The 72,089-nt window shown below is 38.2% G+C and overlaps 2 protein-coding genes across 2 annotated transcripts; one reads left to right on the forward strand and one right to left on the reverse strand.

Annotated features, from left to right (window-relative positions):
* The first annotated feature begins 4,924 nt into the window (after positions 1 to 4,924).
* On the forward strand, positions 4,925 to 5,992 carry LOC121302370 (5-hydroxytryptamine receptor 4). Its single transcript, XM_041232341.1, has one exon. It carries the CDS (start codon positions 4,925 to 4,927, stop codon positions 5,990 to 5,992), a length of 1,068 nt encoding a protein of 355 aa, XP_041088275.1.
* A 6,556-nt stretch (positions 5,993 to 12,548) lies between these two features.
* LOC121294077 (alpha-1A adrenergic receptor-like) lies at positions 12,549 to 28,710 on the reverse strand. Its single transcript, XM_041245632.1, has 2 exons — positions 27,332 to 28,710; positions 12,549 to 14,335 (listed from the first exon to the last, which is right to left on the reverse strand). The coding sequence occupies exons 1-2, from the start codon at positions 28,281 to 28,283 to the stop codon at positions 13,779 to 13,781; spliced, it is 1,509 nt and encodes a 502-aa protein (XP_041101566.1). The 5' UTR covers positions 28,284 to 28,710; the 3' UTR covers positions 12,549 to 13,778.
* Positions 28,711 to 72,089: the final 43,379 nt, after the last annotated feature.

Genomic DNA, 72,089 nt, shown 5'->3' on the forward strand with positions numbered 1-72,089 from the left:
TGTGCTGCTGGCAATCAGCTCAGTGCTTCTGAACTCGAGTCATTAGGGGCAGAGATGGTGCCAGACAGTGGGCTCTAGCAGCGACTGATGGAGAGACAAGCACAAGGAAGGTAAGGGAAAAAACAAGAACTTGTCAAAGCACAAGTTGAATACAATTGTTGCCACTGGGAATTATTTTCTATTTTCTATTTTTCTTTCTACAGAACTGTTTTCTAAATGCTTAAATCACAGCGTGAATTATGATGAGTTCACAAACTAACCAGGAGGCATTGAAAGGAAGTATTTATTTAATTAACCAGGAGATTTACCCATTCGACTGAGGTCTCATTTACAAAGGATCCTGGTTTCTATATAGAAATAAATAACAAATATTTCCTCTGGGAATCTTTTTTAATTTAATGTGGGTTTGTATGTGTGTTTCAGCTTAAGTTCTAGAAAAGTCTTTTTCTAGAATGGTTAACGATCTTCTTCTAGAATTAAGCTATATATATATATATATATATATATATATATATATATATATATATATATATATATATATATATATATAAACTACTGTTTAATAAAATATTTTGTTTTAATGCATTAAATGGGTGCAATATAATCAAAATGCTAATACGTAATACTAATATGTTGTCAAATTCAAAACAAAAGGGGATCAATCACTCAAATATGTTCCTAAAAACATGATAGGATAATGTGTTAAACATGTTTTAATCAGACATTGCTTTAGAGGGATTTTGCTGTTTGTTGAAAACGCTTTATTTAAACTAGTTCTACAGCTGTCAAAGCTGTCTTTTGCAGTACCGGTTTTAGTATTCATGCAGTGCTCCATGTACTTCTCTCGACTAAGGCACTTCAGTGCTCTCTTAGTTAGGTTAAAGAAAGTTTCAATAAACAGCCCTATGAAATACCTGGTAAAAGTAAAATTGCATATACTGCCAGTATTCACTATGGGCCCTATTCTGACTTGGTTTACGTGTTGGACAAAGGGCTTCCAGCACATAAATAGCTTGTAAACTAAGTAAGAATAGGGTCCTATATTCTTAACAAGGCTTTGTAATGCTTTTGTGCCAGATTTGAATTTCCACCTTTAAAATCTTTTTGAAATGGTCTGCATACTGTCTGGCTATAGCAGCTGGGCACACGTTGTTTACCTACAGAGAAGTACGGCTTCTGATCTCTCTGAGCTCCAAAAAGATGAAAGCAATAAGGAAATCTTCCTGAAATGTCACCAGTTGCACTTTAGCTGGTTTTCTGCTGCCAATAACATGCCAGATGCCACAAGCATGTCTGGATGAAAAGATTCTGTTCCTGGAGGTTTTTACCCTGAATCTGTGCCCATTTGCCTATTTTAAATCTTTTTTTTTTTTTTTTTATCCAGGTACCCTTCCAGGTTTAGAAACTAGAATTCAATATAATAATAATAATAATAATAATAATAATAATAATAATAATAATAATAATAATGAAGAAGAAGAAGAAGACAGTTCAATTTTACTTAAAAAGGTTAGCAAATAGTGAACTATTTATGCATTTCCATCTGTAATAAAGATAACAAATGGCCACTGCTGACACTTTGATCAATTTGACTGATAATTTCCTTCTGAAAGTTGTTTTCCTAGACGAATGTGGGTTTGCATTTGCAGTCGCAGGGGATATTCGAAAAACAAACACTGAACCTGCTATCACTCTTTAAATAGCTGTAAGTGGAGATCATAGAAATAACGATAACTTGTCAGTTTACAGCACCCTCTATGTCCCTGCAGCATATCAATCAATCGTGTCATCTTTGTAAATATGAATGACTATATGCATTACTTTCATTTTCTTAAAGGGATTATGCTGAGATACAGCTTTTCTGTTATTTTCTAATTTGGGGGTGGGTTTGGGACGGTGAAATCCTTTATTTAGGTCAGTTAAACAGAAGTAATTGAGGCACAGCCCAAAGTTTTTTTTTTTTTTTTTTTTTTTTATTCTGAACCCAAATGGAATCTGACAAAATGAAAACATTGTCAGAATATTTGTATTATATTCATTCATTACCAGTCCGACTTTGGGCTCAACCTAAAAAATGGGCAGAATAAAAAAAATGCTAAAACCTACACACAACAATGCTGAATCTTTGCAAAGGTAATAAAAAAAAGATGTGAATTACATTGACTTGCCCTTAGCTGATTTTCAGATGAATCCAACAAAGCGCTCAGAAGTTACCTATCCACAAGCTTTCATATAAAGAAACACATCTAAACAACAGAATGTATAAAATCAGCATTTGTGCTCCTAAGCAGCTTACAGTGTTGGCCCCTTGCAAAGTATACAGCTCAGATAGATAGTTATAAGCAATCTGTGAACAGGCAAGCACATGAAACTCTCTGCAAATGTTTTTTTTTTTCTGTGATAAAGCTAGCATCCCCCCGGAATTAATTAGTTTTCTATTAATACTGGACTAGAAGGCGACAGATGAATGAGAGGTAGACTGACTTGGAATAGCACTAAGGACTGTTTTCAATTAACTTAATTGATCATCAAACATGGTTCAGGTTTCTATTCATTCATTCTGATTGATAACTAACATTTACAATGTTACAAGGCACTATATATATATATATATATATATATATATATATATATATATATATATATATATATATATATATATATATATATATATATATATACTGGAAAAACATTCTCACTGCACATCTATGCCAAAGACACATGGAACAAACAGTGTAGCCAAATATATTTTATCAAATGCTGTAAGCTCATAACTACTACAACATACTAAAACGTACTTTATCAGATTGTGCCGCATGCCCATCTTGCCTTCAAAGTAAAAACTACCTGTTTCTTATTCCAGCAGTGACCAGCTGTAAAAACATTGTATTTTTGAATATTCCCTCACGACCCTCTGCACATAATGGTGTTCTTTTTTTCATTTGTTGTTTCTCTTAAATATATTGATTTATATAATGTAATAAAGAGGAACCTTTCGGTGACACTGTTACCTGTTAAAAGTTAATGTAGTGTGCAGTTGCTGCTGTACACCTTACTGGAGTCTTAAAATAGACATGTCTTTATTAAGCAGGTAGGATATCCCATCCCAGTACTGACCAGCTTCTGAAATCTAAAACAAACAGGCTCCCAGGTGCTATCTAAGTCACCTTGAATAAAGGTGTCTGCTAAATAAACACCACATCATCATCATCATCAGCAGCAGCAGCATCATAATAATATAGCTGCAGACACTCTATCCAAACAAGACAAGGAAGGAATGTGAACCTGTAGTTGTGTTTTACTAAGTCTAGTAATAATTCCGCTAATCTGAAGGATCCGAGGAGCATTCATTACACAGAGCTGCCACATACAATGTCTTTCGTGAAGAAGTCTCCCTGTTAAAGTAGCAGTGTGTTAGGGACTATGATTGATTTGCTTTTCCTGATTTTTATGCCAGCAGATAGCAGCATTCTTAGGTCTTAAAGAAATGATATGAAAAGCAGCAGAGGGCATTGGCGAGCTTTAGTTGACTGCACGGTGTACAGTAAGCATGTTTTTCCATAAGATTATTTTCTTAGATTTTAGTATGAGATGCCCGTTGCTTCTGGCTGACCCTGAGGAACACATAAGAATAAAATGCAATCTATGACTTCATGTAGCTCTAATGATATCATTATAAGCCAACATTATTGATTATTATTATTATTGTATTGAGGGGGGATTAAATGTTGAGTATGCTTTATTTGGAATTATACATTGTAACCAGTAACTGAAACAGAAAAGGAAATCTTCTGAATAGATGCCAGTATTGCTGCAGACTTATTTCATCAGCACAGTTACTTCCCACATAGTTTGTGGCACCTTCTAGTGTCCACTGAAACACCCACGTAGTTCCCCTACTTCTGTGGTGAGCAGTATAGTGTGGGGTACTGCCATTATGTATCTGAACCCTGTTGGTGAGATGATGTTAAAAGCTCTATAACCACACCTGTAGGCAAGCCCATCTCATTTCCATAGCGGCTAGGACCCTCGCTTCTGGTGTGCATGGTCGCTGGTTTCTATCCAGCCTCAAAGTCAGCACAAGCGCAGACAGATGTGGGCTGATAAAAACGGACAATATTTACTTAGGTGCCAATGTAAAGAAATAGCCTCAGAGTGAGGGGATCAGACCTGTTAACTTGCAACTCTGTGACACATCACACTTACATAATAATGTGTCCCGTTACCATTCCCAAGATTGTTAGTCACCAACTCTGGACTAGAATCCAGTCTATGTTATTTTTTCTTTGTATAATGGTCTGCCAGGAACAATTCCTTAAAGAAACCAAAAAGGCTGTTCAGAAAAAGCCTGTAATACACAGTACTCATCCCTTAACATGTTTGCACAAATTAAACCCTCTAGTGCTACCTCTTTTGATCGTATGTAAAAGGGCAATTCTTTTTATAACTGGATTTCCAAGTGGAGAGGCTTTACATTTGTCAGAGTAACTGTTTACTGAGCTCAAAGGGACCATGTTCACTTCAGCAAACATTAAATGCATCCTGACAAAATCAAAAGGGAGACGTGGCTTCAGTCAGCTCATTAAAGGCCTGTAAGTAGCTGTTTTAATTAATGAAAACACTGAGGGGGGAAGTGAGATTAATTACTGCAGAGAAGCTGTTGAAATCAGTCAGAATTATCCAGGGCATGTGCAGGATTTGTTCCATAGATTTCAGATACCATTGCTCCCCCCACTAACTGTATGCACGTCTTTCTGTTTATATAGTGAGGTGTGTATGTATCTGAGGTGTTTTTTTGGGCAAGAATTCTTAACTTGAATTTACAATATTTATTTATCAGTGGGGGAAAAAATCCTAAATGTAGCGATTATATGAGAGAGCTAATTATAATTTTCATTGTCATTTCAGGAACTTTCAAGAAAACATGGCAAATATATCTGAATGGGTTGGCAACACAAATTCGTCGGAATTCACAGACTTTGAACCATGTGCCAGTTTGAGAAGCACAGCATCGAAAATAGTTCTATATTTATTCATTATAGCTGTGGTAACTTGCACTGTTGTTGGTAACTTTTTACTGGTCCTGTCCATTGCTTACTTTAAACAACTACACTCCCCAACTAACTCATTCGTCCTGTCACTGGCTGTTGCAGACTTCCTTGTTGGACTCACAGTCATGCCCTACAGCATGATCCGAACGATTGAAGGATGCTGGTACTTTGGATCAATTTTCTGCCGAATCCACTCAAGCCTGGACGTGATGCTGTGCACAGCCTCTATCTTTCACTTGAGCTGCATTGCGTTTGACCGCTACTATGCCATTTGCAATCCCTTGGTATACGGATTCAAAATGTCCAAAAGGAGGGTTACAGTCTTAATTATCATCTGCTGGATTGTCCCCCTGCTGATATCTTTTGCTCCTATTATGCTAGGACTTCCTGAGATTGGCATTGAAAACAAACTACCAAGCAATATCTGCTACTTCTTAGTCAACCAAGTATATGCTGTTACGGCCTCCTTTGTTGCCTTTTATCTACCTATGTTTATAATGCTTGTTGCGTACTGGAAGATCTATAAGGCAGCTCAGAGACAAGCTAGGCAGATAAACGCAGTGGAGAACCAGATGAACCTTCAGAGCTCCGATCCAGATGCCACCAAGAAGCCAAGACATAAAAGCTCCCTGAAACGGGAGAAAAAGGCAGCAAAAACCCTTGGGATCATCATTGGAGCTTTCCTTGTTTTCTGGTTGCCTTTCTTCACTATGAACATCATCGATCCTTTTATAGAGTACCAGACAGACATGGTTGTCTGGGAAGTGTTTTTATGGCTTGGTTATGTGAATTCCTCCATGAACCCTTTTCTGTATGGTTTCTTCAACAGGTCGTTTAGAAGAGCATTCTTCATCATCATTGGTTGCAAAATCTGCTTTCCTGGATCGTCACCCAACACTGACCTTTCCAACACCAAAGGCAATGAACGGACAACAAACTAAAAATACTTCCCATCAGAATGAATACTTCTTTTGCTTCTATTTTATTTTCATGGTGATCAAGATAAGTGTACTCCAACCTACACTAGTTTCTTCGGTTCAGTTTGATGGGGGGAACAGAAGTATTTCTGGCTACTGGAGATTTAGCCTGACCCTATTTGACCTGTATTAGGATTTAACAACTGTTATAAGCATCAGCAGCACTGCTTTCCAGTGTTATGTGGTCTCAGGCGTTGATGTGGAATACAGATATAATACATGGTGAACAATAAACTTCCTATAAACTCATGTGTTTTATAGTTTCATTTTACACAGTGGTGAGGAAGAACCATGTATTCTCTACCACTCTACCACTAGTACATGAACCCAACAAAACAATACCTAAACAAACAACAATGGCCTGCAGACTTCAAGTTGTATCCACTGAAGACAGGGATACATTTATGGAAGAGCATTTTTACAGCAAATAATATACACCAAAGTTGTACATGTAAGGCTGTTATTCTATCTTGGGTTTGTGATGACACTGATAAACCACTCGAGTCAGCACTCTTGTGATTTATACGTCAACACAAACCCTCGATAGAATTACAGCCTTATTATGTACAGTTGGATGTACATTATTCCTTATAATACCAACACAGACTTCCTAAAGAAATTAATAGATCAGAGGTCAGTTCGCTGCCCAGTGGACTGACTGCATATCAGGTGGATTTATCAAGGACACAGGGTTAACCTAACCTGAAAGAATATACAGGGCCACGTGATGAGCAAATGTTAAGATCCAAAAATGAGTGATTTAAAGAGATTTTTATGAAGAGACTTTTTATTGATCTTTGCAGTGTATTATAGTAAAGATTTACCTTGATACATAGCAATAGCTAAACTGTACATGGCATACTTCTAGATCTCTTGCAAACAGAAAGATATGGAGTGGCTGCAAAAATACTTTATTTTACGTGGAATAAATAAGTGTTAAATTGATATGCAATTACCGATTTATTGAGGTTCTGTTACATGTTTCATGTACATGTACAGCTGACCCTGCCTCACATGGTATAAAGGTGTCTTCTCAGGAACCACTTTGGTGCAGAAGAGGTCTGCAGAACAAAGCAGAGGGGTTCTATCACCAAAAGTGAAACAAGAAGACACTCTTATACCATAAGAGGCAGGGGCTGGTTAACTGTATGGTAACATTTTTAAGTGTCTCTAATTACTGTGGATCTACATAGTAGTTACTTAGTAAATCCATGTGCACTTGCACAGAATTATAATGTTATGCATAGTTGCAATGTACTAAACATGTCAATCTTTTTGCAAGATATATGTAAGTACACAATTGTATCGGAAAGGATTGGGGTTACATTTAGGGTTAGGTTTAAGATTAGATTGTGCAAAAAGATGTACATGTTAAGCACATTGTAACTATGCATAATAACATTCTATTATGTAGAAGTACAGATGTATTTAGAAAATAGCTACTAGGTAAATACACAGTAATCTGAGACGTGTAATATAAAGTGTTACCAATGGTACATATGAACTTATTATAAATTGTGTTTTAATAAAACAGTGTTGTGCATAAACTGCATTCTTGATCTGTATATCAATAAAAATCACAATTATGAAAAAAAAAAAAACAAAAAAAAAACAGTTAATGTAGTTATTCGTGTCTTTAGAATTTGGGCCTGTTGCTATTCTACCAATTGGTTGTTTCTTACTTCAACACTGGCTGTTTTTAACACATAACATAACTAAATTGGTAATTGCACATTAATTGCATATACTGTATCAACTGCTTAGGTATGGCATACAAAATAAAACACAGTGCCCGGTTTGTAAGGAAAAGGCAATGTCACTTTTAAAACAAAAAATGTAAACATTTTAAAATGTTTATATGTTTCATATCTTTACAGTCTCATTTTTAATAAAAGCGTATCCAGTCTGTGCATTGAATCTGTGTGTGTGTGTGTGTGTCAGTGGACAGGCATAAAATTTGAGAAAATGTTCCCCCAAAGATAGTAATTCCTGAAAAAACAATGTTGTGGGGATGTCCCCTCTTTGTAAACACCTTTTTAAGAATTAAATATGGCTTAAAAAAAACAAAAAAGATGTAAAACTTCCAAAATATTTAGTTTGTTGGCGACTTTTACCCTGTGTGGAGTTAGAAATAGTAAATAAAAATATGTGAGAGTCAATGAGAAATCCCCACAAATATAGGAATGCAAACGTGTGTGTGTGTGTGTGTGTGTGTGTGTGTGTTTTGTGTCAGTGTGTGTGTCTCAGTTTGTGTCTCAGTTGTCAGGTATTACTATCAATGTGGAGACAAAATTTGAGAAAATGTCCCCACAAAGATAATAACTCCTGAAAAAACAACGTTGTGGGGATGTCCCGACTTTGTAAAACACCTTTGTATGAACTAAATATGCCTTTAAAAAATAAAAAAATAAAAGTGCCAGGATATTTAGTTTATTGTCGACTTTCACCCTGTGTGGAGTTTTGTCTGACTGGAGTTAGAAATAGTAAATAAAAATATATGAGAGTCAATGAGAAGTCCCCACAAGTATAGGAAAACATAATGTGTGTGTGTGTGTGTGTGTGTGTGTGTGTATGTGTCTCAATGTGTCTGTGTGAGTGTGTGTGTGTGTGTGTATGCCTGTGTCTCAGTGTATGTGTGTGTGTGTGTGTCTGTATGTGTCTCAGTGTGTATGTATGTGTCTCAGTGTGTGTGTGTGTGTCAGTGTATGTGTGTGTCTATGCATGCGTGTGTGTATGCGTGTCTCAGTGTATGTGTGTAGTATGTGTGTGTCTGTGTGTGTGTATTGTGTGTGTGTGTGTCTTAGTATGTTTTATTAAAACTACAGTATTATCAATCAACAATTACAGACAAAACAATAGTGTCACTGTATGAGGGCCATGTAATACAATGTTGCAACAATGTCCCAAAACAGTGAAATCATTTTCAGTCTTTCTCAATGAAATATTATTTGCTGCTTTATATATTTTAGAATTTTGATTCTGAGCTAATTTCACATGTGTTGCTTTATCAAATAACAAAGCATTATTTTAATTGTGTAAAACTGTTTTAAAAAAAAAAAAATGACTGTTGCCGCAAATGAGCACTAGTTAGCTTAAAGTCTCTATGCTTTGTAATTTTTAGGGACTCAAAAACATTGCTGTTGCATAAAGATAATTAATCTTGGGAACATGGTGCACCTGGGACAGATGACAAAAAATCAGGAGGTAGAGGGCCAAGGTTTATTTGAAAACAACATTACAGAACCCAATCACAGAACTCCATCGCAGAACCCCTTAACAAAACCCCATCACAGAATCCCATTGCAGAACCACACCACAGAACCCAATCACAGAACTCCATCGCAGAACCCCATAACAGAACCCCATAACAGAACCCAATCACAGAATCCCATTGCAGAACCACACCACAGAACCCAATCACAGAACTTCATCGCAGAACCCCATCACAGAATCCCATTGCAGAACCACACCACAGAACCCAATCACAGAACTCCATCGCAGAACCCCATCACAGAATCCCATTGCAGAACCCCATCACAGAATCTCAACACAACACCCAATCACAGAACTCCATCGCAGAACCCCATAACAGAGTCCCATTGCAGAACCACACCACAGAACCCAGTCACAGAGCTCCATCGCAGAACCCCATCACAGAACCCCATTACAGAACTTCAGCACAAAACCCTCTTGCAGAACCCATATCACAGAACTTCAGCACAAAACCCTCTTGCAGAACCCAATCACAGTATCCCATCACAGAATCTCATCACAAAACCCAGTCACAGAACCCCATCACAGAATCCAATCACAGAACCCCATCACAGAACCCCATCACATAACCCTGGCACAGAACCCAATTGCAGAACCCCATCACAGAACCCAATCACAGAACTGCATCACAGAACCTTATCACAGAATCTTTCTAGGAGAAATGACAGCGTGAGCCTGGTTCATAAACCTGGAGTAAAAACAGGAAAAGAACCTCAGTGTTTGGAGCAAGAGTAAGAGGCAGGCCAGCCCAGCTAAAGAAGACAGCCGTGATAATACTACTTCCGTAGTTCCACGTCCCCATATTGGGATGTTATTGTAGTTCAGCTGGGAATCCTGGGTAACCCCGTGAATGTTAGTGAGGGAACAGCAAAGTATCTCTGAAACCCCTGCCTCACCGGAAAGAAGAGGCTGCAGGACCCTGCAAGAAGCAGCACCTTTTGTTTGTAGTTTTGTTACTGTGTTTTATTTTCCTTTTTTCTTTCCCTTTCTGTTTTTGAATATTATTTTGGCACCTGCATGTTCATCATAAATTGACTGACCAGAGAAAATAACCATTGTTGGTATTTCTATCAATCTGCCATGGAGACGAACTTTATCATTGCTGGTATTGTTCTTCCACGGCGCAACAGTGCCCCCTTGTGCCATCAAATAAAAATTGGACACTGGTGAGGTGGTCTCAAATAAACTTTGTCTCCCATGTGTTCAGTGAACCCCACACCCTTCCACAATCCAACACAACTTTTATTAAAAAAAAATCTGAACACCCGCTATAACCCATATTACTAAAAGTCAAGCAGGCAATGGACTACCTCCACTCAGTGCTGTGCTCTGAAGCCCATTTCACAGCACCAAGTACCCCAAAAGACAAGGCCGGGCACCAAAATAAAGCAAGGTAAAATGCTGTGTTACATGTATGCCAACTGTTTTTAAGAATGCTATTTTAAAATTGCAACAGCTTTTCCCCCTAAAATATAAAATTCTGGTTAACATTTATGAATTACAGAACAAGAGCCAAGAAGTACAGATCAATAATTGGACCTTTATTTTATTTCACAAATGTAATATTTAATCTCAATGGTTGAAATAAATTGGATATATTACCTTTACAATAAAAACTGTTTGGATTGTACACGCATAAAATACAATTCACGGGGCAGGAGCAAGGGCTGAGTGGAGGAAGAGCCTCAGGAATTGAGGAGAGAAGTGGGACTGAATCGATTGGCCTCCAAAGCTGGGAGCAAGCGTTACTTCCCCAAAGGGGAACCAACAATAGAATAGCAGACGAATCAAAGAGATGAAGCTTCTCTCTCTAGAAGACCGATCATGCCTGTGCTGATGGCGATTGACTTTGTCGGACTTCTAAGACGAGTAGAGCTTTGACTCCCTTGCGGGGAATGTCTGGACTCTGAGACTCGGAACAAGCTTTGCTCTCCAGAGAGGGAGACTGGCACAAGTAAAAACGGAGAACCTTCCTGGTGGAGGCGGAGGACAAGGCAAGCATGGCTGGGCCTCTTAGGTTGGGAAGTGAGAATCCAGAGGGAGACAGTTGCAGAGGTGGAGCAGCATTTAAAAAGCAGGAAATTAAAAAGAAAAACAGAGAGTAAGGGCATGATTTGGGTTTAAATAGGGAGGTTGACAGATATTATTGGCAGGACAGAGGAACCCTAGCTATTGCCCCCTGAACCACACTACAAGGTTACAAAAAAATAAAATAACATATAACATGACAAACGGAATAGAAAATATACATCAATAAATAATAATATAGTTGAATCATAGTCAGTGTTTTATAATGTAAATATTAAACACCTACGTACAGGGACAGTTTGTAAACAAAAAACAAGGTACGGAACCAATAGAAAGCAAAATACATGACTTTTAACCATAAACCTTACAAGAAAGTACTGAACATCTGCAAAGCCTGTGCCATTAATACTTCTGCCGCTCTGTTGAATTCTGTTGAAATTACTGCACTATACTGCATTGATTGTCGTAGACTAGAAGCTGCAGTATTTATTTGTCAGAAAAGGAGATCACATTTTGGCCTCGGTTGAACCTTTGTGGAATCGTTGCTTTGGTAAATGAACAGGATGAATATGGAACAGTATGGGGTTTAATTAGATCAATGCTATTGGTGATAAGTTATTTGAATTAGGTTTTAATAGCTCCCCTATACACAGATCAGAATCTGGTCAATCACAAACTGTGTCTAATAGCATTGCACAATATAGCCCGGGAAGTCACATGTACAAAATCAGAGCCAGCTGGCTTGCAGTTACTAATTGACATTTGACATAGCAGCTGAGCTTAGCTAGAACACCTCACTGGCATGGCCCAGCTGTTAAACTGAAGTTTATATGCGCCGCCTGCTTGAAAGACAGTGGTACATGAAGCTTGTGTTTATCAAACAAATATGGGTTTCTTGTCAAGAAATATCCGTTATATTATTTCTAGCACATTACCTGCAGTGATTTTACCTTACAGAGTAATGTAATACATTTCCCACCCCAGTCGTTCACTAGAATGGTGTGAGACATGCAGTTTTTAAAGAAACATGTGTTTTTCATCTTGCAATCTATCTACACTTGGTTAAACGCATCTTTGTTTGCAAGGCCTTGCTTCTCCTGGTGAAGTGACCTAGGATGTCATGAAATGTTAGCTGATAAGAGCTATCAATTAGGCGTTGCACTTGGTGTTTTTTTGTGTGCATTTGTATAAGACTATGTTAAAAAGGAAAAAATTGGTGAAGTTGGTGTTTTGTAACTGAACTGTATCCTGTTAACCCCAGCCCATGCAGCATTTGACAGGGTGCACAAAATGTGACAATAAGTGGATTTGTGAGATTATATTAAGTGAGGTAATTTCTCAAATAACCTGTGGTGCATGGCTAGTGGTTTTTGAAAAAACGAAATAATAAAACGGGGCATGATATAAAGAGAGGTGATATAAAACAGGTTCATCTGTACATGTTTGCAATACCATGCATTTCTTTCAAAACTGCACATTTAAGAACTATAGGGTGAATGGCATGCCTGACAGGTACAATCCATTAAATAATTGTGTTAAACACAGAAAAAAGACAACAGCATACCAGTGACACCTGCTGGATGAGGCAAGTAGTACATAGCTTTGGAATTTCCCAATAAACCAGACTGGGGACCGGGATACAGAAACCCCTGCATTACTGTCAATTAAAGTACCCAACAGGATGTTAACTGCTCAAACACAACCTTATAAATGTAGTATACTTTAAGTATACTTTGTCCAAAATAATACACTAAAACACACTAACAAGACACTGGTGGTAACTTATTAGCTGAGGGTTAAGCAATCCTCTCATACGTAAATGTTGCCCAACACAAATCTAGCTCCCAATGTCATGTCTAACAAGGTACAAATCTAATCAAGCCAAAATAGCCCCATAACGGTGTACCATTCCTTAAATATTTAGAAAAATAATAGTAAAGCAAAGGTGTGATGACAGCACTATATTCCATTATGGGTCCAAAAAAGTCATTGTAAACATACCCATTCTTAACTTTTTCTCCTTCCAAACCAATAATGGTTCTGTATGGGGTTCACCTATTTTAGTGTTCACAAGACCTTGGTACATTTTTCTTCATAAAACTATTGTCCCCCTCAAGTATTCCATAAAACTGGAATGCAGTTTAGTTTGCTAAAATCTACACACAAAAAAATGTAAGAACTTGAGTGGAAAAAAAGCATACTCAATTCCCTCACATCTTACATGAAATGAGTAAGGTGTTCATAAATGTTAATGTTTGACATAAAGCCTAGTTTGAGCTTAAATGTGGTCCCACTTTATAGTTTACTACCGGTATAAACCAAACCCATGCAGGCCTCAAATAGGAAAGGTCTAAACTGTTGTTGAGTGCCTGTGAGTGATTCTCCGCTTGTTTGTTTATCTCAATCTTCCTTTCAAAAATGTTAAATATATACATAGAGATTTGGCTTGCTAGATATCAGTTTCTTTGAACACATAGCAGTCAGATAGATCATATATTTGATAGTCATTCTGCTCTGCAAAGTCACTGCAGATTCCCATCGAAACAGACTCGATTTCGGCCTTGCTGAGGCTGGGCACATTGCTTTTGCTAGGCCCCATCTTAATCTTGTTTGACAGACTGTTCATCTTTTCCTTCAGCTGGAAAGACGACTTCCGAAAAGGGGGGAAGAGCTTCCACCCCTGAAGGCTAAGAGTTCTTCTCTTGCTGTTGTACATGAAAGAGTTATTAAGTGAGAAAGAATCGTTGGGAGAGAATCTGGGCTTGATGTCACCACAGGAGCCTCTCCCCGAGCTGTTCGCAAATGTTCTCCACCTTTGGTCGTAGAATCGCCACAAGGGACGTCTCCTCCTCTGGCACTGACACTTGAGAAGTCTTATGAAAGCTCTCTTAAACTCTTTGCTGAAGCAGGGGTAAATGATAGGGTTGACACAGCTGTTGAAGTAGCCCAACCAGAAGATCACCTTGAATACCATTTCAGATGGCTTCAGAGCTGGGAAGAAAGAACCTGGGAAACAAAGAATTTGTATTTAGTCCTGAAGCTTAACACAAGAAGTCATTTTCATAACATTTTACAACATTTTACAACTGCTGTATTAAACAAATTGACAGGCTCCCTTGTTGATAAGTTAATACTGTAAAGCCATTTAAGTCAGGAAACCAACCATAAGAAATCAATCTTTTCTATTTTTTTTTTTACACTATTTTGGCTCTATTTTTCATACACTATTAAAATCTACTACCCAGCGAAGTATGGCAATGCTTCAATGTCAAAACCTACAATTTCAAACTGCCATGGTTTTGAGTTACAGAAATATTTCCTAAACAATGAATCCACTTCTGTTCATCAGAGTCTTCCAAATAATTTCAGAGCTATTTCTTGTTATTTGATATCTGTGGACAGATGACAGAGGGCCCTTTTGACTACGCCTTAATTAGTGTTTTTAATTTTTTCAAATACAATAAAGGATTGATAATTATTGAATTGTTCTTGATTGCTAAAAAAACATTCTTTAAATAACTTATCATAATGTCAAAAATAACCCTTATTCAGTCGGTCAGTTTATTAAGCCATTCTTGAACTGTAGACAAAAGTTTGGAAAAAGCTTTTGAAAGTGACGTTTAATATCTGGGTGCCATCATATTTTGGCATTGAAAAGAAAAGTAATGCATTCAGAGTTTTTGTTTTTCCTTTAGGCATTGGCCAAATCGTAAATGTAATAATGAATTGTTATGGGGAATATTGTGCCCCCTTCTAGGGATATAATGAATTCACTTTTACAAGCTGTAGACTGACAGTCTAGCCATCCTGCCCATGGAACATTGATTGATATTTAAAATAACAGTCTGTAGGATTGAACTGGTGGTAACGCACTTCAGTAATCCTTCTTAGTGACATTTAACTTCAGAAAGTGCATGTTGTAGATGACAGTATGCGTGTCATAGGGTTACGTTTATGAGTGTCAAGGGATGAAAATGGCAGCTGGGGTCACACACTGGTATGAACCACTGGTACAGCTTTATTTGTGTCTGCTGTTACTCCTCTCTATAGAAAGATGGATGTGCTGAGAACTTCTCACAGATGAAGCAGGAGTCATTCACTCTCTTTCTCAGAGGTACTCCTGCTATTCATGTATGTCTTTTATAGAGTCATTAAACCACTGTCAATTTAATGGCTTGGAGAAAAACAGATTTGAAAAAATTCCTGCTGCCGTCCAGGGACAGAGGGATCTTAGGAATTGTTATCCATTAGATATGACTTGTCTGGATTTGTTGGCTCAAAACCTTAAAAAAATGAAATAAACACTATATCTTCTCTTATCATTTTTTTCTGTGTTCTTCCGTATAACTTGATGCTCTTTACTTGTGATGTGAAACTATGAGAAACACATTAATGAAAGCACTGTTTGAAATATTTCTATACATGTTTTCTTATAGCTTTACCTCAGATTTTATAAGTGATTCCATTTATGGCTTTACACTTTACACTTTGTGTATGTACATTATATATATATATATATATATATATATATATATATATATATATATATATATATATATATATATATATATATATATATATATATATATTTAGCAGATGCCTTTATCCAAGGCAACTTACAGAGACTAGGGTGTGTGAGCTATGCATCAGCTGCAGAGTCACTTAAAACAACATCTCACCCGAAAGATGGAGCACAAGGAGGTTAAGTGACTTGCTCAGGATCACACAGTGAGTCAATGAGTGAGCCGGTGCTGTGACGAATTCTGCACCCCCTTGATATCGTGCATCCCCTAGTAATCAACTAGATTTCACAATTGCGCAGATCTCTCCAGCTTGACTTGGAGCATGAGCATAATTCTTTAATAGAAGTCTGCTCGTGTGTGTGGTTGTGAACGCTCATTTCATGCAAGTTTAAGGAGCACAGGGTAGCAGGTAGCTTACAATTACTGATTAGAGCAGTGATGAAAGGAGCTAAGATACAGTAATAATATGGAAAGACATGTTTAATAATTAATGTATTTACCTATTCTTGATTTTTTTCCATGGTTTTAAATGTAAGGCCTGGATGAAATCAAAACTTTGACTTACTCGCTAATCATAAATTACAAACTTGTACCGATGGCATCTTTTGGTCCAGATAATGGCGACTTTTGGGTTTGTCAGAAGACAGGCATTGGGTCAAATGCGTTTGTAGGGTATTTAAATGCAAATGACGACATATATTTGAAAATCTGTATTTACACAATCTAAATGCAAGTGCGGTACATTTACTACCAAACTAAATACAAATGCAAATATGTGACAAAATGTTCTGTCTAATCAGAGGTTTGTTTTGTAAATTACTTTTGAGCTCTTAAGCTGGGACATGTCTGTAATTTTAACCTTCCCTTTTAAAAGTTTTACACTGTCTTCAAACTTTTGTGCAGTAAGTAATATGATTTTTTCTGGAAATGCAAAAATACTTGTAAATCAAAAAATGTGTCAGTTGTAAGTAGGTAAATACCTAAGGCAGGTGTGTAGTGTTATTATATATCTATTTGAGGGGTGGGGGTGATGTAATGGCTTTGTCTTGGATCACGATGGATCAAGGAGGATAGTACACTATTTAACTCTTAAATCATAAGACAAATTTGCTTTTTTTATATAATTGTAAATTTCCCATGCATTTTCATTCCATTCATATTACTTTTGTTTATATTTTCATATGTTTATTCACATTTTACCAATTTAGTTGTATTTTATTTATTTTAGGAAATGGACCAATCTATTGTTTCTGAAATAATGGATTACCTCACCAAAAAAGAATACCCACCTGGAACAACAAAACAAAATAAATTAACCATTCGGCAGAGATGTCGTAAATTTGAGATTATTGGTAAAGTAACTCTTATTTCTAGGTTATGATACAATTGTTTAATTTGTTGTATTTAGACAGTAATCTGTATAAGATTGAATGCAATTGTCTTTTCAGACAGCAAACTACACTGTCTTCGTAAGAATAAAGGTGGTGACAAAATCCACCTGCACGGTTTAAACCCAAATATCTTCTTGCACTTTTTTCTACCTTAGCGTGCTTAAAATGTAATTCGTCCTGCAAAGCTATAATTGAATTTGAATGTATGAAAATTACTTATAATGAGTTTTAACTGAAATAATTGCAGAAACCTGTATATAGTCATGTATAATGTTAGTGATACCTATCATTGTGGTGTGTGTGTGTATATATATATATATATATAAAACATTGATATTATTTGTCTGTTATATAGTTTTTACTACTTCCATACATAACAGATTCTACTAGATTTTGGTGTATGACATAGTAGAGCTGTGAATATTATATTGCTGCCAGTATTTAAAATACAAATAGTAAAACGCTGTCTCTTAAAAACAAAACGAGAACTCAGTTTTGTCATCTCCTCCTCTGTGGGTCTGTTTATTGTAGACTTGAGTTACTGGGTGTGAGCCCCAAATATATAACCAAGGAGAATGTGCAGGGAATTGCATTATCCTAGTTCTAGTGCCCCTAAAGTCTTGACATTGATAGCAAATCACTGGAAAAGAACCCTCTCTCTACTTTTCCTTGTGGCCAGTGATCGCGAATCAAGCAGGTTCCATGAGAATCTCTATATACTCTTACAGTATATGACCTAAGCAATGGGCAAACACTGCAGTTGGAGGCTTGCTCCCCTACACTTCCCCTAGAGTATTCAGTTGAGCTCAATATTGAACTCTAGCTGACTGTGTAAGCATACAGAGAGCAGCCATAACCAGTGCCTAATGCCTAATTATGGTAGAGAACCTAAGCTACCCTCCTCATTTACTGTAGCTTCAGGCATTACAGGAGGTGCACTGAACTCACTACACACATATTGAAGTTGGGATTCATTTCAAGACTGTTGTTGTAGGAAACATTTTGTTCATACAAAGCAAGTGAAATTTCTCAGGTATGGTCTTAACGCTTTTAATCGAAAGTCATCGTCAGTGGTCAGATCCCTTCATGGCAGTGCATCACACAACACTGCCTCTAACACTGTTTCCCATCTCACCTGGGCTGTAGCCAGTCTATGAGCTCTGAGTCATGGTACCAATGTAATAACAGTATACAGGTTGCTAGTGCCAGAATTTAATGTTGCTGGCGTCGTATGAGATACACTTGCGCCATAGTGCCACATTTGCACCCCAGCTTAATGAAGCTTGTAAAACATTTTCTGGTCTTGGTTTTATATTCAGGAAGCTTATTGAATCACAGCAGACTGACTAGAACTCGACAAACACTAGGCCACTTTGAGAAGTCAGGGCATGTTTAATAAAATGAAGCCTCCTTTAGTGGCACTCTGCATGTTATTGAAACTGTTTCCTGAATCGGACACTTAAATTACCACTTTATCACTTAAATGAATTAGAGATGGCTGTGTTATTTTTAAAATAAACTCCCCAGTTTTGCCGCTAGACATCTGTAAATTGCATACTTATGTTTTAAAATAAAACCATAGTTTGTTTTGATTTGTATATCTTGGTGTTCTGCACCATTTCTCAGTCCCGGCACTTGTTCCAAGCTAATCTAACAGAGATGCTTTCTGGAGCAGTCTGCAGTGATGTCAATGGTCACAGTGCAAAAACTTGTGCCCTTGTGTACAGATGGCAGCCTGGCAAAAGAGTTGTTTTGTGTACCTGAATGTTTTGATAACACTCACGATGCACCAGGCAGTTTCTGAACAGGACACCATCCACAGGAGGCTTTGAGATCCAGTGGTTAAAGAAAAGGTCCTATTGCAAGTGACTCTGTGGCAGTAGTTGTTGTTGCATTTCGTCTTTCTAAATGAATTAGTATAAATTTAAAAATGAGATCCAGCTAAAATCTTGTTCATTTTTGCACTCTTTAATTGTTGTTTGTATAAAAATGTCCACTGTTTTCATACGCAAGCATCCACATTTTGCCAAGCAAAATGTTTAGTGTATGCTCTAAAGACAAAAGATAAATTAAAGATATTTCTTTTAAAAGTCTTTGCTCTGACGCCAGGTACTGAATCCCACAGTCAGGATGCATTACAGCAATGCCTTTGCAAGATGCCTTTAATTACTGTATTTTTTACTCTTAAGAGGCAAACCTCACTGCAGCATCAGATAACACACTGAGTTACAGTCAACAGCAACAGAAAAAGCACAGTTACAACCCGAAAACTTAAATTAAAACCCTTAGGTATAAATGAAACAGGGACTTGAAAAGTGATAGCACACTGTATTAATGTTGCCAATTCTGAGTAAAATGCAGAATGTCTTAGCGGGGATTCCAAGTATACCGTTATCTCCTTGTTTTGTATTTTAAAGACTATTTTAAGTACAATTGCACTGTACCTCGGTACAGCTCCACAACTTCATGTGCATTAGTGCTTACAGGATTGAGTAATGCCACTAGTGTACATTCCCAGGGCACTGGTGGCCGTTTCAGGTGAAAGCAGAGATCGCCTTTTCTCCTTTATAAAAATTCGGCTAGTTCAGTAAAACAGAATCCTATTTTATGTTTCCCTTCTATTATGACCACCAGTTAATAACTTAGTATAATGCATGCTGCACTAGTACAGGTTACCAACGTTTCCTTTAATGCTCGGAAAGTGGCAGATATGGGCTTGATCAGGGTTAAACTCAAGCAATCTGTGAAGTATTTTGCTATTACCCTGGTGAATTGACTTCACTGCTGTTTGCTGTTCATTTGGATGAAAATGTCTATCGAGACAGGTCTAGGCATTTACTTAACCTTTTACACCATGTATATTCATGAGGCATGGGTTGATGTTTCTTTATCCTGATCTGGAGTTAGTGTTTGCCCAAAGGGAAGGGTACGTTTCTTTTACTTGTGGTAATCTTCAAGGTCGTATGTCAGTTTTTCATTTAAATATTACCCAAGATATGTGAGAGATCTAAGTAACACAAATGCCTGTTATGTTTAAACCCTAAATGCAAGTCAAAGTTCTGATGGTTTTATCTAGATTCAGGTTATTTTCCCTGCTATTTCAGTGGTCTTATCTGCATGATGGGTCTAAGTCATTTCTCATGAAACCTTGCCAGGTTTGTTTTGCTTTTATTATATAACCAGGCTGTGGCTTTCACTGAGCTTATCAAAATAATGTATGTTCTTTTAAATGCTCAGACTGACCAAAAAATAAATACATACATAAAAAAAATAAAAATAAAACAAAGGTTTTTATTTATTGTTGAGAAACTGGGCTCTATGACTTCGTTAACATACCGGCGATGTATTAGTCATTATCACTCCAGCAACTCATTTAGTTTCAAACTACTTTCGAATGCAAATGTACGAATCTCATTATAATATCGAAGTTTCGCTTTTACCCTTTATGTATCGCTGTTTTCCTCCGATTTACGACTTCAGAGCCTGTTATATTATTCACTGGCATAGATTCAACTAGCTGTTTGTATGTGAAACTTCCTGTTTAAACGTTTACAGGCTTTTATTTACTTTAAAATAAAGCAGTTTAACATATAAAATAAACCAACATAAAAAGTATTTATTAATAGTCTACATTAGACAACAATGGCAATAAATGACAATTTTTATATAGCGCCTTTCACAGTGAACCACCATCACAAAGCGCTTTACTATGTATCAGAACAACATCTCACCCAAAAGACAGAGGACAATGACATAAAATGACTTGTTCAGGGTCACACGCGAGTCAGTGGCTGAGCTGGGATTTGAACTGGGAACCGCCTGCTTACAAGGCAGTTTCTTTAACCACTGGACCACAGAGCCTCCTAAATACATTTTGAAAAAATACATGTTGAGTTGGTTTCTTTTATATTTTAAGGCGCTGTTTTAAACCACAATAATGGAAGGAAAACAAACACATCATTGCAGAGATCTTCAATTAAACGCAAACTGAAATATTTTCTTCTCAATGGATTTTCTTGTTGTTACTGCATCTTGTAAAGCGCTTGTGATGGTGGTCCACTATGAAAGGAGCTATAAATTAAATAAAGATGATTGATTGATTCTCAGTAATAAATTACATAGTGCATAGACAACTGAAATACGACAAGTATTTACTTGCATAGCATACTGTATGTACTGTACTTTTTTCCTTTACACCTAAAATATACAGAACACTCATAAGTTTTCTGCAATATTCTTAAATTAAAGCACTAAAATCACAGGGAATCATGGTTCATCGCACTCAAACATTCTACGAAGGGCGGAGGCTGTGAATTTGCAGTATTTACTAACACATAAATAACATTAGTACATAGCATAGCGCCCTCTGTCTGCAATACATGAGCTTTCTAATGCAATGGACCTGTAACAGCTCTGTGAGAGTTGTGTACATAAATTCAGCTGCAATCAAGTGAAAGCAGAAGGATCTCAGTGACTCCACAAAGGGCTCACCCCTCAAGCCCCAACAGAAAACTAACAACACAAACAAAGCAGTTTTTTTTCCCCCAATAAATTTTATGTATTCCATTTTTTTTTTGTTGCTGTTCTAAATACAATGCAAACAATAGCTTAAGTCTAAATACTCAGACATTCTTTAATATACAAAGCACCTTACATTGGTGAGCACTTTTTTTTTTTTAAAGCTTTGAAGTGCACTATAGCCTTCATCATTTATATAGATAGATAGAGCGAGCTATGGTCAAAAGTTTTGCATTACCTAGAATTTTGGGATTGAGGATGTAACATTATGCATTATTAAAATCCAAATCACTTTTATCTTTATAGTTCGTTTCTGTTATATATGAAAATTGAAAAAGTAATGGCATTAGACATTAGAACTGAATAAAGTGATTGCTGTACATGTGCTAATAAATGCGATACATATTAAGTACTGTATCAACACATTCTTGGTGTGTTTTCACATAACAGGAAAGAAAAATAATTCCAACTAAAACAGGAGAATTATGAAAAAGGAAACACATACAGACATGAAGAAAAATGATCAGCAACAACTACAAAAAAAAAAAGTATCTTAAGGAATGCTGTGTTCCTGCCAGGCACCAGTATAATAAATACAGAGGCTTTCACTTTTAAAGTTCTGCAAAGTGCTTGCAGAGTCATTAGCTTTGTGTCCTACATTAGACAAGTCAGCGGGTGAGATTTCAGCCCATTTCAGTGCTGTGTTATCCATTTATTTTCACTTTAATACTAGAACCCCCACGGCTGCCGTATATATATATATATATATATATATATATATATATATATATATATATATATATATATATATATATATATTAGTCAGTGCTAATTAGCAGTTTGAAGCCTATTATTTTGTCAGATTACATTTTGAAATAAAAACAACTGATTTTGAAGTGTTTTGATGGTTAAGATTAAATCAAAGTAGCTATTTTAGAGGTATAAAACTAACGTAGCTTCATAAAGGTAGGTTTATGGTGCATGTATCGACTGACGGCAATTGTACAGGGAGGCAGTATCAGGCAGTATCGGTTATGACACCAGCAGTCATTATGACGGTTACATTTTAACCAACACCAATATTAAAATGAAAAACAAACTATTGGATACAACTCGGAAGTTTTATTCAAGCACATCATATCAAACATTTGCACAGCCGAAATGCCGTATTTAAATGAACAACTGAACATAAAAGGGTTTATTTTCTAACTTACCACATATAAAGCCTATTTCAAAAAATGAAACACTATAATAAAATAAACGTTTAAAAATAAACTAGTATGGAAACAGACATATGTACATATTGTAAAAATTAAAGTAGTTTTTAATTTAAAATGAAAGTAACATGTTTTCTCTTGCGTGTGCATCAATCAGTGCAGCACAGAATCCAGGTTGAGCTGCTCCAGCCTGATGCTTTGCAGTTTTCTGATCGGAATGTTTCTGCTGAAGCTCTGTGGCTAGCTTCAAGATGAAATCTCTCCTGCTGATATTTTCCCTGGTTCATTCCTTGTACAAAAATGAAGGAATGATGGCTGCCAGGCCCAGTAGAGATCACAACAGGCTTGTATATGTATAAAAAACTAGAATATTGTAGGTTATACTCAAAATAAAAAACATGTATTGTAAAAGGCAGTCAAAATGATTGCTTTTGGCGGTTCTATTTGGGTTAGTTTCGCGATCCTGCCTTTCAAACGCCATCAGAGTATTTAATACATCTATTTAGGAAAAGTCACAAATGGACAACTGCATAACTTTCATACACGCAGAGTAATTTAAATGTGAAAATCTCAAACCGTCAAAATGACTGCCGTGGCGGTTCTACTGTTAATTGAGCCTAAACTTTTGATGGTGATGTGAGGAGCTACCCTGCTGAAGTCATGTGGGATTATGTGCTGGGTTAAAGTGTATCTTTGTTTTTAACTGACAGGCTGTTAGCATGGCAGGGAATACACCCTCAATTGCAGGGCATCGTTAGCACCGTGATTAGAGCAGTGGACCGTAAAGTGCAAAAAGAGTCAGTGTTCAAGTCGAAGGTTCGTGTCCAATAGAATGCTGCTCCCGACTCCAGTCTGAGGCTCTGATAAGGTGGCCTGCCCAATGTTTGCCAGGGAATGTTTTGTTTACAGAGGCATCAGAGACTGATATTTATACTTGAAGCCTGCAAGCTACGGAAAGACTCCAAGTCTACACAACCTCAGCTTTGAGCTGCTTTGAATATGTCACATAACATTTTCTGAATATTTTTATGACAGGTGGACACATCTGATTTGGCAAGTGATTGTTCGCTATCCATTTGTGCCTTATTCAGGATAATAGTTTCAATTATGAGTCAGTTTGATGAATTAAAGTTTTATATTCATGGAATAGCATTAGGCTGTTAAACCAACAGCCAAACCAGTTTTTTATGGATATCAAACTGTTTTTTTTTAATTCACAATTAGAACAGTTTGTTTAAATAACTCATAAGTTAAAGCTGTGCGAAGAGGGCCCATGGCCTAGTTTTTGTTTATTTTTCAAAATGTAAAGCAAGAGATTTTGTGAAGGTTGCGAGACTATATTTTATTAACATTTAAAACAGGCTTAACATTTAAAAGTAGAACAAAAAAATTTTTTATCAATCGTGCTGGCTTGCATGTGAAAAAAACGTGATAACCCACAATTTCATTTTCTTTAGGTAACCTACCCTTGTATCCTGTTACCAAATCCATTAAAACCACCTGAGTGTTCATGAGTAATATTAAGCAACATGAGGTGAAGCTGTCCTTTGATCAGGCTTTAACATGTCTGAAAATAGAAGCAGCAGAAGGAAGTGTCTATCACGTGAAAATAAACTGAAATGTTTTTCAGAAATACATTAAAATATTATTATTCTGAGAATGCACAGAGTACAACTGTAAAACAAATAACCAGATTACAAAATTAAACTATATCATCATATTAGATGTATTGATAGTAATACCACTTTTATGTAGAACACAGAGTATCAACATAAGAAAGTTTACAAATGAGAGGAGGCCATTCGGCCCATCTTGCTCGTTTGGTTGTTAGTAGCTTATTGATCCCAGAATCTCATCAAGCAGCTTCTTGAAGGATCCCAGGGTGTCAGCTTCAACAACATTACTGGGGAGTTGGTTTCAGACCCTCACAAGTCTCTGTAAAAAAGTGCCTCCTATTTTCTGTTTCGAATGCCCCTATGTCTAATCTCCATTTGTGACCCCTGGTCCTTGTTTCTTTTTTTAGGCTGAAAAAGTCCCTTGGGTTGACATTGTCAATACCTTTTAGGATTCTGAATGCTTGAATCAGATCGCTGCGTAGTCTTCTTTGTTCAAGATGAATAGATTCAGTTATTTTAGCCTGTCTGGATATGACATGCCATTTTTCACATAATGTACAGTGTATCCATTTTTGTTTTACTTACTCATATCATTCTAAGGTCATCAATAACCTCTTGTAAATGGATAACATTTGCAATAATACTGAGCATTTAAACAAAGTAGTTTGTTTTTAGTATTCAGTATTATTAGCATTACAGAAATGGGGATTTTTAACGTGATTTCTAGCTTCATCACAAATTAACATTGACAGTGAATTAAAGCAAAAACAGATTCATAAATAATTTAGGGCTCATGAAATTAGTTTTATTATTATCTGGTTTCAGTTTTTAATGTTTTGAAAACATAATTAAGTTGATTTAATTGAACTTATGAACGGGTAAGGCCGCGTGTTAGCTAGGGTATAAAAGCATGTGCACTTCGTGTTCTGTGTGTAGCTGTGACTGAATAAACGACATTTGATTTTGTACAGTTCTCCTTGTCTGGGCTCACTTATTTGTTTACCACAAAATACATAACGCGAAACCACTTTCTGTCCTAAATGCGATATACCTGTCCACATTTATGTCTGTTTAAATCGACAGTGTTCTGCCTCTGAATTCGTTTCCATGTCGATCGCTTCACATCTGTTAACAATGTACACGCTGTTATGTAATAGAGCATGTTTTGCCACCCTGTCCATGTACAGTATTTTGTTTTAGTGTTCAATCCAATCATTATGAAATTACGGGCAGAACGTGAAAGCATGAGACGAAGAAAAAGGCGAAAACAATTTGCAAAGACAGCGGGCTGCATCACGACTTGGGAATGCATGCTGTTTTTTTTATTTATTTTTTTTTGCTTTTTGATATTCCTCCACAAGGGGTTTTATTCTAGAGCGGCGCTGCTCTGCAGGATGCTTTACCTCATAGTCATCATCACTAACTTTGTGGAGATTATTTTGTCACATATTTTGGTGTAGCCATGATAAAGGTACTGCTCACCGTAAAATATAAAGCTGTTTAAAGTATTTAAACTGTAAAGCAAGAATCTAGAGTTTAGGTTAATTATATATTATATTTTATATAATACTGTATTAATCTGTGCAATCGCAGACTCCTGGCGGGACGGTGATAAACTTGTCAGCGTGTGATTTTAAATAATGTTTTGAATGCAAAATGCAATTCAAGTAAGTGAGTAGAAAAACATTTTTATTGCATGTAGTCGTATAATGTTTAAAATATTTTAACATTCAGAGAATTAAATATTGTACTGAACAATTGACTGTTGCATGTTTTATGTTTATAAACAAGTGTTATATTAAATTATGAGGTGTGGGTGGTCGGTATCTGTGAACCTGTGACGAAATCCAGTAAAATAACAACTTGCATTTCTTTACTACAATACAATTTTAAGCCCATTTTAGTGTTTATTTTAATTGTTTGATAATAAGCTACATTAAACACACAAACATACTAGTGACACAAACAATATTATTAAAATATATTTTATAAAATGTTGATTTCTCAAACACTTAGTTTTAGAGTGTAGGATTTCTATCTTAATTGACATTAAGTGGTACCTGTGATGCTTAAAAGTGGCACATAATTCTAGAATATATATTTTAAAAATCATCACTCATGGAGCACTCATTAATGAACTGTTCTTTTTTGTTTTATCACACTCACATAATAATATAAAAACGAACATTTTGCAGTTTGCTGTGATAACCTGAGATGTGATTATCGTGCGTTTGAAACTTTTCTAAACACGAAATGCTGGGTCAGTGTGATGGGCACATAATTTGGGTTGCGTATTGTGTGGTGCGTAAATTTATCTTGTAAGGTCTGACTGAGTCCAGCCTTTCTTTTTATCCCATAAACCTTTAAAAGAAATGCTGACTTCCCACATACATAAATCTGTGTACCAATAACTTACACATGGACAGGTAATTGCCTAGTATATTTTAGTAGCACATTTCTGAGGTTAAGATATCGTTTGCTACGTGAAAAGCCTGTGGCCAGAGAGAAGCAGAACATATCCGACAATATATATATAATATATAATATATATATATATATATATATATATATATATATATATATATATATATTATACAACAAATGCCAAAAAGATACAGAAGTAGAATGGTTACCTTGCGTAAAATATGTGTTTTATATCTACTGAATATTTTTGCGCACAGTAACTTTCTTCGTCAAACAATATTAAATAAGCAAAATAAACCTCTTGGACACTTACCAAATGGCAATACAAAGAAAAAAGGCAACCAGCAGAGAATGAAAACCCCGACCACAATCGCCAAGGTCTTAGCAGCTTTTTTTTCCCTTGAAAATTTCAGAAGGCGCACGGAGAGCGAACTTCGGAAGGGGTGGTTTTTACTCTTGGAGCTAGCAGCTGTATCCTCCAGGACGCTTCTACAGTGGATCCGAAGAACAACTTCCTTTGACTTGTTCCTTTCCCGTTTTACCCCTGCCTCCAGGCTTTTGGTGGTCCTCCTGGCTACAACGTAGATCCTGAAATACATCACCAGGATGACCATCAACGGGAGGTAGAATGAAAACAAAGACGAGAAGAGCGCATAGCCCGGCTCTTCGGTGATGCTGCAGACGCTCTCGTCTGAAGGCGGGGGCTCCTTCCATCCTAAAAGCGGCCCGATTGAGATAACCATAGACGACACCCAGACCACAATCAGGATAACCACCGCTTTCTTCTCAGTCATAATAGTCGGGTATTTCAGAGAATATTTTACTCCTATGTATCTGTCTACTGAAATTATGCACAGGCTCATTATACTGGCGGTGCAGCAAAGCACATCAACAGCTGCCCAGATGTTGCAGAAAATCCTGCCGAATGCCCAGAACCCCAAGACTTCCAAAGATGCAGAGAACGGCAGCACAATAGTGCTCAGCAGTAAATCTGCAATGGCTAGGTTAATGATGAAATAATTCGTTACAGTTTGTAAGTGTCTATTACAAATAACTGAAAGTATTACTAAGATGTTTCCCACAATCGCAAATAAGATAAAAACAGCAAGAAAGATCCCGATACCAATGGCTCGAGGGTCCAGGGACAGCTTGGTTGAGTTGGTGTTGCTGTCGTTCGCAAAAAGGTTAAGCAAAAAAGATTGGTTGACCGCGTCTCTTGAGTCGTTTCCATTGTAACTCTTATTGTTAAGTTCTAAAAAAGTCATCTTTGAAACCGCATAGAGAAAAGCTTACTTTAGTTCACCGGGCAAAACAGCAACCATTCATTTATTGTGTGGGAGAATTAAAAAGAAAAAGAAATGAAGTGGGCTATAATGCCTTTTCCTGAAATTTTAAGAGTCCCGGTCATGTAATTTTATATCCTTGTTGAGTGGAACGGATAATCAAAACTCATACATTTTCACTCAAAATACCCCCAGTTTAGGATTTTATCCAGATTGAAGCATCATGTTTTTTTTTTTTAAGCATCATGTTTTTTTTTTATTTTTTTTTAATATTAGCATATCAATCTAGTTCTTGGTGCTGTTTTGTAATACCTTTCTTTAGTTTAGAGGTAATTGGTGTTATCCAGTATTGGTTGTTGCTATTTTCCCCATCGGGAGTGTATTTTCCCATTTGTTGTCATTCCGAAGAAGAAATCCACAATGAAAAAAAAAAAAAAATCTCGAATCCAAATGACTGATCTTGAGTTTAGATTTCATTTAGGTCTCCTCCTACATTCAGCCCGTGGAGATTCACTCAGTGGGACGTCACTCAGTTCATGCAGTTTCCTCAGAATCCACAAGAGAGCAGCACATTCTAAGTTTAGTGGCAGCTTGATTCTGCAACACCCTCAATTTCTTATTGCCCCAAATAACTGTTTGTGAACACTCTCAGGAATCGTTTTGTGTGTGTGTGTGTGTGTGTGTGTGTGTGTGTGTGTGTGTGTGTGTGTGTATATATATATATATATATATATATATATATATATATATATATATATATATATATATGCAAAAAAAAAAATAAATCCTTAATGCGTCAGTTAGGGTTGATAGTAAAATGACAAAAGTAGGAAAATGTAATGTTAGGGTTTTTAACCCGAACTCTGCATTCCCTCCAACCCCCTTACAAGCAATGGAAGGGGCAAGGCAACACAAGCAACCAGACAGCCATCATCAGCTAAGACAACGCTCTGCAGATAACACAAGAGACATCCATCTGCAGTGCATAAAGATGGATATTTACAGAACTGGAGAATACAAAATGCACTGGTATTACAGTACAACGTATACAGCCCAACTGTGATGGGGAGGCAATCCCTCCCATTAAACTGTATTCTGTTGCTCATCCAATATGACACTGAGGAAAACTTGGTTGATCGCATTTCCCTACTTTTGTCGTTTTAATATCAACCCTAACTGATGATGCATTAACAAAGTTTTTTGCAAATAATTTCCTTCCTTTGAGAATATATTTCTAGCTAGAACACCTATATATTCTATTATAGAGCACACGAAGTAGAAGTGGCTATATTTGTAAACTTAATTAAACATGTCACAGGTGTATATATGTTAAACACTGAAACAAGTTTGTACATATTAGTTCGTTTTTGTTCACCTATTCACACAAAGTGTTTAGCAAGCTTAGCCTTAACTCCCACCCCTCACCGGTGCTATGACTTACTGGTCAAGACTGTGAAGTAGACCCCCCATCCTGCCCCCGAAACCTTTTGAAAATAAATACATAAGCATTAAAATATGAATCGGTCAAAAACATTATTTCTCAACAAAACACATTCTAGCGTTATTTTAAGATGACATTTTAAGATGAATCAATTTAACTAATAACTCGATTTAGTTAATATTGCAACATTTAATAGCTTCAAATTAGTCACAAAACGCATTAAAACGTATTAATCATATGCATCAATTGGATTTTTAAATTAAGTAGAAGTTAGTATGAAAATGTTTTATTATATATATATATATATATATATATATATATATATATATATATATATATATATATAATATATATATATTATTTCCCGATCAGAAACAGCAAAAATCTTACCAGAAAAAAAGAACAAACCACAATACATTTGTATAGCATGTCACATATACAACTGCCACAGTCAGACCATTGAAATAACATATTTAAATAACAGTATACACAATACAAAAGCAGCAATTTTAAAGTTACGTTAAAAAACCAAAGTTAAGAAAACCATTCTATAAAAGTGCGTTCACTTTCAATTCGAAGACGACCACTAACCAATACTTTTGGAATGTGCCTGCCTTAGGTAGGTAGGCATTCATGCTGAGAGCTAGCTTGCTGCTCCCGTCGAACCAGTGGCGCAATTTTGAGTGTCTTTTTCTTTCTTCTTACGGTCTTCTTCACTTGTGTTGAAGACCGTCTTTTCTTGGCTGTCTGTCATATGAGTGTGACCGCCTGTGCAGTATTGTTGTATGTGTGTGTTGTCTTTCAGCCTACACTTTCAGAGAGAACACCGTTCCTCCACCAGGGCTCGGCTTGCTGTCCAGTCATTGAGTGACTCTGCCGGCTGTCGTTCGCGCAGCTTGGCCAAAAAACCCCAAAACAATCAGTTAGCTGTGTGTTCCTTTATTGGTGTTGTGCTTTAGCCTGTCGGCCACCTTGGCCTGCCCACCTCAGTGCTTTGGGCCTTCAGAAAAAAAAAATGTTCTCCCTGGCTCTGCACTCAGTTCACAAGGTGCTGATCACAGCATTCGGTGCCTTGGTGCACACAGCGTTTCGGTGCTCGATTCACACAGTGCACTCACTGCATACGGTGCTCGGTGCACTTGGTGTGCAAGGTACTTGGTGCAGTAGTGTGGTGCTTTGGCACGCATAGCACCTTGGTTCATGCCGTACACTGCACTCAGTGCACACCATATTTCGTGCACTCGGTACAGACGATACTAGGTGTACGTGATAATCAGTACACAACGCATTCGGCATGCTTGGTGCACATGGTGCACTCAGCATGCACGGTGCTTTGGTACCTCGGTACATGCAGTGCTTAGGTGCCCCCGTGCTTACACTAAGTGCAAGACAGTGTACAGTGCCAGAGAAATAACCCAAGCTAGAATGACTAGGTTCCATTCTTGTCTTGGTTCCATGCTTGGGTGTCCAGCACGCCACTTCAGCCCTAGGTGATGAGATGTTCTGGGACATCTATGCAGCCCTCAAGTGCTTCACAGAAGACTTCCAGAGCCACGAGGATCGAATGTTCATCCCTTATGACCAAGCCATCGGAGGCTGTCCCAGAGCCACGCAGGCTCAGCAACCACCCTCTCAAAGCCGCTCCCCATCTCCACAGACGGTGAAGTGGGTCAAATGATCGAGACAGGCAAGGGACATCATGGACCCGAAGACACAGATGGCCCAGGTCCCGGAGCTGTTGGTGCAGCAGCAGACTGCTGACACTCTAACTGCGGCCAGTGTCATCCCCAATACCAGCCCATCTCCCCTAAGGGAGTTCAGGGTGAGCTGGAATTGTCTGCATGGATGGCAGAGGAGGAGGACGTGCTCTCTATAACGGCCTCCTGGAACAAGGACTCCTTCCCCACTGAAATGGAGAAAGGAGAGGAACCTGTGCTCTCTACTGAGGCAGAGTACAGCTCTGAGGTTGCCTCGGAAGCTAGCACGCCTCAATTTCCAAGCTCCATATCAGCCCTGATGGGATGTACTGAAAACTTTTTGCATATCCCTTGAACAACAGCAGCTGAGCCGCACCAATCAGTGTTCAGAACGCAGGCTGTGGCTTCTCACCCTCAGCCCTTACCAGCATTCCCCAATTTCATGGAAGAGGTATGGTCCTCCTGGTTCATCCAGCCTCAGGGCCCACTGTGCTGAGGCAAGCGGCCCTGCTCGCTTCTTTAGAGGGCGCAGGCAAGCTGGGCCTGGTGGGTTTTCCCCAGTGGACTCCACCACCGGAGCCTGGCAAGCCTGGTGGTGGCTCGCCAAAAAAGGATGGCGGCTTTCGCCCCATAATAGACCTGAGACACCTCAATGTTCTTGAAGGACAGGAGGTTCCAGATGGTCACGCATCGCCACATCTTCCAATCTGTCTGGCTGGATGACTGGTTTATAACAGTGGACTTGAAGGATGCTTGTTTTCATGTTTCTATCCATCCAGCTAGGGATGGGTCGGTATACCGGTTTTTCAGTTTACCGTGGTTTACGTACATTACGGTATTAATAACGTTGCTTTTATTCTACACTGCAATTATCGGAATTCGGTTATAAACCAGTTAATGCATTTTTTCAACCGCAAACACATTTCTTCTAAATCAAGCAGTGGTACTTGCAGCCTTAGCAAAGTGTCTGAGGAAGATCTTTTTGTGAACTGATACTGTATTTTAATAACGTTTTGAAGGAAACTGTCAAGCATGCAGAATACTCATTTCAACTGCTGCGTTCTGTTACCCAGAACTTGCTGCGCCGGCTGCTTTTGGCTGCTGTCTTTCTGACATCACACGCAGCTTTTAGAGAAACGTCTTCTCCAAACCTAGCAGCGCAGCATACATTTTCAACATGCTATATTTACATTTGTAAGGATTATTAACAGTCAGTTTAATGTAATAGATAAACATTACATTTATTGTAAAATTATACATCACTTATCACAGATTTATAGCATTATGTTTTTTTTTTTTTTTTTTTTTTAATAATTGGCTCTAGCGTTGACAAGGCTGTTCACGGCTTCATTGTATGATGATAAAATGTCGTTCGCCTCAGTAGTTTTAGTGGTTATTTGCATTACGATTAGCAGGTCACTCATGATCTTTGCATCGTTCCTTTGGTTCACTGCCGCAGCCAGCCTCCTGCAGTAACATTTCAAAGCCTCACTGGGCTAAGCAGACGTTGCACAGATTTCTGTGGGTGTTGAGTGACTTCTACATTGCATCTCTGAGATTCTGTGCATAACTGCGGAAATCTGCGCTATAAGTACACGACCAATATCTCAAACAAAACTAGCACAGACCAGCGACTGCAGCAGGATAGCCTACTTATTATCAAAGTAGTTTTGCTTAAATTAGTTGTAACAGTATTCCAATTTTCTCAGGTAAGTGAAGAAATATTTTTTTTTTTTTGTAATAACCATTGGAAGCTTGTGCAATGTCATAAATGTAAATCCAATAACACGTTTTAGTATTAAAATACTTTTTTTGTTTTTGCTATACATATTTTATTTATCCGGTTGAAAAAATAAATGACTTATCTCTTCCTAAATAACCTGTTTGTGTTTTAAGCAAAAGACCGATCATTTCCCAATTCTATTTGCCATCAGCTAAACAAATAGAAATGTTTTAACAAACTACAGCACGCAGTCATTTTGAGCAAATAATAGATCTTAATACTGTTGTAGTATAACGTTGAGCATGTACAATTTTAGGTTTTCTTTTTAAAATTACTATTCTGATTGTCTTTATAAAAAAGAAACGTATCAAGTTATTTAACATAGTAAAATACTAAACACCAAATGTTTAAATCATTCCATGTGTGTTTTGTTGGTTTTATTTTTGTGAATTACGGTAATTTAAGTGATTTACATTAATCTTTCTTCTTTTGAGCCTTTATTTGATAACTTGCATGATGTACTGTATACCGTGATATTAAGGTTACAACGGTATTTTTTTTAACAGTTATCATACCATGCAAATTTTATACCGTCCCATCCCTATCCAGCGCACAAGAAATATCTCCATTTCACCTTTCAGAAGGAATGTATTCAAGTTTCCCTTTGCCCCCAGCACCTTTTCGAAGTATGTGGATGCCATCCTAGCTCCCTTGCGGCTGCAAGGGATCAGGGTGTTGAACTACCTGGACGACTGGTTGATCTGTTCCAAGTTACAGCAAGGAACAGCGAAGCACACGGCGACAGTGACAAACTGTCTAGCAAGACTGGATCTCACTCTCAACGAGGCAAAGAGTCAATTAATACTGGTGCAGTGTACAGTCTTCTTGGGTCTTTAGCTGGATTCCCTCACCATGCGAGCCTATCTCTTGGACGACAGAGTAGAGGCTATTCAAAATTGTCCGGCCCTGTTTCAAGTGATCCACAGCGCAGCTACTGTTGTGTCAATTTGGGCATTTGGGATCGCTTCGGGGAAGCCAAGGTCGATTTCTTTGCCTCGGCAGAGATGACTCATTGACCCCTGTGGTTTTCCCTCCACAGTTGCAGAGGTATTTTCAGAAGAATTAGAGGCTTTCTACCCCCCTCCCTTTGATTCAGAAGAGGATAGGAAACTGAATTCTCTCTGCCCGGTGAGGGTATATGGATGGGAAAAGGGCGCTGCATCAGTCTGACCAGCTCTTCGTTTGCTATGGTGACAGGACCCTAGGAAAAGCCCTCTCGAAACAGTGACTGGCCCACTGGATTGTGGATACAGTATTGACTGCTATAATGAAGCTGGCCTGCCCATACAGATGAGGGTGGCCGCGCATTCTACTAGAGCGGTGGCCACGTCATGGGCGCTCTTTCGAGGCACATTATTGACTGACATTTGTACTGCGGCTAGATGGGCATTCATCAGATTCTACCGCAACAATGTGGTAGATCCATCTACACCTGCATTAGGCACAAGCGTCCTTGAGGATGCACTAGCGCACCACCAACACTAGTAAGCAGTAGCACGGCATCCCTTGTATGCTGTCCGGTCAGGCTCCCTCGCGACAGCTCTGTTATACTTTCCCAAAAGTATTGATTGGTGGTCTTATTCAAATTGAAAGGGAATGTTAGATTACTTATTGAAACCCTGGTTCCCGAAAGAGAAGACGACCACCAAACCTTGCAAAGTCACATCACTCGCATTCGTGGGTTCGAAGTGAGCTACGCGGAATGACTACTTATTTACTCGGCAGGCAGGACCGAGGACATCATTCCACGAAGGGGCCTATCGGCAGCTTTGACATAAAATGTTCAGCGAATACCTACCTAAGGCAGGCATATTTCAAAAGTACTGGTTGGTGGTCAGCTTCTCTTTCAGGGATGGGGATCCATTCCTGATTCCGTTTCTTTCAAGTATGGGATTTGATTCTATTTTTGGCATCATAGAGTCGACTCCAGCACCAGAATCAATTCCAGGTCATGGAATCGAATATTACATATAATAATTAATGTAATCTATTACACTGAGTTTTTATTGTAATATTATTATTCTTATTCTTAGTTAGTTTGCATGAATCAGTAAGTACCAGTAACAGTTACTATATATATATATATATATATATATATATATATATATATATATATATATATATATATATATATATATACACACACACACACACACACACACATACACACACACACACACATACACACACACAGTGCCTTGCAAAAGTATTCAGACCCCTGACCAATTCTCTCATATTACTGAATTACAAATGGTGCATTGAAATTTTGTTCTGTTTGATATTTTATTTTTAAACACTGAAACTCGGAATCAATTATTGTAAGGTGACATTGGTTTTATGTTGGGAAATATTTTTAAGAAAAATAAAAAACTTATATCTTGCTTGAATAAGTATTCAACCCCTGTGCTGTGGAAGCTCCCAGATTGCACCGATGAAAGAAATTGCCCTAACGAGGACACAATTACCTTACCATTGGCCTCCACCTGCGAACCATTAAAGTTGCTGTCACATTTTCTGGATAAAAACCCCACTGTTGAAGGATTATTGGTAAAGCTGTGAATCTGAAGGAAAATGAAGACCAAACAGCATTCTACAGAAGTTAGAGATAAAGTAATACAAATACATAGATTAGGGAAAAGGTACAAAATAATACCCAAGTGTTTGGATATCCCAGTAAGCACAGTTGGATCATTAATCAGGAAGTGGAAGCTGAATCACACCACCCAGGCACTGCCAAGAAAAGGCCGTCCCTCAAAACTCAGCGCTCAAATAAGAAGGAGACTTGTGAGAGAAGCCAACAATCACTTTGAAGAAGCTACAGAGTTCAATGGCTGGGAGTGGAGTAATGGTGCACCAGCCAGCCATATCAAGAGCTCTGCATAACACTGGCCTGTATGGGAGGGTGGCAAGAAAGAAGCTGTTACTCAAAAAGTACCATCTGAAAGCACATCTGGAGTTTGTCAGAAAGCATGAGAGTGACCCAGCTGCGATGTGGGAAAAGGTTTTGTGGTCAGATGAGACCAAGATAGAGCTTTTTGGCCAAAACTCAAAGCGCTATGTGTGGCGCAAACCTAACACTGCCCATGCCTCAAGACACACCATCCCTACAGTGAAGTATGGTGGTGGCAGCATCATGCTGTGGGGATGCTTCTCATCAGCAGGGACTGGGCATTATGTTACAATAATGGGGTTTAGGTACAGACTTTGACTAAGCCATTCTAAAATGCAGAATTTCTTCTTCTGCAGCCATTCTTTAGTAGATCTGCTTGTATGTTTAAGATCATTGCTGCATGACCCACTTTCGGTTCAGCTTCAGCTCACGGACGGGTGACCTGACATTCTCCTCTAGAATCTTCTTATACAATGCAGAATTCATGGTTGTTGTCAATGACGGCAAGCTATCCAGGTCCCGAGGCAGCAAATCAGCCCCAAACCATCACACTCCCACCACCATGCTTGATGGTTTGGATGAGGTTCTTCTGCTCTAACGTAGTGCTTGGTTTTCGCCAAACATAACGTTTCTCATTGAGGCCAAAAAGTTCTACCTTTGACTTGTCTGTCCAGAGATGCCTCACCTTCTAATATTGTTCCAGGTGTCTTGTGGATCATCTATGCGCTCTTTGGCAAACTTCAGACGGGCAGCAATATTCTTTTTAGAGAGCAGTGGTTTCCTCCTGGCTATCGTTCCATTAACACAATTCTTGTTCAGTCTTTTTCTGATAGTTGAGTCATGAACACTCACTTTAGCCAAGACGAGCGTGGCCTGCAGATCCATGGATGTTACTCTGGTGTTCTTTGACTTCCTTGATGATTTTCCGATTTGTTCTTGGAGAGATTTTGGTAGGATGACCGCTCCTGGGTGACTGTGGTCTTGAACTTTCTCCATTTGTAGACCATCTGTTTGACAGTAAATTGGTGGAGCCCCAAAATCCTTAGAAATGGTTTTACAATTGAAGGAAGAATAGATGGAGCAAAATACAGGAAAATACTGCAAGAGAGTCTGCTTCAGTCCACTAAAAAACTGAAGCTTGGGAGGAAATTCACCTTTCAGCAAGACAATGATCCCAAGCACAAGGCCAAAGCAACATTGGAGTGGCTCAAGAATAAAAAGGTGAATGTCCTACAGTGGCCCAGTCAAAGTCCTGATCTCAATCCTATTGAGAATCTGTGGCACTCTTTGAAAATTGCGGTCCACAAGCATCATCTGACCAACCTGACCAAACTGGAGCAAATCTACCAAGAAGAATGGGCCAAAATCACTCTGATCTGCATGCAAAGCTGGTACATACTTACCCCAAAAGACTTAAAGCTGTTATTGCAGCGAAAGGTGGCTCTACCAAATATTAATGTGTGGGAGTTGAATACTTATGCAAGCAAGATATTCCAGTTTTTTATTTTTCTTTAAAATATTTCCCAACATAAAACCAATGTCACCTTACAATAATTGCTTTTGAGTTTTTAAAAAAAAATACTGAACAGAACGAAATTTCAATTTACCATTTGCAATTCAGTAATATGAGAGAATTGGTCAGGGGTCTGAATACTTTTGCAAGGCACTGTATATACACACACACACATACACACACAGTGCCGTGAAAAAGTATTTGCCCCCTGTCTGATTTTCTGCATTTTTGCACATTTTTTTCACACTGAATTTGGTCAGATCTTTTTGTGGGTTGTAGTAATATACAGAGGGAGTCTGAGAGAAAAAATGACACCAAAGTTTGGTGCTTCTTTCATTTGTTTGCTGTGCAAGGTAATCAAACATGCAATCTTCAGGTGTGAAAAAGTTAACTCAACCCAATTAAAGGGATAATTAGGGTCAGCTGTTTGAATACTTTGGTTAATAATCAGGCCTGATTTGGGCCAGCCCTGTCCAATATAAATCTGACTAACTTTGTCCTTACCATCAGAGTGAAGTTGTCAGCACACAGGTTCTAGAGGCACATCATGCCACGAAAAAAATTCCTGAAGACCTATCAGTCTGGAAAGGGTTACAATGCCATTTCTAAGGCTCTGGGTCTCCACCAAACCACAGTCAGAGCCATACTGTCCAAATGGAGAAAGTTTGGGACTGTAGTGAATCTTCCCAGGAGTGGCCATCCGGCCAAAATCTCTCCAAGAGCAAGGTGTAAAATCGTCCAGGAAGTCACAAAGAACCCTAGAACAACATCCAGGGATCTGCAGCCTTGCCTTAGCTAAGGTCAGTGTTCATGACTCCACCATCAGAAGCACACTGGGCAAAAATGGGATTCGTGGCAGAGTATAAAGGCAGAAACCATTGCTCACTAAGAACATGCATGCTCGTCTCAAGTTTGCCAAAAAGCACATGGATGATCCTCAAGAGTTCTGGAACAATGTTCTATGACCAGATGAGTCAAAAGTCAAACTTTTTGGCCAACACGGGCCCCGTTATGTCTGACAAAAACCAAACACTGCATTCCACAGTAAGAACCTCATACGGTCAAGCATGGTGGTGGTAGTGTTATGATTTGGAGATGCTTTGCTGCATCAGGACCTGAAAGACTTGGCATCATTGAAGGAACCATGAATTCTGCTCTGTATCACAGAATTCTACAGAAGAATGTCAGGCCATCCGTCCATGAGCTGAAGCTGAAGTGCAGCTGGGTCATGCAGCAAGACAATGATCCGAAACACACAAGCAAGTCTACATCAGAATGGTTGAAGAACAAGAAATTTAAAGTTTTGGAATGGCCTAGTCCAGACCTAAACCCTATTGAGATGTTGTGGCAGGACCTGAAACGAATAGTTTATGATCGAAAACCCACAAATGTCACTGAGTTGAAGCAGTTCTGCATGAAAGAGTGGGCCAAAATTCCTCCATGGTGCTGTGAAAGACTGATCAATAACTACAGGAAGTGTTTAGTTGCAATTATTGCTGCTAAAGGTGGCATAACCAGTTATTGAGTCTAACAGAGCGATTTCTTTTTCACACGGGGGCATTGGGTGTTGCAACTTTCTTTAATAAATAAATGAAATAAGTATCAAAATGTTGTGTTATTTGTTCACTCAGGATGCCTTTTATCTAATATTAGATTTTGGTCAAAGATCTGACAGATAGGGGGCAAATACTTTTTCACGGCAATACACACACACACACACACACAGAGTCAAAAGTTTACATACCCCGATGGAAATTTCTAGTAATTTCTCGAAAACAAATAATTATAGGAAAAATCTTTAGTAGCAAAAGTTCTGCTTTTGTGGATGAAGAAAAAAAAAAGTTACAAGCAACAGCTGTCTACAATGATTTATTTCAGCAATTTTTTTGCAAAACTCCAAAAATGCTAATTCAAAAGTATTCATACCCTGACAAGGAAAATTAAATTAATATCGAGTTCAGGCAATTTAGCAATAATAACCTCTGTTAAACAATTAGGATATTTGTCAATGAGCTTTTGGAATGATTCGTTAGTTATTTTTGACCATTCTTCAACGCAAAATTGTTTCTATTCATTCAAATTCTGAATATTTCTCTTGTGCACAGCCTTCTTCAACTCATACCAAAAATGATCAATCTGATTTAGATTGGCACTTTGACTAGGCCATTCCAGAACCCTGATTTTATTCTTCTTTAACCATTCTGAAGTAGATTTTGATGTGTGCTTTGGATCATCGTCATGCTGGAATGTCCAGTTGTGCTTTAAACCAGGTTTAGTAGAGGAGGGTTTCAGGTGATCCAGTATCTTTTGGGAGGCTATGGATTCCATTTTACCATATACTGGAACTAAGTTCCTGTGCAAAACTTTTCCTACAATTTTTTTTAGCTAAATTTCTTTGTTTTTGAGAAATGTCTAGAAATTATAAATTACAATTAGGGTATGTACACTTTTGACTACAACTGTATATATGTTGAGTTGAGTATGTCAAAATCATCTTGCATCCCAAACAGCACACTTTGCCATATATCAGGGGTACTCAAACCCCTTGGCCCCCTTTGGAAACGTTTCAGACTGTGGTGACCCTCCACCCCACTCTGCAGTGCAATATCATATGAAATTACTGTACATCACTGGTCCCCAACCTTTGCTGGCTCCATGGGCAACAACACTGAACAAGTAACGCACCGCGGGCAACATCATACTCTGCTCTACTCCCTACCAGCTTTAAGAAACTTGTATTTGTGGCAAGCACAGTATAGGAGACAAGATTGCTCTCCCTCAGCCTAAGGAAACATTTATGCGTGTAAAATAAAATATAGGACCTACATCTCAGACAGTGGCGATTCTAGCGTACAGCACACGGGGGGCACCAAGGGGGGTCCAATTTAATTATGGAAGGGCAGTTCAGGGGTTCTAATGTGTTTTCACATATAACAAAATGTCACACAAAAAACTGTGTTGATTAAAAATAAGAACTCTGCAATGGCATAATCTGAAGCAAAACACAGTTTAAATGAAGTGGAAAAAACCACACACACACACAACTGCGTACCTTCCTGCAACTTAACAAATTCTTAAGTGCCTTGAACCCCTCATTGCTTTAGTTTTAAACTGGAGCAGTGGTGTAGCCAGGACTTTGTTTGGGGGGTTGTGGAAGGGTGGTGGGCAGTTCACTGACAAGGAAACAGAACTTTTAGTTGTAACGGCGCTCAGGCGCACTGATTTATTTGAGCCTGCAGATGACGCGGTTGTCCGTGGATGGGGACCGACAACGGTAAACAAGACCATGGTTATACCAGTCCAGGTACACAGTCCAGTGCAGGTGCACTCGCAGGTGCTCTGGAAATAATAAATCACAAAGGACAAAAGGCAAAAGAAAAGGGGAAAATAAAACACAATAACAAAATTTCAAAATAAAGGTGCTGCACTCGACAGAGTTACCCCGACCATCGCTAACCGCACGGCTGTGTTCCCAACACCTATACACATTCAGGGTCTACCCAGGGATCCCCCGATCTCTACAAGCTTTCTCTTTACTGTTGGTTGTTTGTTTTCTCCTCCCTACTTTTAATTAATGAATTGTTTTGTTTATTTCTTTCATCCAGTCATGCTCAGTCCATCGGCAGAGCTTCCACCAGCTGGCTGGCTTACTTTTCTCTTAATAAACTACAAATGTAATATATTGTGAGCAAGAACAGAACGGACCCCAAATGCATCTATATGCGTGACACCATGTGCTAACTTACTGGAATAAAACTAGCGGTAAATAAAAAGGTTTCATACATATAGATTGTATACTTTGTACAGTAGCTACTTCCATTTACAGTACTTCGACACAGGAGAGGGTATTACAAAAAAACCTTCCTCGTTTCACAAACCCTATTGCCAGTTCTAGACTCTCAGTCCCATACCTAAATTAACACTAATTTCAGAAGAGTGTTTTGATTTACCGACTCATCTCGGACATGTTTACTCAACGAACAAAAATGCAAATAATCTGCCAGCTCAGTGGATCCAAACAGCCACACTTTTACATGTTTGTTTGGCAAAACGAGTAAAGAAATGATTGTGTTTAATCTACCAAACCAAAAACAAGCATAATAGACTGCTATTGCCAACAGTGTTGCCAAGTCTCACAAGAAAAAAAAAACAAAAACAATCCCAGAACAAGCCAAACCCATTTCAGAGGGAGGGAGTGGGGGTGTTTATACAAGTTCTATTTTTTACATTTTTTAGCAGTTTTAGTTTTTTTTTTTTTTTTTTTTTTTGTAGTTCTAGTTTTTCTTAGTTGAACTGGTGGGGATAGGATGATTCTAAAATTCTAATGACGTGCATAGATACACCGACACCAGTCAATCACGTAACCTGCTCTCAAAAGATTAAAGCGACGTTAAAAAAACAAAAAACAAAAAAACAAAAACAAACTTATAAGCGGACTTGGCAACTGTGCTTGCCAAACTTTTTCTACATTGTATTTGTAACTATACTCCGTGTCACCGTGCGTAAGAAAGTGTGCAAAAAAAAAAGCTACTAACCGAGATACGTTTTCTTTTTATCATTATTATTTTGTAAAGCTTTTTCTGCTTAAATATTATAAGGTATTTGTGGTTTAAAGAAACATGGTAAGTTCCTGACAGGGTTTGTAGAAAATAAATTAGTTTTATAAGAAATATGATTGTTATACAGACAGTTCACTTCCACTCACCTTCTCACCAAACACATTGTTTCAAAACGTGTCACTCAAACTGCTTGCAGTGTGAGGCGGGCCGGGGGAGCTGATGCTGTTAAGGGCTGTGCGCTTACGGTATGTCTCTGGTCGAGCAAAACAAAACAAAAACAAAAAAAGTCAATTAGCTGACCACTAAAACACGGCGGGGGGGCTGGCTTCATAATACATATTTTACTGTTATGGATTAACAGGTGTATATGCGCTGTAATGAAATGCTAGGATTTTAAGGTTAGGACAGTATTTTCTGATCACGCGACACAATAGCCATGCGACTCCCTTTTGGGTCGGGACCCCAATTTGAGAAACGCTGCTATATACAATAGTAAAGTTAAATATGAATTAAACTGTATAGATAATTTTAAATTTTAACATAATTTCCATATATTACAAACAATCTGATATAAAAAGCAATTATCTGTATAACATCAATGTGGCAGAGCAAAGCTCTGCCCTTTTTAAATTGGCAGGGATGGGGTTAATTTCCCCTACCTGCCTGGGTTTATTATGTTCAGGTGGCTGGGGTTGATTAGTTGATTAGGTTAATTAATGATCAATCAGCGCCCAGCCACCTGACATAAAAGGAGGCCTCTGCTTCTCATTTGGGAGGAGGGAGTTGAGGAAGCATGTTGGTAGTTTTTGGTTTGTGTGTATTTTTGAGATTTGTGAATCCAGTGAAGGCATTACCCAGCCTGGAAACCTTTATTTTGTACATTTGCTTTTTGTCTTTCTTTTTGTGTTTAAATCCCTTTATTTTGACCTTGTGCACTTTTATTTTGTGTTATTTATAATAAAATTAGTATTTTTTTGAACTGCAGAATGTCTCTGGGCCTCTATCCACTCACCAGCCTGCCACAATCAATATCAGGGTCTGCTATAAATAATAATTAAATAAATTAATTTACAATAAATAAATAACCTTTCACATGCCAAATAGTGTGGAAGAAACATCAAACACTGTTCATAAAAAAATAACAACAACAGAAAAAACAAATAATCTTCTTGTCCCAGCTGCTGTTACAAAAAGTGTTTGGTCAAATTGGGCCAATGATGAAAGTTTAAACGGATCCGGGAACATTTGGTTCTGAAATTATGTCTCAGTCGTTGCAACATTATTTGGAGAACGTCTTTTTACTTGACATTAAAATTCTTGCTGCAGTGCCTGACAACTATTTTTTCAGTCTTATACTAAAATATGATTCTTTGACACTTGCTCAAAAAATGCCTTCCATTGGCTATCCTTCTGTGCACAAGAAAACAGGCCTTCCATTGGTTATCCTTCTGTGCACGAGAAAACAGGCCTTCCATTGGTTATCCTGTGCATGAGAAAACAGGCCTTCCATTGGTTATACTTCTGTGCACGAGAAAGTAGGCCTTCCATTGGTTATCCTTCTGTGCACGAGAAAACAGGCCTTCCATTGGTTATCCCGTGCATGAGAAAACAGGCCTTCCATTGGCTATCCTTCTGTGCACGAGAAAGTAGGCCTTCCAATGGTTATCCTTCTGTGCACAAGAAAACAGGCCTTCCATTGGTTATCCTGTGCATGAGAAAACAGGCCTTCCATTGGTCATCCTTCTGTGCACGAGAAAGTAGGCCTTCCAATGGTTATCCTTCTGTGCACAAGAAAACAGGCCTTCCATTGGTTATCCTGTGCATGAGAAAACAACTTTCCATTGGTCATCCTTCTGTGCACGAGAAAACAGGCCTTCCATTAGTTATCCTGTGCATGAGAAAACAACTTTCCATTGGTTATCCTGTGCATGAGAAAACAGCCTTCTATTGGTTTAGATTCCTTAACAGTTTATTCAGCAGGGACGCAAACGTCCTCCTTCTTTTACTGTCTGTGTTTTCCTGCTTTTCATCTATCAGAAGTTGCCTGTCACAGGTGTATGTAACATATACTTGATAAACTAAATGGTCTTTATATAAGTAAGGGTCAACACCATCCAGTGATCTTCCTCTCTGGATCATGTTTTTGGCAATAGACTGATGGGCATAGACAGTGCTGCACTAATCTATAAAGGCTGTTCTCTCACAGTAAATACATCTAGGAGAGACAATTACTTGTGAGCAGTTTCTGAACCTAAGAGCAAGCAACTTGTTCTTTAACATTAATATGAAGTGCATTTCTTATGCCACACGTTTTAAGAGTTTTTTGTAGGTCTTTTTGCAGTCAGTCATTGCACTAACACAGGTCTAGTTTATTTTGTTTTAACCAGCAATCAGATGAGAATCCCTGGGAAACTGTAGTTTTGCACAAGTACTCAGGAAGGGACAGTCCTATTTAAACCTGTATTCTTTTTGTGGGGAGAAACCCCTGGTCTTGGCCGGATTAAAGGATGTGGGGGCCCCATACATAGTATGGCAAATGCTGTTATTGGCATATTGTTTGCTCCAGCCCTGTGTTGGGGACCTAGGCCAAACCATATTTTGGAGGTTCACCTACATACTCACTCTACCACAACAACCACAGTGCTCAAGGCATGAGGCTTGTTAAATTAGTATTGCCTATTAATGGCACGATTATCATCTTAAAAGATCAAAAACTGTCTCAGAAAACAAAGAAAAAAGAAAAAGGAAATGTCTTTTGAAACATAAGCATATAGTAGATTTAAAAAATCAAAACAGGAAAAAACTAAACTTCTGTCACTCTCCTGACAGCACCAGCTATTAGAAGTGTCATAGCAGGACTTTATGCAGTAACTCCTGTTGTTTGCAATATATTGTAAAATGTATAACCTCTTGTTGGAGGTGTTACAGGTTTGGACTGTATTTTTTTCAAGGGAACAAATGGCTCAGGATATTTCACATTTAAATATAATATTTATTAAAGCAGAAAAAAATGACATTCAAAATGTATCTTTTTTTATTATACAACCAATGTTCCTAAATATTTTAAACACTTTTTTTTGTTTTAGGTGATAACTAGACTGTTATGGGATGGCACTTTTTTACCCTCTTAGTGTTTAACTCTGTTAAAGACAGTGTATTCTGTTTTAATAATTCACTTCACCCCTGATCTTCCAGTGTAAGTCCATTCAAATAAGCTGTTTTTTTAAGATCACTAGATCGCAGGCATGAGTTCTCCTCATATCTGATCTGTGGGTAAAGCTGCATCTGGTTTGTATAAGGGTTATATCCCAATGTGTGTTAACACCCGGACTTCTTTAAATTCTGGAAAAAAAGAGAGAAACTTAAAAAAACAATTCCCACACACGGTTAAGCCGGTCATAATGGACTGTGGCTAAATCATTACTGTAGCGTTTTATTAACGTAGACAGTTCTTTAGCAGCATGTACTGGTTTGTATTCTGTTCAGCATTCGTCAGATGTGAAAAGGGCAGAGGGCTGTGTAGACGTGACATTGATATATCCGGAGTAACGTTGGTTAACTAGAAGGATAAATAATAGAAGTACCTGACGTGTTAAAGAATGGAACTGTGAAACTGGGCTATGTATGTTTAAAGCATTTGATTACTAAGAAAATGTGCTTGTAATTACACTCTGGACTGGACTCTGTATACTTCCTTTTGGCCTGGATTAACATCAAACCAGCCGACATTTAATCAGCAAGAATTCCTTAGGAAAGTACACTGAAAAATCTTGAATTTATAAAAAGAACTCGGACCCTATTTAGAACTGTATTCTTTTTGTGGGTGGAAACCCCCAAGTTAGTCCAACAGGAATCATGGGTATCATTTAAATGTAGATTGTCGAGGCTCTATAACATGGTCTGAATCTATTAAATGTCGCAGCACAAATTCAGTAGAAGCAGGTAACACATTGCATTCTCTAATGTACTGGAATAAGGCCAAGATCAAGCTGATTAAGATTTTGGGCTGAAAGAAATTCAGTCAGTGATTATTTTTTGGACTGAAGATTTTATACAAATATATGAACATGTAAATGTGTTTAGGATTTAAATTGTCTGAAAACATACTGGTAATTACTAGTATTGTTTTCATAGCTTCCTAACTTGCTCTGTGCTAAAAATCAAACTGCATCAGCGAAGTGCATAGCGCCCACAGCCACCACTTGCACATAACTTGTTCAACCATGTACCAGACATAACATTTCTTCAGGTCCTCAACAGTGCTTGATATAGTAACTGGTGGTAGTAGAACTGAGAACTGCATTTTTTGTATTATTAAAAGCACAGCTATTTTCCATGTTAGGATTAAAAGTTTACAATAAACACTGGAGGTGAAAGACATTCATGAAATGAAACCCATTAATTAGAACTTTTATAAACATCCTCGGGAAAGTACAACATGTATTTGATTTTAGGTGGCCAGATAGGAGCAATATAAAATGTTCACTATCCTGACATAATTGTACTCTTGGAGACTGATAAGGCTTGAGGCTGCAGCAATAATTCCATCCTGTGCTGGCACCTTTTATGTTCATACTGTTTCTAGTAAGCATGTATGTGTTGGACTCAGTTCAGGTATTAGATATTAAACAATTAAACATTTATCTTCACCTCCTACCCCACAAATTCCAAGTGAAAAAAATATTCTAGAAATTTGTAGAAAATTAGTTAAAAATAAAAACTGAAATAGCTTGGTTGGATAAGTGTCCACCCCCCTTGTAATAGAAACCCTAAATTAGAATAGAATTTCAAAATCACACACAAAGTTAAGTGGCGTCCACTTGTGTTAAATTGTAGTGATTCACATGATTTCAAGATAAATTTAGCAGTTCCTGTAGGTTCCCTCTGCTGGGTAGTGCATTTCAAAGCAAAGACTCAACCATGAGCACCAAGGCGCTTTCAAAAGAAATCCGGAACAAAATTGTTGAAAGGCACAGATCAGGGGATGGGTATAAAAAAATATCAAAGGCCTTGAATATCCCTTGGAGCATGGTCAAGACGATTATTAAGAAATGAAAGGTTTATGGCACCACCAAGACCCTGCCTAGATCAGGCCGTCCCTCCAAATTGGATGACCGAGCAAGAAGTAGACTGATCAGAGAAGCTACCAAGATGCCAATGGCACCTTTGCAAGAGCTAAAGGCTTTTATGGCAAAGACTGGTCAAAGTGTGCATGTGCAAACAATATCCCAAGCACTCCACAAATCTGGCCTGTATGGTGGGGTGGCAAGGAAGTAAGCCATTACTCAAGAAAGCCCATCTTGAATCCTGTTTGAAGTATGCACAAAAACGCTCAGGAGATTCTGTAGCCATGTAGCAAAAAGTTTTGTAGTCTGTTAAAATTAAAATGGAACTTTTTGGCCTAAATGCAAAGCGTTATGTGAGGCACAAACCCAACACAGCGCATCACCCAAAGAACACCATCCCTACTGTGAAGCATGGTGATGGCAGCATCATGTTATGGGGATGTTTCTCATCGGCAGGGACTGGGGCACTTGTCAGGATAGAAGGGAAAATGAATAGAGCAAAGTACAGAGAAGTCCTTGAGGAAAACCTGCTGGATGTAAGTTCACCTTCAGCATGACAACAACCCAAAGCACAGAGCCAAAGCTACACTGGAGTGGATAAGGAAAAAAAGGTAAATGTCCTTGAGTCGCCCAGTCAAAGCCCCGATCTAAATCCAATCGAAGATTTGTGGCATGACCTGAAGATTGCTGTCCTATCAACGCTCTCCAAGGAACTTGGCAGAGCTTGAACAGTTTTGTAAAGAAGAATGGTCAAATATTGCCAAATCTAAGCGTGGAAAGTTTGTAGAGACCTAACCCTCACAGCTGTAATTGCTGCCATAGGTGCTTCCACATGCACTGGTGAAACAGGTTTGGTATACACATGCTCCAATACTGTATGTATAGGCCATAGTGGAATCTAATCATTGTCAAATGAAAAACTATGTAAGGCATATTATTTTGTTGGATTAAGTCCAACGCGGGCATGATACACTTAACTTACACACTCAAAAATAGAAAATTCTCCCAATTTTTTTGTCGTTAAGCTTTAATGGGTCATTTTATGAACAATAAAAACTAAGAAATACAGAAATTATGAATGTATTGATGAAATTCTGGTGAAAAACATTACTGTGTATTACCTTTTAGTTCAAGCGGTGAGCGATGGATGTAGTAGCCACTAGAGGCCACTAGAAGGTGCAAAAGAACTTAACACTTAACTCACACAAATTCTACCAAATTTCCCATCCTAGACCTTTATTATATTAATTTAAAGGAGAAAAAAATGTGGAAAAAAAGTTATTTACCAAAATATTGATAAACAAAATGCAGCAGTACTATTATAGTACATACAACTACGGCTTTCAATGTGCTTGCCAATCTTATTTTTTTTATTCTTTATCCAAAAACCGGAAAACTTCTTTAGCAGAACTAACTGAACGAAACACCGCGTTATTCCTTCATTCACAATCACTAACACTGTTTATTTGTCCATGCGCAACTTCAATCTGTGTCACATCATACGCGATTTACACCTAACCCCTACACTTAATCCCTAAACCTAATATACAACTATTACCACACAGATAATAATAGATACTACATATAAACAAAAACGATGCAAGCAAAACTGTAGGCTATATACCGGTAACTACTAACTTTTTGCCAAAGTCATATTTACATAAAAATACAACAAGTAACCGCAATCAACATTTCAAAACTCAAGGCCTTCAATGGTGCAAGGGGCTATCAGATACGCCCCTTTGAGTGGAGAACTCTCGGAAATACTAAGCAGCGGGCCAGAACACACCACGGACCATGGATTTTATGGGACCTACGGCAATCTCCAGTCCGGAAAACAGCAATGGGGAATGCACTGAATACACCGACACTTTTGACGATGATGATGGGTCAGTCATGAATGGCGACTATTTCTTTATTGTACATCTTTCATTAAAAATGATCAAACTTACTACACATTTATATATATATATATATATATATATATATATATATATATATATATATATATACACACACACACACACACACTTCAAATTGTAGCTAATATTGTAAACCTCAATATTGATAAATAATGCAAACAAAGTTGCATATTCAGTCAGCATTAATATAATAATCTGTATTGTGACTAATGTAATGTACACGTCCTTGTTTGCTGTATTTACGCATGATCCAACACTATCGCTTCTTTCCGTATTAATCGCCTGCACTGTCAACACACGCCTTTATCATATCTTGTGCAATAAGAACAGTACCGGCAGTGTTGCAAAACATAAGATTGCCATATTTACGTCTGCAAGCTTCCCAGCTCAATCTCTTATGCTGACTTCCTGGAATGCAATTTTTACGTCACTGTTTACATTCTCGCAAGCACTTCGCCGTGCTTCCTTTTCAGCCACATATGTGAACGCACTTAGGTCGATGATATTCTTTAATACTAGTGCTGGGACAAACACAGGATTTTCATGTTCGGTTATTTGCTCATAATTTAAATATTCGTTTGGATACTCGTTAGTTTTTCAGAAAGTGATAATAGCCATTATATTGCTCAGAACGCAGGCAGACAGCATAGCAGCAGGGGCCGTGGCCGTGGCCCCTGTGTGTGTGCCTTTATTGTACAGCAAGACGTTACAATATGTAACACGTTAAAGTAGAAGAATATCCCAGGAGTAAAGAATATGTTGTGTAGGCCTTACTTTACCTACTGAACTACAAACCAAAGGATGCCAAATAACAATTCAAGTTAAATGTTGTTTTGTTTATTCCCCCACATAAAGTTGATTGAAGAGGATTATCTGAGGTTTAACCTATACCTGCCTTCTGTGCTTGACTGTTGCCTTACAACTGTCACCTCATTATGTCCCCTGTGTTAGGTCCTGTTGTTATGTAGTACCAAATTGGCGATTGAACGCACACTCTTCTTCACTACTGAGTGCTCTATAAAGCTTGTGGCCGGATAGCATCAGTAAAATTATTAAGTGCTTGCACAATTTTACTTAAAAAATCATAACAGCACAGAAGACAAAAAGCCACTTGATGCAGCACAGACTTCTAGCTCGCGATCGATTTAACAATCCAGTGAGCTGTTTGTCCCCAGCACTCATTTGTAGTGAATACAAACATCTGATTTTTGTATCCGAATACACGTCAAAAAATATTTGGACTTTCTGAATATTCGGATATTTGTCCCAGGCACTAGATTCAAACCTCAGCAATGCCAAGTTTAGCACAATATCTGACCCAAATTACTTACACAGTGTTTAACTTTTTTTTCATTACTTGTTTCCCTTTGGATCTTTTTCATTATGTGACCATTGCCATTTTTTCACAGTAAACAGTGCCCGTACTTTTTCATAAAGTAATAACATGAGGTTTGCTTGTGCCTTTTCGTAGCTGAGCAAACAAACACAAACTGAAATTTAACTTTAAACACTTAAAGTAAAACAAACGTGCCAAATGAAGGGAAAAAAACTCACCGTTTTTGGTTCTCGTTTATTACATTCCTCGCAACAAAAATATATAATGTATAAAATCTATAAGAATCACTGCACAATATTTCCAGCAAGTTGGGCACTGTTTAAGAGAGGCATTTCAAAGTGACATGCTTGCCTTTTCTCTGTCCAATGAGATTCTGACTCGCTCAAAGCAGCACAATGCGTTTTTGACCCAGATGGCTTTCCATAGAGATCACTTAGCCTGTGGCTCAAGAGCTGCTGTTGATCCTGTGATTTATTTATTTATTTAAAATATAGTAATCTCACATATCACACAGTGCTCTTTGTCATTTTTTAAAATTGTCATGCAACTTCCGCTCAATTGTTCGGCATTTTCTTTTTAATGTTAACACCCAACAATTGTGAGGCGGTAAATAAGTGCAAGGTATTTTTGTCATTTGTAGCGAATACGAACATCTGATTTTTGTATCCGAATACGTTAAAAAAATATTTGTTTGAATATTCGGATATTTGTCCCAGCACTAGTTAAAACACAATGAAAGTTACCAATATCTGACCCAAATTACTTAGAATATATTTACAAGGTGGGATAAACTGAGTTCCACTGTATATAATAATAATAATAATAATAATAATAATAATAATAATAATAATAATCCTAACAATAATAACCAATTGAATTGAAGAGGATTATCTTGAGGTTTAACCTATAACATGCTCTGTGCACTGACTGTTTGCCTTTGATCTGTCCTGTATTATGTCCTGTGTTATGTCCTGTGTTATGTAGTACCAAATTGCAGATTGAACGCACACTCTTTCTTCACTACTGAGTGCTCTTAATAAAGCTTGTGGAAGGATAGCAGAGAAGACAGATTATAATGCTGTGCACTTTTACTTAAAAAATATCCATAACAGCACAGAAGACAAAAAGCCAGTTTGATGCAGCAACAGACTGCTGCGTCGCATCGAGTCCTGCCCTTTTCCTAAACTAACAATCCCAGGGAGCTGTTTCCCAGCACCTCTTTTATAGCATGTGACCAGGGGCAATGGATCAACAATTAATCAATTACCACCTGTTATTTAAAACAAAAGAAAGGCGGAGCTATGTTATAAGTATGGGTGCTGCACAGTCTTTTGGTTGTTCCCGGATAAGCAGAGATGCAGGTAGAGCAGTGGATGCTGAGAGATAGCATCCTAATAAGTCCTTCCCGCCTGTCATCTGCGTCGTACAATATATATAAACCATATATATATATATATATATATATATATATATATATATATATATATAAATACATACAGAGGAACAGCTGACACAAGCTGCATTAACAATTAGGTATAAAGTGCAATTTCTTAAGTTAAGTTTATTCTATAATTAAAAGGGTATATAATATTTTCAATTCAATGCGCGGTTACCTCAGTAATATAAATAAGTGGTGTGTCCAGTCTATTGTGATATTTGTTTACAAACACAGCATTTTACAGCAAGCTTTGTTTATGTCCCAGCAGAAACACCGGGTGCGTTAAGTAAGTGAGCGGCTCAGAGCGGTTCAGTAAAAGAATCAACTTAACGACTTGCTCAGTGCACTCCTGATCATTTCTCATCAGTGATCAGAGGGAGCGAATGGAATGGCCACCTGCAGGAAACAAGTGGAGATGACAGGCAGGATTGACAAATACGTTTGTCAAGAACGATGAACTGGTTTCGATTTATGAAGTTATGTATTAATTGGCTAAATATGGCTAAATGGTAAAAATTGTTGTTTTGGAATTTGTATCATTTAATTTCATTTTTAAAAAATGTAGAGCTGTTTTACGGTTATTATTGTATTATTATTATTAGTCTTGTAGTATAAATATTCATAATTTTCATTATTAATGTCGTTTTGTCGGTATTACACACAGCCAGATATGAGGTTCAGTCCAAACAGAGCGCCAAACTCAGTGAGGTACAGCAGGGGACAGTAACTTCACACAGGACCATTTCATCTACCATCACCTCAGAAAAATGAAGAATTATTATTATTATTATAGCACTCTCGTGGAGCAGAGCATTAAGTCATTCAAAAGAGCTCAGTGTGCTTTCTGAGCATTCTCACTCTGAGCTGCTCACTTAACACATACACTTACAAGCACCCTGCTCCAAAAACATAAAAACAGAAGAAAGTTTACAAACGAGAGGAGGCCATTCGGCCCATCTTGCTTGTTTGGTTGTTAGTAGCTTATTGATCCCAGAATCTCATCAAGCAGCTTCTTGAAGGATCCCAGGGTGTCAGCTTCAACAACATTACTGGGGAGTTGATTCTAGACCCTCATGATTCTCTGTGTAAAAAAGTGCCTCCTATTTTCTGTTCTGAATGCCCCTTTTGTCTAATCTCCAACTTGGTCCTTGTTTCTTTTTTCAGGTCGAAAAAGTCCCTTGGTTTGACATTGTCAATACTTTTTTGAATTTTGAATGCTTGAATTAGGTTGTCACATAGTCTTCTTTGTTCAAGACTGAATAGATTAAATTCTTTTAGCCTGTCTGCATATACATGCCTTTTAAACCTGGAATAATTCTGGTCGCTCTTCTTTGCACTCTTTCTAGAGCAACAATATCCTTTTGTAGCGAGGTGACCAGAACTGAACACAATATTCAAGATGAGGTCTTACTAATGCATTGTACAGTTTTAACATTACTTCCATTGATTTAAATTCAACACTTTTCACAACATATCCGAGCATCTTGTTGGCCTGTTTTATAACTTCCCCACATTGTCTAGATGAAGACAGTCCTAGGTCTTTTTCATGGAGTCCTTCTTTAATTTCAATATCTCCCATATGATATTTATAATGCACATTTTAATTTCCTGCATGCAGTACCTTACACTTTTCTCTATTAAATGTAATTTGCCATGTGTCTGCCCAGTTCTGAATCTTGTCTAGATCATTTTGAATGACCTTTGCTGCTGCAACAGTGTTTGCCATTCCTCCTATTTTTGTGTCATCTGCGAATTTAACAAGTTTGCTTACTATACCAGCATCTAAATCAATAATGTAAATTAGGAATAGCAGAGGACCTAATACTGATCCCTGTGGTACTCCACTGGTTACCACACTCCATTCTGAGGTTTTTCCTCTAATCAGTACTTTCTGTTTTCTACATGTTAACCACTCTCTCCCTAATCCATGTACATGTGTTTCCTTGAATCCCTACTGTGTTCAGTTTGAGAATTAATCTTTTATGCGGGACTTTGTCAAAAGATTTTTGGAAATCTAAATAAACCATGTCATATGCTTTGCAGTTATCCATTATTGATGTTGCATCCTCAAAAAAATCAAGCCGGTTAGTTAGACACGATCTCCCTTTCCTAAAACCATGTTAACTGTCTCCCAGGATACTGTTACCATATAGGTAATTTTCCATTTTGGATCTTATTATAGCTTCCATAAGTTTGCATATAATAGAAGTCAGGCTTATTGGTCTGTAGTTACCTGGTTCAGTTTTGTTTCCCTTTTTGTGGATCGGTTACAGCGCGTGAGTCACTCTAAAATCAGACAGGTGAAACGTGACCGGAACACGCATGGTGTGCCTCGTTGTGATTCATAGAGAAGCCACTGCCTGTGGAACATTCCCGCTCTTTCAATTGTTTCCCCCGTGCTGTTTTCATTAACTCACGGTGTCCAACACTGCACAGCCACTCGGAAAATTAAATGTCTTATCATATTTAAATATTGGAGTATTAGTATATATGTGTATAGAGTATATGTGTGCTTGATTGAATTTGTTAAATTAAGCTGATTACACTAACAATTTTTTTTTTTTTTTTTTTGTTCCTAGGTAGTAAGTGTTATTTCCTAATTGCTTATGCCTCAAAAGTATAGAAAATAGCTATTATTCCCCACAAACTTTGCTTTTGTGACCATTTTGATATTTCAAAATATCACTATTTCCAATGGGGAAACGGGCAAATGTGTCTTTTTGTTCACATAAAGTCAGTAAAAAACAACATATGAATCCAAATTAACATGTATTTATACTAAAGTAATACAAAAATGACTACAAAAGATTTAGAAGTGAGTAGTTTTTCGAGATTTACGATTGTACTGTAAACATAAGCAATTAGGAAATAACACTTACTACCCAGGAGCAAAAATTGTGTTACGTAGTGTTATTTTATGTTTGTATAAAGTAACGCTTTTTTTATAACACGTAAAAAATATCTGTTCATTTTTTAACATGTATAATTATAAAGCAGTTTAAATATAGGCCCTATGCCTTGTTCTAGTAGTTTTACAATAGCTTACCTGCACTATCTGTTATTATCAGTATCCTATCGGTGTCGGATTACCATAGGCATCAGCCAAGAAAATCTTTATCGATGCACTCCTAGTAGTATTTCACCTGTCATTAGCAAACTAACATCAGGTGTTTAATTTGAATTTTAAAAAAAAAGGATATAAAAAAATTACTGAAAATTACTTTGACCAGACAAGCACATTAAAAATAATCCGTAATGACAAATGTTCAGAACATCATCTAATTTTTGACTTTGACCTCTAACATGCACCAGAAGCTGGGGTTGGTACTCTTTATTAGCTATGTCAAAGTATACCACAGTTTGTATACCTAGCGTTTGAATCATATTCACATTTTTTATGGGATTCTATTAGAGTAGCCTCATTTAAATTGAGTTTTTTTCTTTCTTTATGTTACACATTGCACTGCACACATGTAGTTGTGTACTGCAGACCATGTACATACAGTAAAGTTTGCTGTTGTATTTGTTCATTTATTTACACTAGTGACTATTTACAAATCCTTTTTTTTTTTTTTTTTAAAGTATGCTACTTGCTTAGTTCATGCTATAGAACAAAAATGCATGGATTTCATAGAAAATTACATATGTATTGTTATAGCTCCATGACTTAGTGTAAACATTTGGAAGCTGTGCAGACAGATAAGATCCGAGGGTGGGAGGGTATATGGAGTTGGTTGCCAAGCCATACTGCTGCTGGGATCCTTCAAGAGCCATCTGGATGCTTTTCAAGGAGAAATGAGCTATTAGGAACCAGATGATCATCAGTAGGCTGAATGGCCTTTGCTAGCAACTTCTGTTATGTTCTTCTAGCCCTTTATTGAAATAGTAACCATATGGTAACAGCATCTTTAGTGTTATTCAGTGCGCTCAGACACTACTTCATATGTTAAAGATTTCTTGAAAAGAAGCATTTTGTTGTGATTGATCATAAGCATAAAGTGTAAATTTACCGAAATCATTCTGTACTCATGTTACTGGCTGAATGACAGAACGGCAACTGAAATGGTATTTTTTAATTTCATTAAGTGCAAGAAGTTATGGGGGTGAGGGGGGGTCTTATTCTTGTTATGAGATTAAGTTGATTAGAAATCTATTTGCAGAAACCATAAGAACTTCTCTGAATAACATTATTTTCACTATGGGGGATAATTAAGCTTGTTTAGATCAACCCTTGGTAGTCCATCATGCCAGTTCAAAAACCAGGGGTGTAGCCTGCCCTAGATTTAAAAATATCTCAACAAAATACACACAGCTCTGCTTGCAGCTCCTATACATCCAATCAATTTACTTAGACTGGGTTTTAAAGGGAAGTCTAATAGTTTTAAATATGGTATACCATATAGTATTTATTGGATCTTTGTCCAGCAGGGATTGATAGAGAGGCTTGTAAACGACTGCATGCTTGTGACCCGAGTACAGCCTATCCAGTAGGCCACTAATGCCTTTTCTCTGTATTGTTTCATGTTTTATCACACATCGTTACATGTGCGTGTTTGGAATACATCGCAATGCAACTGTATAGGGATTCAGCTTGCTTAAATACCTTATTAGAGGTCTGGCTTGCTTTCGTTATCATTATCAGCTTGACTGTCTCTGGAAAAGGGGCTGGTGATTGCATGCAGGTGTGGAAGTGATGCAGTGCAGAAATAACCACAGGCAGGCAATTGTAATCCAGTTTAAGAAGGGTTTTATTTATAATTCCATTCCGGTGACCAAATGATAAACCTCCGGCAATACACACCTGTGTAAAGCACAACTGCTTCTGCACAACCAAATAATACGTTCTTTTATCCGCCCCACAATAATACAAAACATGGACACCAGTCCAGGTGCGTGCTGTAGTGTTCGTGGTGGGTGACAATATTTACAAACAGTGAGTGAAAGTGCAGTGATGATCCGGTTTTGGTGCTGGCTCCAAACGACAGCTCTGGATTCGTGTTAGCTGTCTGGTGTTTAACAAACAGACAATACAAAAACACAAAACACTCATGAATACTTTCAATTTCACTAAGGGACAATCTCCTGGTCCTTCCAGTTCCTTGTATCTCAAACCCCCGACCAAATCCTGGACTACCCTTCCCCCCAGTCCCTTCGCCCTTTCCGGGGCCAGTTGAGGGGACGATCCAGTAGCCACACTCCTCCCGGGCAGTTTCGCGGACGTTGGTTCGGCTGCCTGGTACCGCTCGGCAAGTTCAACCGCCCGGTCCAGCGTGTCTGGTGCCTGCCGCTGGACCCACAGCCGAGGTTCTGGGGCTAGGCACTCCAGGAAGCACTCCACCACGATCATCTCCACCACCCTGGCTTTGGTGTTCAGCTCCGGGTTCAACCAACCCAAGGCGTAATCCTTCAGACGGTGGGCGATGGCTCGTGGGTGCTCCCCTACCGCAAACTGCTCCTCTTGGAATTTCTTCTGATACCCCTCCGGTGTGGCCCCCACGCGATTAAGGATGACGGTTTTCAGCGTGGGGTAATCCATCATCCGATCCGGGGACAGCGTTCTCGCTGCTGCTTGCGCCTCCCCCCTGAGCTGAGGAAGCAGGTAACTAGCCCACTGGGCTGGATCCCACCCGGCCGAGGTCGCCATAGCTTCAAACACCTCTAAATAGGCGTCAGGTCGATCCTCGGCCGTCATTTTTGTGGGGCGTTGTAACTGGGGGTCTGGAGCTGCGGGTCTAGCCGCCCCCTGCACTGCTGCGGTGAGCGTCTGGCGCAGGAGGTCCATCATTGCAGCAAACTGTGTAGCATCCATGGCTCGTCTGCTCCTTCCGTGGACGCACTGCTTGGGGCAATGCCAGTGAATCCCACTGCTGACACCACGTGTGGAAGGGGTGTGGGTAATTCACTGACCAGGAGACAGACAGGTGTAATTGAAAACATCACACAGGTGCCCAGCTTTATTTCAGGGGCGCGTTGGGTTTCTTTAGCCCGCAGAGGGCGCTGTTGGTCCGTGGTCTGCTTACCAACTATGGTAAACAGAACCACGGGAATACCAAGCAAGGGTAAACAGTTCAGGCGCACTCGCAGGTGCTTCAAAACAATACTGCAAAAATCGAAGGCACAAAGAAACAGGAAAAATAAAACAGTAACAAAACTACAAAGAAAAAGTGCTGCACTCTGCAGCAATATCCCGGTCGCCGCTGCCCGTGTGACCTGGATCACCGTCCTACGCTGCCGGCTACCTAGCCTACTCGGCTATCCTTATTCAGGGATCCGCCCAAGGGTTTCCCTCCCTCACTGTCTCGCTCTGAACCTCCACTCTGTTCCGTTTGGTCGTGGACCAGCGTTTCCGCGCACTCTACCCGTTTAAAAGGGCAGATCTGAGGAAACAACAGAGCGTTAATTTATAGGGCTAACAATCTCCCAAGACGCGCCTCTCAGCCATTCAGAGAGGGGGAAAGTCCACACACCCACTTTCCCACCTCCCCGTGTCACTGGGTGACTTACAGGCGGTTGTTGGACGACTGCCGCCCTCTTCCTGCAGCCCGTGAACACGCCAGCAGAGTCAGCACAGATCTCTCCCTGTTACAATGCATTATAATCTTGAGGAGGGCCAGTAAAGCTTCATCTCATGAACAAAAGTTTGAGACTCAAGTAGATAAAAATTCAATATGGTTTGAGACAGCATTCAAGCCTGTAGGTTAAAAGTAAAATGATTCAATTAACTCTTTAACCTTTCGGGAGCCATCGAGCTGTATTCTGCACATCCCTGAATAAAGACTCTGCAGGTATGCCAGCAAAGAATATTTTACAGTAATTAGTATTAAATTAAACAAGAGATGAAGACACAAGCAACAGACAGAGGCATTTTACAGAAGCAGTCTCATGTTAAACAACCTTCCTCATGTGGCACAAGAGGAGCGTAACAAGACGAGCTAACATAAGATTACTAGAAAGCTAATTCAAGGACGTACATTTTCTGTCTGTCCGTCTTTGAACACACCAATCTACACAGGTCAGAGAGTGAAAGGAGAGGGCAGTAAGTGTAAACTTTTCTGCAAGGAGAATCTGCCCATAATCAACATGTCATCAGCAAGTGATGTGTGTGTTATTCTCCCATGTCGCTTCTTTTGTTTCGGCTGCTCAGTGAAGCGCTGGGAAGCTGAAACTGGAGTCGACCGCTTAGCCTGGAGGAAGGGCTGCCCTCAGCCACAGATTCCCTGAGGTTTCCCCTAAAAATAATTAAAAAATGTGAGTAGGGTTTTTTCCCTTACCCGAATGCCGAGCTGTTCGTATTTAGTTCTGCGGCGTGCGTGGTCGGGCTGGAGAGGCTGGGCTCTTTCCCCCAACAGAGTCATGCTCTGGGGGCCGGGCCATGTCTCAGCTGCTCATTTTTTCAATATTTTGGGAGTAGGTGGCAGTGTGCCACTGTGGGGTGTGTTAATCATTTATTATTATTTTCCATTCATGGTTTAACAGCCTCATCTTTTTGGGGGGAGGTGGCCCATAGCCCCTTCCTATCTGCAGCACTGGGACGCATGTAACCATTCATGTTTTTCCAGCCAGCCTCGCGCAGGTAGCTGTCGAGGACCCGCGGATGAGGCCTCTGGACAAATTTATCATTCACTCGGGGCCTGAGCACCCATCACAGGCATTGGGCCCTGAGCGTCCATCTCAGTTCATTAAATCATCTGTAATTGCAATCATTCATTCCAGATTCTCTGAGCTGAACAGAAGCAGTGGCTCGCTGAGGGCTAAGGGGAGTAGTCTTTCACTACTTAATCAATACTTGCATATTAAAGTTGTTAGAATGAGGATTACCAGTGTGAGTTGTATTATTTTATATTATTCTTGTTAAATGGATGTCTGTGGTATTTCATTGTTTCAATTATTATTACAATAACATTTGCATTGATTAAAATATATAAACCTTTTCTCTATCACTCTGAAAATGACACCAGATTACAATAAACTCATAACTACTTCATCTAAAGTAAAGTAAAGTTCAAAATCTTGTTTGTGAAGGCTTACTAGAAATGTATTAAAAACAATGGAATTTGTTAAACATGCAATAACACAATACGTTCAGAAAATCAAACAAAACAATGAAGGTGGTGAAGGGGGGAGGGGGAGAACTGTACTTTAACCAGCTGCAAGAAATAACTGTATGCAGGTTTATTATTAATTTAAATAATAAAGTGACTATGCATTAATAGTATTGCAAAATGCCTTGTTTTAATAAGGAAGTCATTTTCCAAGTTTGCAGAAAAAGAGCACAAAAGTAACTGAACTACAAATTGTTTACAGATGGGATCCCTGTATAATCTTGTTACTGATGCTTCAAGTGTATTTTACTCTGAGGAAATACACTTGTATTTATGCAAATCAGTATCTGCAATTGTAAAACAAGCACCAGAAGAGCAATACGAACTTGCACTGGATTAACTGATGAGTTAAAAGCACGGACAGCAGCGCAAGACCTGTATTTACCACTCCACTACAGAGCTTGCTGTTTACGACGGTAAGACATTCATCTTTGAACTGTATGGTTTGCTGTTTTGCTTTTCTATTCAATTAAATGCGCTGTGATTCCAATTCATAACAAAAGGCAATGCTGTACTGCAGTACTGATTAATCATGTTTTTGTGTTTTCTACAGATAATTATAGTTAACTGTGACTGTAGGAAACTAAGGTAAAGAGACCAATGTTTAAAAAAAAAAAAAAAAAAAAAAGGCTTTCAATGTCTCTATCGGTTCATTGTTGGATGATGGTCCCTTTAATATGCGTTGCCAAAAATCCACAGTGAACAAGACAGATGGGTTAGGTTAAAAGTGCCAGTCTGTCCTTTATATGCTCAGAATACAATGCTATGATTAATTACAGATAACTGTCTGGAGACAACAAAGTACTCAGTGGCTGACAGCAGTCTCAGTATTTATGCATTGAAGTAAAAAAAAATAAAAAAATTAAAGAAAAATGCCAAGGTGTGTTAATCTTGAAAATAAATGCCAGGGTGTAATGAACAAATAATAACTATCCAGCTGCTCCCTGCAATATTTAAGGTTTGTTCAACCATGCATGACCTTAAGCTTTGTATAATATATTTTCTTTACAAATGCATGTAATAATTATGCTAATATTCATTAATTAGTATGCATCCATTTCAGCATTAAGCTCAAGCTGACAATCTTTTTTTAACGTGGTGAAAAAGCTTTACTTCTCTGGCTGCCTTGTGCAATAAGTATACAATGTTTATTGCACATTTTGTAAGTCCCCCCCCCTCCCCACCCCCCACAGTATTGTATTTTAAAAAAGTATGCAGTTCAATCAGACCTCTAGCTATGCATTAAAACTATATCATCTGTAATACATTAGTTTTACACCCCAGCTATTTAGTGATTTTTTTTGGGGAGGTGGGAAGGTGGGGGGGTGGTCCTATTTACACTACCTTTACCGCTTGCTTACTACATGTCTTGGTGCCCCATAATGTTCATAAATATGGGCCAAATCTGACTCCTTATTTAGCTGAGCAAATATGTTGTAAATAATTATTTATATGAGCCTGAAATAATTAAGTTTTCAGCCATGATCCTCTTTTTGCTCATTTTAATATTTCAAAGGGAATTATGCATGCTGACCAGTGCATAGTGCAGTAGCTTCTACACAAATGACTAATAGCTAACCCTTTTGCTTTAGCAACGGCATGTACTTAGACCACCAGAGATGTTTGACTCTGCAGAAGATATCAACGGTACGCACTTAGATGTTATGGCACCATTACCAGGTATGTTATTTAATAGTAGTAATTGTCTCATGGTTGATCACAGATATCAGATATAAGTGATTGTTTGTTAAGATGCATGGACATGTCAGATCTATATACAGTATCTATACACTCAGCATTTCACTAGAAACAGCATGAGTCACTGACTGTTTAATAGAAAATGTCTCTAGAGGAGGGAACTATCAAAAACACTGCAGTTCCATATACCTGATAACTGAGTTGACCACATCAAAACTCGGATTGCTAATCAAACATTGCATTACATATAACAGGTTCTGATAAGAGCATGATATTCTGGGCAATTAGCAAAAAATTAATCATTTAATTAATTTGGGAGATGGCTACCATCTGCACAAGGTTTTTATTAGTGTATGGGGTTTCCCATCCACGCTGCAACACACTACAAAAATAAAACATTCGGCTACACCGTCATAAATGCAATACACAAATCACACGGCTTTTGCCATCATTTATACAGTAAATAATAAATAAACAATGACAATAACACAGGGGCGGAGGGGGAGACCCCTTTCTCAAATAAATAATCAAAAAATTATACAAGTCTACTTGTTTTCTTTTTTATTCAATTTGAATTTCTACTTAGTCCTGTACAATTTATATATATATATATATATATATATATATATATATATATATATATATATATATATATATATATATATATATATAAACTTGCTTACTATCTAGAATATATATTATTTAATATCTATCTATTTTGTTTTGGTTTCTCTTACAGAGAAATTACAAACAAGCAGGTAAATACAGTAAGAAAAAAAAAAAAAAAAAAAAAAACAAGTAGGATATATTTTAGTTTTAACAGAAATCAAACCGATATTCAGAGGTAATATTTTTCGTTAAGAAAAACAACTTCAACACACTCCACTACTGTTCTCTCTCCTCTTCTTGTCCCGCCCTATAGCAACAAATACACACTCCTAATTCGCTTTTACAGTACTCCCCTGACCTCCCAACTCCCACCTAATAAGCTCTTGGTAACTGTCAGTAATGTACTGTATTCAAGCCTCAAAAAAACACTAGTTATAAAAGTATAGTTTCTGCAGATCGAAGCACCTCATGGCACAGTTTCTAAAATGCCTTAAATCATGTAGTATAATATTGCAGCGTTTGTAAAGCATAGTATTATTAATAAAGGCCACCCTCGTTTAAGTGCCACAGTCATTTTGATCAATTTAAAATAAATGCTGCGGTGCCAAATTGAAGTAATACAGTATTTAGCTAAATGTTAAGATTTAAGATTTAGTTAATAAAAAAAAAAATCTTAGTTAATCTTGGTTTTAATCTAAGTTAATTGATACAATTACTGCATCCATCTCATTTGTTTGTTTTATTACTGATGCTATTATTATTATTATTATAGAGTTCATATTACCTATAAGTCCTTACATGGTCTTCTACCATCTAATCTTCAAGATCTGCTGACCCCATATGTCCCTGGTCGTTCCTAGGGATCAGAAAATGCTAATCTTCTGCCAGTCAAAATTCGTTTGAACTCTGTCGGAGCCAGTCTCTGTCGTATATGTTAGTATATATGTGAAATGTGTATTATTATTATTATTATTATTATTATTATTATTATTATTATTATTATTACTATTATCCAAAAAAAAGCCCAGCATAAAAAAAACACAACACAAAAAAAAAACAACGGATTAAGACCTAATTAACAACGGGTAACCCTTTATTTGTTACTCATCACAATGAGTGGATTACTCACCTTAATGTTTCAACATGTACTGAAATATATCAGTTTCCTTTAATTAAACACACACTATATATATATATATATATATATATATATATATATATATATATATATATATATATATATATACAGTGCCTATAGAAAGTCTATACCCCCTTGAACTTTTGTTGCATTTTGTTGTGTCAGTGCCTCAGCGTTTCATGCATTTAAATGATGATTTTTTCCACTTATCTACACACCATTAAGGGGAAAAAAGTCTTTATTGAGAACAAACACATACATTAAAAATACAAAACTGAAAGATCATAATTGGATATGTATCCACCCCCCTGAGTTAATACTTGGTGGAAGCACCTTTGGCAGCAATTACCACTGTGAATCTGTTGGGATAGGTCTCTACCAACTTTGCACACCTAGATTTGACCAGTCATCTTTACAAAACTTTTCAAGCTCTGTCAAGTTCCTTGGGGAGCGTTGATAGACGTGCCACAAATTTTTGATAGGATTTAGGTTGGGGCTGTGACTGGGCCACTCACTGACATTTACCTTTTTGTTCCTTAGCCACTCCAGTGTAGCTTTGGCTGTGTGCTTTGGGTTGTTGTCATGCTGAAAGGGGAACTTTCGTCCCAGTTTCTGCTTTCTTGCAGAGGACAGCAGGGTTTCCTCAAGGACTTCTCTGTACTTTGCTCCATTTGTTTTCACTTCTATACTGACCAGTGCCCCAGTCCCTGCCGATCATAAACTTCCCCCTAACATGATGTTGCCACCACGGATGGTGTTCTTTGGGTGATGTGCTATGTTGGGTTTGCGCCAAACATAATGCTTTGCATTTAGGCCAAAAAGTTACATTTTAGTTTTGTCAGACCACAAAACTTTTTACCACATGGCTACAGAGTGTTTTTGTTTTGCATATTTCAAACAGGATTCAAGGTGGACTTTCTTGAGAAATGGTTTCGTTCTTGCCACCCTACCACACAGGCCAGATTTGTGGAGTGCTTGGGATATTGTTGTCACATGCACACTTTGACTAGTCTTGGCCATAAAGGCCTGTAGCTCTTGCAAAGTTGCCATTGGCGTCTTGGTAGCTTCTCAGATCAGTCTCCTTCATGCTAGTTCATCCAGTTTGGAGGGACGGTCTGATCTAGGCAGGGTCTTGGTGGTGCCATACACCTTCCACTTCTTAATAATCGTCTTGACCGTGCTCCAAGGGATATTTGAGGCCTTTGATATTTTTTTATACCTATCCCCTGATCTATACCTTTCAACAGCTTTGTTCCGGATTTCGTTTGAAAGTGCCTTGGTGCTCATGGTTGCGTCTTTGCTTTGAAATGCACTACCCATCAGATGGAACCTACAGGAACTGATCAATTTATCCTGAAATCATGTGAATCACTACAATTTAACACAGGTGGAGGCCACTTAACTTGGTGTGTGAATTTGAAGGCGATTGGTTACACCTGTGCTAATTTAGTTTTGCTATTACATGGGGGATGGACACTTATCCGACCAAGCTATTTCAGTTATTATTTTTAATTAATTTTCTACAAATTTCTAGAATATTTTTTTTTCACTTGGAAGTTGTGGGGTAGGATGTGTAGATAAATGAAAAAATTATTTTAATGCATTTTAATTCCAGGCTATGAGGCAACAAAAGGTGAACATCTTGAAAAGGGGGTGTAGACTTCCTATAGCCACTGTAAGGCAACATATAATATGAATAATATATATATATATATATATATGTAGACTTATATATATATATTATATATATATATATATATATATATATATATATATATATATATATATATATATATATATATATATATATATATATATATATATATATATATATATATATATATATATATATATATATATATATATATATATATTCAATATGCTTTATTGCATTAAAAAAAAGATATAAAAATCTATTGGTTTCGGCAGCACAGTGCCTTCATCAGGATAGGGTCTCAACTTTTCACAGGAATTACATATAATTGACAACGAACAAGTAGAACAATTTAACTACAATAACCTCACATACTGCACATGAAAACAATTACACATTGAACCATGCGTAAATGATGATCAATCATCCATTCTCAAACACAATTTCAGAATTTACACATGTACAATATACATCCGTTATATACAAACCCATTCATAAATAAATATATACATAAACAGTCAAACCTGCTCATGCGACCACCTTTATTTAGCGACCACCTGGTCTAAGTGACCACTTTAAATTCCTCCCAATGATACCTGTGCTTTTATTTAACTGTATTAAGCGACCACCTGTCTAATGCGGCCAGCGACCACAATTCTCTTACCCAGCAACGGACTCAAACCTGTATTAAGCACCCTTCCACATGACTATTGTTATGAGAACGATATGGTTTAATGTTACGTCTTAAATTCAAAGGAATACAGTAACCCTTTTAGCGTCCTTTTATCCATAATGAATAAAACAACAGCGCTCTCTTGTAATTGAAGAGAGAAAACGAGGAGTGTCAGAAAAACTGTTGAAAAATTCAGCACGAGAAAGACGCAGATAGAGCACTTTGAAACGGAAAGAACTAGGGCTTGAAGTTTTAGGTTTTTATTTTTGTTCACGTGACCGTGTTTTGAGCCGATTTAATATCTTAAATAAACTATTAATTACAAAACAAAGTTACCTTTTTTTTACCTTGATGTCCTGATTGATTTGTTGATTGTGTTTCACATTCTTCATTATTCGAACACAAGAGTAAGCAATGCCATTAATCACGAGTTGGTTTCAGGATGCAATGAATCAACACTTACCTGAAAGGCAGGCACAGGCATTGACATTTGCAAAGGATTTAAAACATTTTGTGTGACCTAAGACAGGCAAGCATTCATTACTGTCACAAAATAATTTGTTTTCTGAATGCATTATCTAACAATGTTATTAAATTACATACTTCCCTTTTTTCATATTACATCTGCTGGCTTTTACAGTGTATGTAAGACATACATAATTACAGGAAAGCATGTCAGAGACAAATAGAAAATTCATAAGTTATAAGCCCTCTTTTAAGAGACCACGGATGTGTGAAATCTGCAGTAATGTAAACCAGATTAGCGTTTACTGCAAATGTATGCAATACAATATATTACAACAGAACAGTTTATTAGTTTTTAAATTAGTTTATTTTCACAGTGTTACTCCTAGCAAAATCAAAATGCGATACACCTCCGAGTCTGTTTCTCTAGCTTTTTCTGCAACCAATTTTTTTTTATACTAATAAAAAATAAATACAAATAAAAATACTACAAAGCTACAAGATCATGAGACATTGTATGACTGGAATAAGCTATTCAGCCCATCAGAGCTCATAGTTTCCCTATAAACTACATCGTGTGTCTAGCAGCTAGAAATATCACAAGGTATTATTTCCAATTTATTCCACACATTAATATTAGTTAATGGTAGCTAAATGTTGCTAGTTTTCTGGGCTTTCAAACAAAAAATACAATTCTATTATTTCTTTTTTTCACTTTAAATCTAAATAAACAATTCTGCTGTGTAATATGATCTTTTCTTACATTTCAACAAAATACGTACCAACAGAAGTGTTTTTTTTTTTTCCGTAACAGCTTTTTTAAACAGTTCACTGCTGCAAGTCGTTCTTTAGAACCTTGACAAAGTCCATCAGTCTTTTGTTTCAGTGAGGCAAAATATGTTTGCTGGGATTCACTAAGTAGCTGCCTCAAGAAAACTGGTTTTACAGAATCGGCATCCTTCTGCTCATACCAAGAAATGAATCCTATTTGTAGCACTGCTCTCTTCACATCGACTGCACAGGTTTAGACAGATGCATGCATCGTTATGAGTGTGTGTGTGTGTGTGCGCCCTGCGGGCGAAAAGTCTAAAATGGCAATAATTTACTGTATTTTATATAAAAACGGATAATTGAAGTCGTGGATGAAGGGGGTGCTGATAAATGAGGTTTTACTCTCCCCTGTCTTCTCTTCTGCTCTCTCGCACCTCCCCTCTATCGACTCTTTCTCCCAACTATGTTGACTCGGCTAGCTCCACCCTCTTCTCATCCCTCACCTCCTTCCTCGACTCCCTTTGCCCCCTCACCTTCTCGACCTGCCCACCTGTCGCCACCCCAACCCTGGCTCTCCTCTGTGCACTCGACTCAGCTTGTACCTACTGTGCTCTGCTGAAACGAAATGGAAGAAAACCAATCTCCCTGCTGCCTTGGATCTCTATCGTTCGCTCCTCTCTTCCTTCTCTTCTGCACTCACCTCTGCCAAATGCTCCTACTTCCAATCATTTATTCTTCCACTAACAATCCCCGCAAACTTTTTTCTATCTTCTCCTCCCTCCCTAGCCCGCCCCCCTCTTTCACCTTCCTCTATCTCGGCTGATGACTTTGCCTCCTTCTGCAAAATCATTGACATCCTCCTTCCCCCACCCACTCCCTGTCCTCTACTCACCCACTCCCCATCAACCTATGCAACCCCTATTAATCTACCCTCCTTCTCTTCCTTCCCACCCCTCTTGGACCCCGCTCTTTGCTTCCTGCTCCAGAGCTACAAACCCATCACATGTGCTCTAGACCCCCTCCCCACTCACCTCTTCCAAGCTATTGTTCCTGCTCTACTCCCTTTCATTTCCTCTCTTCTCAACATTGTAAAAAAAACCCTCCCCTGATCCCTCATCCCTCCAGAACTGCCGTGCTGTCTCTCTTCTCCCTTACCTCTCTAAAACCCTTGAGTGAGCAGTACGTCCCCAGCTCTCTGCTTTTTTATCAACACAAAACATTCTCTGCTTGACCCCCTCCAATCTGGTTTTAGCTCGGCACACTCCTTTGAAACTACTCTTCTCTCTGTCACTAACTCCCTACTGTCTACTGTCTGCCCATGCAACCTCTCTCTATTCTGTTCTAATTCTCTGTGACCTCTCTGCAGCCTTTGACATGGTCGACCAATCTATTCTCCTGTTGTCCCTTGCTGATGTCAGGTGTCCTCCAAGGCTTAGTCCTGGGACCCCTCCTTTTTACTCTCTACACCTGCTCCCTGGGTCCCCTCATCTCCTCCCATGGCTTCTTGTATCATCTATGCTGATAATGCCCATAACTTCTTCTCCATTCCCCCCTCTGACCCCGACGTTTCCTCTCGTATCTCGACCTTCCTCTCAGCCATCTCCTCTTGGATGCACTTGCATTACCTAAAACTCAACCTCTCCAAGTCAGATCTCCTTTCCCCCCTCTTCATCCCACATTGCTGAGCTCGCTATCTCTAGTCCTCTTGAACTCTTGAATCCACAACCCTCTCTCCCTCTTCATCTACCAAGAACCTTGTGTCACCCTTGACCCCGCCTTCTTACTTTCAGCACATCTCCTCTGGCATGCTCCTGTCGCTTCTTCCTCAGCAACATACACAGAATTCTCCCCTTCCTCACTGACTACCTCACACAGCTCCTAGTTCAGGCCCTGGTACTGTCCTGCCTTGACTACCGCGACTCCCTCCTGACCAGTCACCCTGTCTATGCTATCCTTCCACCTTGTCTTTTCCCTTCCATTTCTCACATGCTACATCGCTGCTCTGCTCTCTGCCCTGGCTCACTATTGCTGCTCTCAACCAATTCCAAACTTGTGTATGTCAAAAAGCTGTCTTGACCTTTCTGCTCCCTCCTATCTCCAGACTATCATTTCCCCCTACACCCCATCTCGACCCCTCCGCTCCTCCACCATTGGCAGATTAGCTGTACCGCCCCCCTGCTTCCAGAGCCTGCTCCTTCTCTCACCCTTGCCCCTCAGTGGTGGAACGACCTACCCACAGACTAATATCTAGATATATCAGGACTAATATATATATATATATATATATATATATATATATATATATATATATACTTTTTCATGTGTTTCTGTACAAGAGGAAGGCACTGACACTGCTAACACTCCCAGGCTGGCCTAAAAATAAGCAAGCAAGAGAAAACAAAAGGATGCTGATATATCCTCAGCAGCCAAGCCAAACCACAGCAGGGTTTCTATATTTAAATGATGTTCCTAAATCATTTCTTTCTTAGAGTAAGGGCTGCTTAAAAACACTGTTTTCATCTTCATTCCCATGTGCAACAAATGGCAGATATATATGATTTATGACAGAATCACAGAACTGAACATATTTTTCAATATTCTGTTTTATATTACTGTTCTTACAATAATATCAAATGTATGACTGCCAAACTGTTTCAGTTATGTTGTGTTATCATTATGTTGTTGTTTTTTTTTATTCCTAAGGGGATCATTACCCACGATGCATGAATAAAAATATCAAACAATGGGATTATGTTGATATATATATATATATATATATATATATATGCTAATATATATATATATATATATATATATATAACTGCTGTAAGTGTCTGGATGTATTTGGAATGAACTGTTCATAATTTCTGATTTAAAAAGAAAGAAGTTCAGAATGTCAGTCATGTGCAGGATTCAGAATGTCAGTCATGTGCGGGATTCAGAATGTCAGCCATGTGCGGGATTCAGAATGTCAGCCATGTGCGGGATTCAGAATGTCAGCCATGTGCGGGATTCAGAATGTCAGTCAAATGCAGGATTCTGAATGTCAGTCATGTGCAGGATTCATTACTTAAATATTCTGGCTGCAGCATATTGGAATCACATTTTCTTTGTGCACCAAATTAAGTATGGTTAGCCACTCAGTGTACATTACATCTGCAGATAACAGAATGGCAAAAATAGCACTGTTGTGTAAAATGTCTTGGCTTTCTACAAAAAAAATCAATACATTTTGGTCAACATTTTCCCCAACAAACCACAATTCAAATGAAATGTCAAGGCATTGTGAGAAGTTCACTACAGTATATGTAAATTAATGAAACCTTTTTTCAAGCTATAGTTTCTATTCCCATCATGTGCATATTATACATATATAACTTTTAACCTTACAGGATCCCATTATAATATATATTATATAAAGAGAGAGAGAGAGAGAGAGAGCGAGAGAGAGAGATGTTATGGACCATTGCCAAAATCGGGCAGTTGGCGAAGTGCCCAGCTGCTGCAGGCAGATGCTGAATTAGCTTTGAATTTTATGTCATTTCGGCATTTGCCCTGGCTGGTCAACGCCCACAGCCACCCGGGCGAAGAGAGATTTTTAACAGATACAGTACAATACAAATAGAGAGTGAATTACCTTAAGAGCAAAAGCACACTGCCACCAAGCCACCCATTGCAATGTTTATTTAAATAACTTAAATACTTTCTGACAATGCTATAGCAACGGAACTAAACAAAATATCAATGCACAGTTTATTTTCATCATGGGTTGGATATAGAGGTTAGAGTAAAGGGGTGGGGGGACAATGTTTTATTTTATTCTTGTTGCAGTGATACTGTACAAATTTGTGAGCAGAGCTGCACTGTTTGAATAAGAGATCATTCAATATCAGCAAGAGACTAATAATCAAAGTTAAGTTTAAACGTGTAAAAGCCGCCCAGTTAAATATAGTTACCTGAAACTCTAGAACACATTGCCAAAACTATTATAGCAATATTAATTAATCATTAATCAACAGGATAAAGTTTGTATGTTTCTTATTTAGAAATATGAACGACAATTTGACTCTGAAGAAAACGTCATCTTATAACAACTTTAGTTTTCATTCTGTAGAAAATATTTTTTACACATTCAAACAATATTATTTCATGTCTACCATTAGTTGACATCAGATCTCATACAATTAGACATTTGCCTAAGCATTTCATTAAAATAAATAAATAAAAATATAAACTGTTCAGTCGGTCTAATGATTAAATACAATTATTCAATTGACAACTATTGAGAACTGCAGTAAATACCCAGAGGATGAACACTGCTGTGTTACTTTCCATTAGCCTGTTATTTGTTACAACAGGGCACTCTAAAGTCTTTCTTCGCCAGCGGCCCGGATGGCTGTGGGCAGTTGATGAACTGCCCAGGCAGATGCCGAAATTACATAAAATTCAAAGCTAATTTCGCCAACTGCCCGATTTTGGCAACGGTCCATAACATATATATATATATATATATATATATATATATATATATATATATATATATATATATATATATATATATCTATCTCTATCTCTATCTCTATCTCTATATATATTGTAAAACGATCCTCGCACTCACGGAGTTCGTTGCCCCTTTCAAAGTAGACCCAGGACACAGAAACGGAATTGCTTTAGCGCTGACGCGCACTTTTAATAAACATAAAACAAAACAGAAATAAACACCTAACTCCGTTTTGGAGCTCTCACTATACACCAGCCGATCCCTGACTCGCACACAGGACGGCTAAGCCGTTTACCTGACAAACACCAAAACACAAACGGGCTTCTCTCAACACTCTCTCTTCAATACGACTGGACACACACGCAGTCGGGCTCTTCACTCAGCACTTCACCTTCAATACGACTGGACACACACGCAGTCGGGCTCTTCACTCAGCACTTCACCTTCAATATGACTGGACACACACACGCAGCCGGGCTCTTCACTCAGCCGCCCCGATCAGTCTGGCTGCCTTCCAAATACCCTGCACCTG

The sequence above is a fragment of the Polyodon spathula genome, chromosome 1 (assembly GCF_017654505.1).
Source record: "Polyodon spathula isolate WHYD16114869_AA chromosome 1, ASM1765450v1, whole genome shotgun sequence".
Taxonomy (NCBI): domain Eukaryota; kingdom Metazoa; phylum Chordata; class Actinopteri; order Acipenseriformes; family Polyodontidae; genus Polyodon; species Polyodon spathula.

Coding starts and splice junctions, on each gene's coding strand:
- LOC121302370 (XM_041232341.1), top strand. CDS start 4,925: ATGGCAAATATATCTGAATGGGTTGGCAACACAAATTCGTCGGAATTC.
- LOC121294077 (XM_041245632.1), bottom strand. CDS start 28,283: ATGACTTTTTTAGAACTTAACAATAAGAGTTACAATGGAAACGACTCA. Junction 14,336..27,331: donor TTTCTTTGTATTGCCATTTG/GTAAGTGTCCAA, acceptor TTTGTTTCCCAG/GTTCTTTCTTCCCAGCTCTG.